The 72089-nt window shown below is 33.6% G+C and overlaps 5 protein-coding genes and 1 long non-coding RNA gene across 9 annotated transcripts in view; 4 read left to right on the top strand and 2 right to left on the bottom strand.

The window, feature by feature from the left end:
* Positions 1-1571: 1571 nt before the first annotated feature.
* On the bottom strand, positions 1572-3644 carry LOC109787856 (heat shock 70 kDa protein). The gene has a single exon (XM_020346432.3). The coding sequence runs from the start codon at positions 3551-3553 to the stop codon at positions 1757-1759; it is 1797 nt and encodes a 598-aa protein (XP_020202021.1). The 5' UTR covers positions 3554-3644; the 3' UTR covers positions 1572-1756.
* An 11412-nt stretch (positions 3645-15056) lies between these two features.
* Positions 15057-30775, top strand: LOC109787851 (protein NRT1/ PTR FAMILY 4.6). 3 transcript variants are annotated; one of them, XM_083065896.1, is made up of 9 exons: positions 15057-15216; positions 15298-15501; positions 19233-19445; positions 20688-20784; positions 25899-26031; positions 26235-26452; positions 28536-28973; positions 29513-29640; positions 29716-30775. In XM_083065896.1, the coding sequence occupies exons 6-9, from the start codon at positions 26237-26239 to the stop codon at positions 30590-30592; spliced, it is 1659 nt and encodes a 552-aa protein (XP_082922022.1). In that variant the 5' UTR covers positions 15057-15216; positions 15298-15501; positions 19233-19445; positions 20688-20784; positions 25899-26031; positions 26235-26236; the 3' UTR covers positions 30593-30775. The 3 variants fall into 3 exon arrangements, 2 of the variants coding, with proteins under 2 accessions (XP_082922022.1, XP_029124955.2); XM_029269122.2 differs by having other exon boundaries at positions 20674-20784; XR_002238647.3 differs by lacking the exons at positions 25899-26031; positions 26235-26452; positions 28536-28973; positions 29513-29640; positions 29716-30775 and adding an exon at positions 21075-21541 and having other exon boundaries at positions 20674-20784.
* A 2292-nt stretch (positions 30776-33067) lies between these two features.
* Positions 33068-34465, top strand: LOC109787860 (oil body-associated protein 2C). The gene is made up of 4 exons (XM_020346439.3): positions 33068-33381; positions 33482-33564; positions 33651-33765; positions 33989-34465. Exons 1-4 carry the CDS (start codon positions 33099-33101, stop codon positions 34243-34245), a joined length of 738 nt encoding a protein of 245 aa, XP_020202028.1. The 5' UTR covers positions 33068-33098; the 3' UTR covers positions 34246-34465.
* Positions 34466-38562: 4097 nt separating this feature from the next.
* LOC145952841 (uncharacterized) lies at positions 38563-46938 on the bottom strand. Its single transcript, XM_083065885.1, has 2 exons — positions 43774-46938; positions 38563-38914 (listed from the first exon to the last, which is right to left on the bottom strand). The coding sequence occupies exons 1-2, from the start codon at positions 44813-44815 to the stop codon at positions 38877-38879; spliced, it is 1080 nt and encodes a 359-aa protein (XP_082922011.1). The 5' UTR covers positions 44816-46938; the 3' UTR covers positions 38563-38876.
* Positions 46939-47812: 874 nt separating this feature from the next.
* LOC145954342 (uncharacterized) lies at positions 47813-62165 on the top strand. The gene is made up of 2 exons (XR_014431549.1): positions 47813-48131; positions 61872-62165. It is a non-coding gene; the product is annotated as an uncharacterized LOC145954342 (long non-coding RNA).
* Positions 62166-67195: 5030 nt separating this feature from the next.
* The window catches only part of LOC145952838 (uncharacterized), an 8548-nt gene continuing 3654 nt past the window's right edge, over positions 67196-72089 (top strand). Inside the window, exons 1-2 of one of the 2 annotated variants that reach the window (XM_083065880.1) lie at positions 67196-67730; positions 68672-70469. In XM_083065880.1, the coding sequence (XP_082922006.1) occupies positions 69428-70469 (1042 nt within the window). In that variant the 5' untranslated portion in view covers positions 67196-67730; positions 68672-69427. Of the gene's footprint in view, positions 67731-67795; positions 70470-72089 lie in introns of those variants that run through there. The other variant, XM_083065876.1, reaches the window with a different exon arrangement.

Here is a 72089-nt window from a genome sequence, read left to right as displayed (position 1 = left end):
TTAAAACATCCAAAATGGCCTCACACTTATAGGATTTTCAAATCCGTGGGTGAAGCGTCACACTGAAGGGGCGCCACACGCGCGTGAACAGGAACACCCAAGGGTCACAGCGCGCGTGAGGTGTTGCAATCCTTGACTCCAGGGGGCCCCACACTCTTGACATTAATGGCAAACGTGGCCACGTGGCACTGCCATTAAATTGCTCCCTGCGACGCCGGCTCTACAATAAAGGTGCGTCTTTTCGTTCAGGAAACGAAGGGACATCCCCCGTCACACTTTAAGCCTTTTCGCCTTCTTGGCTCAAGGCTGGAGGACAAGTGGACCGTCCCGGCCGTAGGCCGAGTACCTTCTCGGAGGAGCGAGTCACACTTCAAGCCTTTTCGCCTTCTCGGCTCAAGGCTGGAGGACAAGTGGACCGTCCCGGCCGTAGGCCGAGTACCTTCTCGGAAGGAGCGAGTCACACTTCAAGCCTTTTCGCCTTCTCGGCTCAAGGCTGGAGGACAAGTGGACCGTCCCGGCCGTAGGCCGAGTACCTTCTCGGAAGGGGCGAGTCACACTTCAAGCCTTTTCGCCTTCTCGGCTCAAGGCTGGAGGACAAGTGGACCGTCCCGGCCATAGGCCGAGTACCTTCTCGTTGAACGAGAACCGCGGAGCACCCTAAACCGAGTAACTTCTCGGAAGCTAAGGGCTACAGGGCGTGTTGGGACAAATGCAGGCCCATCTACCGCCAAGCCGAAAGACAATCTCGCCTAGCACCACATAAGGGTCTCATTCACCCTTAATGAGACCTACTCGGCCGTTATCCGAGAAGGGCCAACCAACGACCAGGCCCCACCCTCGCCCGCCAGTTACCTTCCAGATCGAAACGGCCATGAAGATCCCGATAATCGCGGGGCCCACGAAGCCCATAACACAAAAGTATAAAACCCAAAACCCTAGAGCTAGGACGACAGATTACACTTTTTGAATGCTCTGGCTTTGAGGTGACCTAGGCAGAAAACCCTAGCGCACCCCGTGGCCGGAACAAAAATATATATGTTTAACAAATAAACTAATTTTATAAAAGGCCGTTGTTAGATTTGACCATGTACCAGTTGCCTTGGCCAATTCGGTTTGGAGTGTTCTTAAATGGTGATTTTGTGTTATAGATTATTTGATTCACTAGAACGTTAGGTTTTCCTATTCGACCAAGTATAATAAATATATTTAGGAAAATTAACTTTTAGATCCCCATTTTTTCATACCCCCGTTATATTTCTATATCTATAAGAAGTTTTGATTCTCTTTTTATACAGAGCTTTATGTGCAAACTGAGTAATGAGTGTAACTAAACTCCTATTTAGAGTGTGAAACCATAACCACTCTTAAATTTCCTTAACTACTAATCAAATCAGATAATGTCATGAAAAATAGCACCTCCCCTCAGCTTAGCAAGTAGCAACATCTCATACCTTAAATATGAAACCGATGCTTATGGAAAAAGTGAAAAACCTTGTCGTCCATAGAAGACTTATTATCTGTATTAGGTTATGAATTATGAGTAGTCCATTCCATAAGCACCATCACAAAAGTTAATAATTAATAAGCACCACATTCATTGCATCCATACTAAAGTACTTTCACATGATAGACATAAACCATAAACTAGATGGTACTCACTCTAAGTGCTAGATTGAGTAACGAAGCTAGAACTATTTTTCAATGCCTCGAACTCAATCAACACTAAACCTGTTCAACCAAGAACTACAATTACACTTCACAATAACTGCATAACCCTTTCTTTCAACTGCTGCTTCTTGTACTCAAACTCATCAGTTTCAGCCAACTGGTTTCTGTCGAGCCACTCTATGGTCTCCTCAACCACCCTCTCAAGACTCTTCACTCTGTCCCTCATCTCAAAAGCATAATTCTCAAGCAAGTTCTTGGCCCTCACCTTGTTCCTCGCCTCCTCATCATCTTCCTTATACCTCTCTGCATCTCTCACCATCCTCCTCATCTCTTCGGGGCTCAACCTCCCATGCTTGTTGCTGATCGTGATCTTCTTCTTCAGTCCCGTGCTCCTATCTCTAGCACTTACCTCCACAATGCCATCAACGTCCACATCGAACCCAACGTGGATCTGAGGGACCTCCCTCGGCGATGGAGTGAACCCCGAAAGCTCAAACTTCCCTAGAAGGAAGTTATCCTCTGTCTTGGTTTGCTCCCCCTCGTACACTTTGATCAAAACGCTCGTTTGGTTATCAGAAAACGTGGAGAAAACTCTCTCTTTCTTGGTGGGGATCATGGTGTTCTTGGGAATCAACACTGACATTTCACCACCACTGGTCTCAATACCAAGACTAAGTGGCATCACATCCAGCAACAACAACTTCTCCACCTTCTTGTCCCCTTCACAACTCAAAATCGCTGCTTGAACAGCTGCACCGTATGCTACAGCCTCGTCTGGGTTTATGCTCTTGCAAAGCTCATTCACGCTGAACATGTCCTTCAGAAGTTGCTGCACCTTGGGAATTCTAGTGGAACCACCCACCAGAACAAACTCATGGACTTGCCCTTTGTGAACTCGCGCCTCAACCAGACACTTCTCGACGGTCTCCATGCACTTGATGAACAAGTCCTTGTTCAGTTCCTCGAACAAGGCCCTTGTAACAATTGCATGAAGATCAACCCCTCCACATAAAGAGTCAAGCTCAATAGTGGTTTGAGAACTGGAGGACAGAATCCTCTTAGCTTTCTCACACGCTGACCTCAACCTTCCAAGAGCTTTAGCGTTCCCACTAACATCAATTTGGTACCTCCTCTTGAATATACTCACAAGATAGTCAACCAATTTGTTATCAAAGTCCACACCACCCAAGTGCGTGTCTCCCACCGTGGCCTTAACCTTAAATATCCCTTCATCAATTGTCACCAAGGAAACATCGAATGTTCCACCACCGAGGTCAAACACAAGCACGTTCTGTTCACCTTCTCTCCACCCTTTCTTGTCCAAACCGTAAGCAATAGCAGCTGCAGTTGGCTCGTTGATGATCCTCAAAACGTTCAAACCCGCGATTTTCCCAGAGTCCTTCGTGGCTTGTCTCTGCGCGTTGCTGAAGTAAGCAGGGACAGTGATCACTGCATCCTTCACTGTGTGACCCAAATAGGATTCAGCAACCTCCTTCATCTTAAACAGCACCATGGAAGATATCTCTTCGGCTGTGAGGTGTTTCTCTTCGTCTTTGTAGGTGACAGCAATCATGGGCTTGTCTCTGTTTCCAGGGACAACCTTAAAGGGCCACAGCTTCATGTCTTGCTGAACAGATTGGTCGGAGAATCTACGACCGATCAAACGTTTGGTGTCGAAGACGGTGTTGTGTGGATTCGTGGTCCGTTGGTTCATGGCAGCGTCACCCAACAACCTCTGAGTGTCGGTGAAGGCAACGTAAGAAGGGGTGGTGCGGTTGCCTTGGTCGTTGGGAATGACCTCGACGTGGTTGTGTTGCCACACTGCCACGCAGCTGTAGGTTGTGCCCAAGTCAATGCCTATGGCTTTTACTTTCTTGGTTGCCATGGAAGAACTTTGCGCTTGAGAGACACAGTGAGAGAAACAGGGGAGGGGAGTTGAATGGGTTGTGAATGTGGATGTGGTTCATGAATGGGAAGTGAGACACTATATTTAAAGACAATGAAATTTTTTTTTATATATATAAATAAAAAAAATTATAAAAATGATAACAACAAAGATTGAACCTAAGTATTTTATATATGTATAAACATAATATTTTAATTATAAAAATTGAAAGGTATTTTTAAAAAAGCTATAAGTAACAAAGGCTATTAAACCTTCTTTTTCATTCTAAACAACAATTTTATATGATTTAATTAAACCTATTATTTTTTCATTCAAAAGAACAATAAGGTAGTATGCTATGTGTGTGGAATCTGGCTGTATACCCAAAATTCTATGATTTAACTTAAGTTGTCTTGGTTTAAAAGAGAAAAAAGAATGCTAGCATGGGAAACACTTGTTCCGTAGTGGGTGGGGGAAGCTGTGTGGAAAGAACCATGAAGAAAATTGGGGACGTTGACTTGGGAACTGCAAGATTTGGTAATTTACCAAGAGAGGTTCTTAGCGGTTAGTAGTAGAGTGCGATCGATTGAACGAATGTTGAAATGTAGCACATGGTTTCAATGCATCGTTAATTGTTGCATTGTTGAATTCAATTTCGGGGGAAAGAAATGGTGATTTTCAAATGTTTAGAAAATGTAAAAGATAGGAGTAATAAATTTAATTTAATTTTAATGCACCGATTGTGTTGTTATTTAATCACATTTAAATGCACCCATAATTTAACTGTGGAAAAAAATTTCTCTTGTTATTTGATCACGTATCGTTATATAAATTTTTTTATATAATAATTAGCTTAAAACTTATTTCATAGATAATTTCTAATTAAATGATAGTGTATTTTATTTTATAATGTGATATATATATATGACAAACACAACTAATTCATTTTTTTAGGAAGTGAACTTGCATCATTGTAAAAGATCTTGTAAAATAAGCATCCTAAATTCATGTACATGACAAAAGAGAAAGTGTAAGTATTCAGTTGTAATAGAATTTTTTTTTTTTAAATTCTATGGTACTCATCTTATTTGAGAATTTTTATATTTTATATTTTTAGTAATTTATTTAAATAATATTTATGATATTTTATTCTTTCAAATTTTAAATTATTTAGACATTTTATTTTTATTTTATATATTCTAATTTATTTGTAATAATATTATTATATATTTAAATAGTTTAATTTTAATAATTTTTAAGTATATTTTTATCTTTTTACTTAAAATTTTTAAATTTCTATATTTTAATTTTAATAATTTTTTAAGTATATTTTTTGTCTTTTTATCTTAAATTTTTGAATTTCTATATTATAATTTTAATAACTTTTTATTTCTACTATTTATTAATTTTTTTTCTTTTTCTTTAATATTTTATAATATTATTAAAATCTTATATTTTAATTTCTATAATTTTATCTTACTTTTTATTTTATAAGTATAATTTAGATTACTCATTTTATAATTAAATTAAATTTTTTTAAAATCTTTTATGAATTTACATAAAAAATATTGAAACTCTTCTATCTTTGAAGGTACTGTAACAATTCCCTTTTTTTTTCTTATCAAGAATTTATGGTTGTTTGTAACTTTTGTGTTAAATACTCAAATTTGTAAGGTGGTAGATAACTTATAATGAATTATCAAAATTATATATTTTTAGACAACAAATATTTTTGTTTGAATGAATCTTTACAAAAATTTAAATAAAAGGTGACAAATCACATAAATTCTTCTGTGTTTTTTTATAGCATTTTTTTGTGTTTATGTTTATCTTCAATTCTTATTGTTTATATATTTTCCCAACTTTTTTCATGTCTCTTTCGTATTTTTTTTTCCCTTCTCTTTATCATGTTATATCACATTATCGCCTATTACATCTTTCATTTTTTTTTTCCTCTTCGGGCCCTTGCTACGTATACAATGACCAATTTCAAAGGAAAACAAAATCAAAGGAATAATGTGAGGAAAAAGAAAAGTACTGAAACCTAATTTTTTTTACATTGAAAAAGAGATATATATCACTTGTTATTCCAAGGTTATATCAGCCAATAGTAATGCAAATATAATTTTAAATTTTTTACATTTCAATTTTACACTTTATCTTTTATTTTACCCATTATGTTTAATGTATGATTCTGTCTCACTCTTAAGTCTTAACTGAAGAAAAATCTACTTGACCTCGTGATATTCCCTACTTGACTTGTGACTTTTAAAGTTGACTTAGGTCAAAATTAAATTAATAAGTGCTTTTATCTTTTCCATTTTTATTTAATCTTATATTTTTTGTGTGTGTTTAATTTTCATTCTTTGACCTCTTTTACTTGTTTATTAGTATTTTTTAAATTATGATAAATATATGTGATTAAATTTATGGCATTATTTTGTCAATTGGGATTTTTTTTATTATTCATTGTGATACTTTTAAGTGCTAGTAAATTTAATAAATTGTGATAAAAAAATTATTCAAAGGAACAGAAAATAAATAAAACAAAATTGTGATAAAAATTTGTAGAAATAAATCAACATAAAGTTAACACATTAAATATTATTTTTATCTAACTTTATAAATTGGTAGAAAGAAAGAGAGAAATAGACAAATTTAATCATGATTTAAAATTGTAAAAGAAGGAATGTTATGTCACGTCATTAATAATTGCATTTACATTAGCCATTATATTAAATTGAATTCGAGTATGGTGATTCGGGATTAATTTAAAAATGTTTAATATACCGATATGTCTTTAAATTCTTTTTTTGAAAGACGTTACTTACTCTCCTTAAATTAAACTTTTTTTTTGTAATTGAGTTATTAATTTTATACAATTCGTAAAAATGCCACATTATTATTTTTATAATTTCAAAACATAAAATAATTCTAAAACTCAATTTCTTTTAAAAAGTTATAATTTAATTTACTAATATAATTATTTTATTTAAAAATATAAGGCATAGTAATATATTAACCCATTTAAAAACATATGCATAAATTATATGTATATCTAACCATTAGAATGTATATCTAACCATTAGAGTTAGTCTAATGCTTAAATAAAGAAGAGTTTGAGTAGTTAGAAGTACGAAAACTTAAGTTCAATTATCATCGTAACTATTTTTGTAATATTTTCTATCTTTAAAAAAAAAAAATTATGTATGTCTGACGGATAAAAGATGTACTTGGAGATAAGTTGGAAATTGGAAAAGGCGAACCCAGAATTTAGATTCCCTTTCGCACTACACTACTATACCATAGAACATAGAACCATCATTATTAGCACTGGGCCCATTCAACTCCTTCTCGCCTAAGGGGTTTATTTGATTGGATATTTGGCTTTAATAAGTCCGAAAGAAATACTTCTTATAAAAGATTTTTATGGCAGACTTATTTTATATGATAACTTAAGATGAGATGATAATGTAATTTTTTTATGTTATTAATTATATTTTATTAAAATTCTTAAATATGAAAACTAAATATATACTTTAATTTAAAAATATCATAATTATAATATATTTAGTTTAAAATAAGTATCATATGTTTTAAAATTAAATTCATATTGATAAATTTTCTTAACAACAATATTATTTTTAAAAACATTCCAATATTGATCAATTGAAGTTTTTTTTGGAAATGTATATTTTTTATTCGTCCTCTCCGAACTTATCCTACCAAACAAAAATTATTTATCTCGTGTAGATAAGTATTACAAAAAATTATTAGATATGACTATAGATGTTGCTGCTCGTTTACACTTGAGGCTCACATATAAATATTTCTATATTAATATAATATTATTTATTTTGAGTCTAAATTCTCATGGTTTTATTTTTAGTCATTTCTTAGAAAGTCTTATATCAATGAAAATTAAGTGTGTTTTATAAACTTTTATATCTTCTCATGATCCAATAATAAACAATTTATTTGTATCCTAATAAACCTTACCTCAAGCAAAAAGGGTCATAGATTAACCTCTCCTTTAGCAAAAATCTTTTTTTCTATCTACGAATATTCAATAGTGATCCTTAGAGCTTTAATATAACGCCTATTTTTATAGTTCTAAATTTTAATGCTAAACAATGTCTTACTAATGCAACTATAAAATTAACAATATTTATAATAAAAACAAAAAAAAATCCATGAAATAATGTACACATAGTTGGATTTATATACATCGCATACTATTATAAAATATTTACGATAAGTACTTATTTACAAACTACCTTTTTTTTACACAACTATTATAATAATTACATTGGTGGTGAAAATAAATTTACAGTTGGATTTACATGGTTGACAGGTGGTAAAAAAAAAGTCACTATGATAGGTCCATCAATAATAGTAAGATTCTCTTGATTGGGAAAAAATATAAAAGAAGACAATCCTATTCCTTGAAAAGTAATGGAATTAGAAATTACATTCATGTTCCAACTTCCTCTAGGGAAAATAACAGAAATAACAATTGTAAAGGGGTTTGAGATTGTTGGTAGATCCATTTATTTTGTAATATAATTAATTTAATTTTATAACAAAGAAAAGTAAGGAGTGAGAATAATTATCCAATAAATACAAATAAATCAATAGAATGTACAAAATTATTTGTAACCAATATTCAATATTTTTTATATTCTTGTTATAGTGAAATTTGAATTATTTTCTTAGTCACTAGTCATGATAAATGAGTTTTATCATAATTTCAAATAACAAAAGGATATTTCACCTCAAGTTCTTTACTCATTTAAATTTCTAAGATCAAACCTCCAACTACAAATTAATTCAAATTTTCATTCTTATGGCCATAAATTAACATTTATCTCTATAATGAATAATGAAATAATAATAAGATGAGCTTAGGAAAAATTAACAAGGCTAGATTAGAGTTAGAAATAATATAAAAATAATTAAGCTAAATAAATTAGACTATTTTTAATTATTTAGAATTTAGTATAATATAATTTATAGAAATGAGATGTATTAAAGAATATTAATCTAGTAAATAACAGTTATAAATAACAAAATAATTAAATAATATAAATTAAGAACACTTCATTGGTTATTTAAAGTTAAAAATATCATAAATTAAGCAAGTAAAATGAAGTTAAAGACACTTCACTAACTAAATATAGACAAACACAAAATAAATATAACCATATAAAAAATAAAAAATTTAAAAGAGATAAAAACCTTTTCCCTTTTATATTAATAGAAAAGTAGAATTGCTTTAAAGATAACTTAAAATCGCGTGCAATAATTTTTTCCTCAATTTCCTTCTTCTTACTTTTTCTCTCTCTTCCTTCTCAATCTCTCTTCACATTCTCTTTATCTCTCTCTTTTCCCCGCTAGTTCCCCTTTTTTGCCTATTTATAAGAAAGTTTATAATGATTAAAAAAAAATTAATCATTTCATTTCTGGTTGAAATCGAATTGCAATTGCAATTCTTCTTTACTGAGGGATAAGGGTCATTAATAAAGGATAAAACTCTCGTGCATGCAATAGATAAAAATCTACTATAGATTTTTTTTAATCCTTTTTTTTTTCTAACCATATATATATATATATATATGTTTAAAATAATTTTATTAACATTGAAAATGTAAGAATTTAAATATATATATATATACTTTATAATAATAATAATATAGTTAAAGTATTATTCCAAAAAAATATTATAAATAAGGTTTTTCTTAAAAAAAATTATAATGTAACTGAATATTATATATTTCCATCTTAGTTTACTAACAATATAAAAATTTTAAAGCATTAAAATTAAAAACATTGTACTTAATCTGTATTTATTTTTAAAATATGGTAACTAAAAATTTAGACAATCACTTTAAGAATAAGATAATGATAATAAAATTGAGAATATTATAATATTGTATCAGAAATTCAAAATTACATTTAGCCACTCTTGCTAGCTCCAGATACTTGTATTGTTATTAACTCACATCAACAAGACACACTGTTTGACCTCCACATCGTCATGAAGACTTTCATCACAAGGGATCACACACTTGGTTCCACCACCTTCCATCGTTAAATACTCGTTCGAAACTTTGAGCTAGCCACCTGTTTGAAACCATCAAGCTCTGATATCATTCTTGGGCATTTGGAGTTCATACACACACACACACACATATCTACATTGGTATGATATTGTCCACTTTGGGCCTAAACCCTCATGATTTTGCTTTTGGTCATTTCCAAAAAGGCCTTATACTAATGGAGACTGTGTGTACTTTATAAACCTTTATATCTTCTCATGATCCAATGATATGAGACTTTGTTTGTACCCCAACAATTTATGGGGTCCATATACCTCTTGTAGATGATGATTCTAAGTGGCTTCGTGGAGGGGGTTTGTGTGGTTCCACATCATGACCGGTGTGTAGAAAGATTTAAGAGGAGAGGAAATATACATGGTATTAAGGTGTGTAGAGAAGCTTTTATCCTCTCACATGTTTTACTTGTAGGCAATTGTTTTCAGTTTTGAAGGCTATATGAAAAGGAGATCACATCCATTTTAGTTATTATTGATACTTGTAACACAGAGTTTTATGATTGTTTAGTTATTTTATTAATTAAATGATTATGTGATTTGTTGTTTTAATGATTTAAAAACTCAAGATTTATGGATTCTTAGGATTTTAGTTTTTTAGGAGTTGTGTTGAGTTGGGATCAAAGTTAACTAAGTTTAGGGGAAGGTATTAAGGTTTTCTTAAGACTAACTTCATAAGAAACTTAAAGAGAGGTTTTCTTAAGAAGCTTAAAGAGAGGTTAAAGAGAGGAGCTCTAGAGTGGGAGAGAGTTCTTCCCTCTATTGATCTCATAAAGCTTATAGATCATTCCCCATAGTTAGATTGAGTGGTTGAGTATAGATTTAAAGCTTGAAGTGCTGAGAATCTAGAGTTGTAGTTGTCATACAACAAAGCTCAAAGGACCTCGTTCTTTGCCATTCTTCTTCCTTTCCCTTAATTTTGAGAAAGTTTAGGTTAGGGAAAGTTGTAGATTTGTTTCTTGTTGTATTGTATGAGTTGTGTGCTACTTGGATTCACCAAATTTGTGTTGAGATGTTGAATTGAGTAGTGAATAATTTTATGTTTAGTTTTCCTATAGTTTTTGGTAAAAATAAGAAGGAATTGGCGGATGTGAATCTTGCAGATTGTATATTGGAATTCTTTGGTTATTTGAATTGTTGGTGATGTATAGATCAATGTAATATTGTGAGTTGCATCATAGGTTGGAATTGAATTTGTAGGTGAATTAATGGAGCCAAATCGCAATTTCACCAAGTGAAAAAATTGCCATCATGTTAGGCATGATGCAAATCAACTCTTTGTTTGAATAACACTAAGCGCAAGATAGGTAATGTTGGGAGTGAGTCAGTAGGAGCTCTTTGACTTGGTTATGTTGGGCGTGGGTTATTGAGGGGTGTTGGGCATGATTGCTCAAGGAGCTCTCTAACTCGATGACGTTGAGCACAGATTGTGTAGCATCAAGCATGATCTAGTTAGTGGTTCTATACTTGGACGACATCGAATTTGGGTTTTGTGGCACTAGGCATGGGTCAAGCAAAGACTCTTTACTTAAACAACATCGAACATGGGTTTTGTAACATTGAGCATGGTGTACATAGGGACTCTTTGTCTTATTCTTGTTGGGTGTAGGTGGTTTGGCGTTGGGTGCAAGTGAGCCAAAGGCTCTGTACCTCACCCAGCACTAGGTGCACAACATCAAGCATGGTTATGTTGAAGAAAAGCTCGTGATTTAGTTTATTAAGTGATGAAAATATGTTGAGTAGGATAGTCGTCTACATGATGCATGATGATGATTTAATCTAGGTCATTATATATTGATTTATGATGATATATGATGATGTTTTAATTTGATAAAGTTATAAGTTAATTATTAGATGAATTTGTATGGAGTAGAGTTGTATGATGATATGTTGTATATTATTTAATGAAGTTGTGTTGTGAATACTTGATGTATGTAGTTATGTTGTGCTGTTAACTTAAGAATAAAGGAGAGGTGTTGTTTTAAAAGTTGAAATATCCAATTGTGTGGATATGTGTTGTGATGCTCTAAGAGTCCATTTGTTGAAAAACTCTTCATGAGTATAGTTGTCTCTTGAAGTGGAGTGTTGAGTCTCCTTTTAGTCCTTAATTGATATTGTATAGGGCCTACTGAGCCATACGAGTTTAGAAGCAAGCAATCGAGTAAGGTACAAGGCCAAAATTCCTAACTAAGTACTAGAAAGTTGTGCAATATTTAGAGGGTAGTCAATGAGCTAATTTCGTATATGCTTAGTTATGCTTGTGAAGGTCATGGTACGCTCACACCCATATTATTATATTCATGACATGAATACTAGACTTTCCTAGTCTGAGTGACAAAATCAAAGAAATTATGTGGTATTGTGGATTGATATCCAAATTTATTATTGATTTAGCAAGTTAAAAAAATGGCATTGTTAAGTTGGTTTGATAGGATCAACCCACTTAGACTACTTACCTTGTTGTAAGAGATCTATTAATTAAAACATGTGATGACGTATTGAGTTGCAGTGTTGTCTAAATTGATATGTTGTTGAGTTGTGTTGTAAACTAATATGTCGTTTAGTTGTTATATGACTACGTTATTGACAAATTGAGTTATTTATATGTTGAGTTGACACATTGAAAATTGTTATATTTATAAGTTGTGATGAATGTTGATTTATGTTATTCAAGTTGAGCTTAGGTTGTTGTTGTGTTTTGTTAATGGAGTTATTTTATGTAATTAGCTTATTTGCTTCTGTATTACGTTGTTTCTCGATTTCAAGCTTACCTTTACATTTCCTTGGTATTGGAATATGATGATCATATTATTATGAGAGCATCACATGATTAGGTAGGAGGTTGAGCAGAGTTTTGAGGGCTATGCTGGAGATGATGATTTTTTTGTTTGGGGCTATTTTAACACAACTTGTATAGTAGTTGTTTGACTGACAACTTAGGATTTACGTTTACACTTTTTGAATGATTGTATACATATATGTATAGGATCTTTTTATGTAATCCCATAGAGAGATTTGTATTTATGTTTTCAGTTGAATATCCTTGTACATTGTTACGCGTTTGACAAGTATACCGATTATCGTAGATAGTAAATTGAACAGAACTCTAAGTTATTAAATCCACAAAGACTTGTGCTATGATTGATTAATTTAATTTAATGTTGATTAAGAATAAAAAGAAATATTTATTTTAAGAACACATAAAAAATAAAGAACATAGAATAAGAAGACATATTAAAAATAAGAATTGAAAATTAATGAATAAAAGATGTCAGGGATTGATTTTACTAACCTTTCTCAAACGTATCTTTGCCAATTATTATCCTGTTTTTGTAATTATTAAATTAATTTAATAGTCAACAAATATATTTTAACTCTAATTCCTTATGTGAGAAATTCTAGGTTATTTAAAGGAAATCTCAATTCCTTGATAAATTTTTTTAAGAAACTCGCATTAAGATAGGAGACACAAAAATTAACTAATAAGATTTGTGTTATTATTAGTAATAAATATTATTAATGTTATTTTTCATATAGTAGCTTTAAAGGAGTTTTCCGACCATAATTAATTCTATGAGATCATGAGAGTATAACTAAGTCAAAACATGCATTAAGAATAGAATAACAACAATTAACTAAATAAAAACTTTTATTGGATAAGAATGGTAAAAAGTTATATAAAGTAGGGTCAATCCCTAACAATAAAGAACTTAATCACTTTTGGTTAAGAAATTCACTCACAAATATAAACTGAGATTGTTGAGAGATTTGTGAATTCAAGACTATCACTCTTAGTCTCTCTAATCTCTATAAGTAATACTAAAAAACAAAGTCAATTGCTACATTTCTCGAGCCTTAATTTTATAATGTCTTAAGTGGGCTTTTATGCGCGAGCCCGCTCAAGCGAAAGGTTGGCTCACTTAAGCAAGCTTGATGACGTATCAACGATTGCATTGCTATATTAGCTTGCTGAAAGTGTGCAAATGGCTTGAGCAAACTTTTCATGGTGCTTTAGGGGTGTCTTCTGAGTTGACTCGCTTGGAACACCTAGATGGTATGAAGTCATTCAGAACGAGATGAAAGCATTATATATGAAAACTCAACCAAAAAACATCAAAAATACCTAAAACTAAAAGAACTTTACTAATTAACCAGAAAAAATTAGAATTATAATTTTTGAAAGGAAAAAAAAAGACTTAAAGCATAAAATATGCTAGATACTTGTCTAAATTGAATTAAAAATATTGACATATTTAACGATTATTATATATATGTATATTGCAACATGTATTTCTAGGATTTGTTTGCATGATAATCTTAAAAATAATTAGGTTTATATTTTTTATTGTTTAGTTATTGAGCTGTAAAATATAAGAACCTATCGGGTAGTTACAATACTTATTACAAAATGTCTTATAAATTAATTAATTACCAGAAGTCAAAAACATTTTTCAACTCTAATACTATGTCTTCAATTCTATCAAGGAACTTTGTTTTTCCTTTATGAGAGAGATTGTATAGGAAATAATAGATATTTGGGTCTTCCCTCCATAATTCGAAAGAAGAAGAAAGCAATATTTGGATTCATGAAGAATAGGCTATGGAAGCGTCTTCATTGGTCTGCGAAGCAATTATCCAAATAGTCAGAGAAATTTTTATCATGTGCACAAGCCATCCCAACTCTCTGTATGAGTGTTTTTTTTTTTTTTTGTGCTTCTCACTACCTTGGAAGAAGAATTGCAAAATATGATGAATTTCTTTTGGAAGGGATCTAAAGAAGTCTCACAAAAAGGAATTAATTGGCTTGGTTGAGAGTGATTAACCATGAAAAAAGAATTTGGTGGAATGAGATTTAGACATCTTCATGGTTTTAACTTAGTCATGCTAAGAAAGTAAAGATGAAAATTCATTTCTAATTCAGATGTGTTATTGTTTTTCTGAAGTGTTCAAAGGTAAATATGGTGAGTTTTTATCAAGAGGTAAGTAAATTATGTTGCTTATACTTTAATTAGAGCATCACAATTGTACGCTAGCATTGTATTTTTAAGCAATTTTTTTACTTGCATTTACTCTTATCATGAATGAAATAAAATAAGTATCTCTATGTAAAAAAAGAAGTATAAATGAATGAATTTAGCGAGAGAAAATATATAAAATTGTTGTTTAAACGAGAATGAATTACAATAATAATATTTTTATTAAATTAGCACCACTACAAAAAAAAGTAATCTAAGTTACTCAATGTAAGTGAGTTTATTAAAAAATATATAAAATAAGATGCGATGACATTTTTATAAATAAAAATTATAATTTACGACGATTTAGACAATATCCATTGTAGAATAACCTACAGAAATATATCTACGATGATTTAAAGTAAAACTGACTTAGATGTTAAGTGATGGACATTAATTTTTATTTAAAACTGAATTAGATGGAGCCTCAAAAATAATCCGCCGCGTTCACTCTCAATTCAAGCGCGCAGCCACATTCTCTCTGGCCTTCACCTCCTCCGTCCTCAGCCACATTCCCTCTTTCCACATTCTCTCTCGTAACTATAACTGTCCTTAACCCTCTATTCTCTATTTCCCTAACTCACTGACTAACTCTCCTCTTTCTCTTTCTCTTGCAGGACGTTGCCCCTTCCGCTCACTTCCTCCGCCCCAATCGCTACCTCACCGCTCTCAAGCACGATTGCGCTTGCCTCGACGATTCCGTCATCGTCTCTGTGCAGCCGTCGTGTTCTCTCTCATCCTTGCGTGCAACCTCTCAGCCACGGCCCTCCGAGACCGGAGAAACAACGGAGAACGTTATCCTTGCGTTTCGTCTTGCGGAGGTGTTCCCATGACTTTGCTCTGTTTTGTTCTTTGTTTGAGACTCTTCTGGCCTTTCTTCTTCTTTGTTCTCTGTTCTCTTTTGAATTATGAACAATTTTTTATTTTCAGTTTGGATTTTCAACATATATACACGAACAATATTAAATATGTAATTATTTAATTTGTATAAAAAAATAGCAACCATCGCACAAGCCACAGTAACGATTAACAGCATGCTTGGGTTGGAGTTGAACTCCCAGAAACCCACATTAAACCTAAAGCAACTCTCCCCTTGCTTCAACACTTTTTGCTTTGGAAAGTGGGAAATGGCATTTGTTTTGTTTGAAACACATTCCCAAACATGCACTATGTATTCAGCCACTGCATCAATATTTTGGACTCATAACTATGCTTTTGTTAAGTTGAGATTCTATGGCAAATTAATTGGATCACATGATAATGCCTATTGAGGTATAGAAGGGCCTAAGAGAAAAAAGCATAAGATGGCTCAAAATTTGTTTAACAAGATTATGAGGTGTAAGATAATGCCAGACACCTAGACAAGTACTTCAATCCTTATATACAACAAATCCCTATATACAAGAACAAGAATGAAATACAGAAGTTAAAAAATTATAGAATTACATGGTCATACTGTGAAGCTATATGGAGGACTGTAATTGAGTGAAGATCAAGACTAGAGACTTGATTAATTTGGTTTAAGGTTGAATAGGTCAACCAGGGAATGGAAACATATACTTGCTAGAAAGTTTAATAGAGATATTGGAGGAATAAAAAAAAATCCAGGTAGCTATCATCAATTTAGAAAAGGTGTACAATAGGATGTCAGGAGATTACAAAGGCTCTAGACTCTAGAGAAGGTGTTCATAACTTAGCATTGTAGCCTATACGTGTGCAATGAAATGTGTGTAGCATGGAGTCACAACTAGTGAGAACACAACGTGGGGTCACAGACGAATTTTTATACTATTGGACTACAGGAAAGGTCAACATTGAGCTCCCTACTTTACAAATTGGTCTTGCATGGGCTTACTGATCATATCAGAGAGTTGGTGGCACCCAGCAAAACGTGGGGTCTTGTTCTGTTTGCTTCTGAGAAAGGAATGGGTGGTTAAAGAATTCTTCAAAAGTTAGACGTTCCACTGAAGTTAAAAATAAGATACAGAACAATCATAAGAACTATATAAGATATGGAATATGCTGAAAATCGTGATAACTTGACAAGTATCCAATGAACTTCTTATATCATCCCCTTTTCCTTGTTTCTCTCATGAAAAACTGTTGAAAAAGTAGAGCATGAAGGGTTGTGTATGTTGGAATGTAAATTTCTCTTAATTTATATTTTATATCAAAAACTAGGGCTTATTAAAAGCATATTTTATCAATTAAACACTAAATCAAGCTCCAACTAATCATCTATTCTCAATCCCAAATTAATTACCCCTTGTACATGGGGCTAACCTTTCGTAATTCATAAGACTCCCTTTGAAAGTTGCCTTGCCTATACTCCTACCAATGAGTGATAACTTTCCTCTGCAACAGGACCCCTGTATCAAGTAGTTATGTATCTAAATCTTACACCGAAAGCCAAAATAAGCATTTGCCTATCTAATGGTTTAATCTACATTAGCAAGAGGATGATTTCAGTTATCTAAAAGCCTGAAACATCAATGAAAATCAGATTTATCGGTGTAATTTTGTGAAGGAGCTGTTATGCTAATGCTAACCAAAGAAAATCTAATTTCACATAGGCAGGTTTGAAGCATGCATGCACTCCCCCACCCTCTCTACTGGAACTAGTTTCCCATGCAATTAATCATAAACAGCACCAAGAAATTCTAAAACAATATTAGACAAGTAACTATGATAAAATAATTACCAATGATACTGTTAAATATTGTAAACCGACCCAGAGAATCAACCTTCATTTATGTCTCAAATCTTAATCTACAATAAAATCAAAACATACCTGGATTCCGGCGTAGCAATTTCTGACACAAGTCTTTGCATTAAGAAGGTCAAAAGACTCGTACCCATTTGGAGGACAACACTACTGATGATAGCACCAAAATATATAGATTATTCGATTATTGGTTAGAAAAAAACTTTGTTTGCATTGAGAGAATACTCAAAATACAACAATAGAAAGAGGCACTAATTTATACCTGTATTTGATTGTTTCCAGTGAAAGGTGTTCTTCCTGTAACAAGCTGAAATAAGATTGCACGAACACTCCAGAGATCTGCCTGCATGTTTAATTCTAGCTAAATAGGAAGACAACTAACCATGAATACTTTGGTGTTCCAAAGATATTAAAATTCAAATCACCTTAGCATCATACTTCTGTAGTTGCATGATTTCTGGAGCCATGTAGAGTGGTGAACCACACAAGGTTTCAGCAAGGCCCCTAGGTTGCAGAGATCTGCCAGGGAAGAAAAATATTCTATAATTACTAGATTACAGAAAGGAATATAGAGAGAACCTTTTCAAGAAAGAATACCGAGAAAATTGAAAGTCAGATAGATACTCCCAGGCAAAGCAAAACATAAGAATGTCAAAGCAAGTAAGGTGGTGTAATTTGTGAGATCACAATGTAAGGACTTAGAAATTCATGGGAGCTTTAACCCCAAACTTATTTGCACTAATATTATTGACACATTGAATTGAACTCATTTAAAAACATACTTTAACTATGTCAAGTCAAAAGTAATCCTTTTGAAAAGAAAACAAAAAAAAGATGGGCTTTTATGACATCTTTATCATTTTTTTTGGGTCTTAAGAAGAAGATTAAATTTTAACTCATCATTCCGAGAAAGAAGAAGATTCTGTTTCATGGATGATAGGGATTAGCATTCTAAGATAAAATAACAACACAACCTTCATACAAAGATTAAATTTTATATAGAAGGGCATCAACTAGGATTCAGAACAAATGAGACACAAACCAATTAATAGGCATTTATTCTGTACAGATTAGAATCAAAATAAAAACCTGTGGTTTCAGGTCTCGATGAATAAGGTTATTATCCCGAAGAACTTGTAGGCTAGCAGCTGAAACACAAAGAATTGTCCTTTAATACTAGAACATTTAAAGAAAACAAAACTGTATACAGTTGAAACATACCCAGCTGCTGCATAAAATGCTTTGCAGTTGCCTCTGGCACCTTTCCATGGCCTTGAATGTACATGGAGAGATCTCCCCCTTTACAGTACTCTAACACAAGATGTATCTTCCCAGGAACCTACACAAAGTGAATTATAATTTTTTTCTTCTTCTGTTTTTAATTTGGCTACCACTTATACTGAGCAATGGAATTTTCCTATTCTTTGAACAAGTAGCCAAAGTTTGGATGTTTTCGTTACACTTACACATATATTTCATTTTTCTCTCATTTATTTGACTAAATTTGTAAAGTATTCTACTTAATTAAAAGAAACTTTTGAAGCCTCAATTGGTCTTTTGAAACCTTAATCCTCAATTCAATTATAATTTTAAAATGTTTGATTTGTGTTATTTATTTGATTTGGTTTAAATTATGTGATTGACACATTTTCTTTCCCTTATTTTTTGATTTTGCACAATCATAACACCATGAGCTCTAGCAAGTGAATACAATAATTGAAATTTGTAGAAGTTATAAATTATATGTTTTGTATTCTTTAACATTTTCAATTATAAATTATATTCACTTCACATAAAGTAAACTATAATGTGATTGTATTTGTACAGGGTAACAGACATGCAAATGTGTTAAGTCCGGAACTTGTCACCTCGCTGAAAGACGAATTCTATATATTGGAATGCTCATACCTTTGCCCTCACTGAATCAGGGAAGCTGTATGCATTTGGAGCTGGAGATAAAGGACAACTGAGAATTGAGCTTGTAGCTAACCAAACTGAAAGGGGAAATCCAGAAAGGGTTGAAATTGATCTCGGTTAATTGTTCGTGCCTTAATTCTTTGCTTGTCATCTAATTTATGGTCATGCATAGCATTTAGTATTTAAATTCCTTGTCTATTTTGTAAATATAATCAAAGAATGCATCCCGAAGGTCCAAGGTAGGTAAAAGCTAACAAGGGTCTTACTACTGTGGTTGTTGATATCATCACTCTTAGGCTTCATCTGGTTGTTGATAGTTGATACATTGGTGAAGGTTCATTTATAGTTTAGTTGAAACATTTTGTTAAATTTAGCATTCATTTATCATCAAAATCATCATTGTTTGGATTATTTAATCTTTGTATTACTTTGATAAAGAATAGGTGGTCTTTGTTTTAAAGACAAACTTTAAAGATAAATTTTTTTATGACATTATTAGGTTTTCAAATCAAATGATGATATGTAATTTTTTTTATAAATAAATTGCATAAAAAATATTCATATATCATTATTTGATTTTAAAATTTGATAGTGATGACAAAGTAAGGAATCTAGTTCAATTTTTTTTAGACATATTTAATTTTTTCTAGATAATTTTAGTAAAATGATCTAGCACTACCCCTGGACATAGAGCTTAACAATAAATCAATGATCCAGAAGAAGAAAACAGCATACAAACAGAAGACATGATACTTATGGAGTAAACTAAAAAAAAGTCAAAAATATTAAATGGATATTGTTTTAGACTTTAATAGTGAATTGACTGCTGCCTAGTCAAGAGTGTTGTTTCTACTGAAAACCTGTTGAAAAGGCATAATCTTAAATATCTTAAGCACACATCAGATCAGGTTACAATGACTATGTACATATTAGATTGTACTATATATTATACTGTCATTCCTCCAAAACATAAAGCTAGCTTCCCTTATCTGTTAACAGTTACATTTTGTTGTAATGAGTAGCTTGTAATATGTTAGAGCAGTTCACTCTAAATCAGCCCTAGAGTAATATATATATATATATATATATATATATATATATATATATATATATATATATATATTAAGAAACCTGCATAAGAATAGTATAACTTTTGATTAAGAAACTCATTCTTCTTTTGGTCTAATAATTTACCACCTTTTCTCACTTTCTTAACACTACAAAACAGTATGGATAGAATCCTATTTTTTTGGCTTCTCTTTAGTGCTCTACTATGGTCTTCATTTCATTAGAGGAGATTCCCTTTCTATTAGGCAAACAACTTTTTCATTTCTCTTGTATGACTATGTAGGTTGTTCCTTTCAGTGCTAGAAAGACTATTGGTGGATCACCTGAAGGCATTGCTCCATTTCTACAATTGTCACATATTAGTGAGACTACTATTAAGAAGGTGACCCAAAAGGTATGTCTAAATTATACATGACTTTGTCATCTAATTGTTAATGACATACTATATCATAGTCTTAATTCTATATCACCAAATGACATACTCTTCTCAACTCTTATTCCCTTAAAAATTCCACTTATTACTAATATAACTAATAGACCTATCAAATAATTGTGGCCATGACAGGCAAAAGTCTGTATACCTCTTTTCTATAGTGTTGAGCAAAGTGTATTTTAGGGATTGATCTTGGCATATTAAATAAATGTTAGATGTGGCATATTAACTATATCACGCATTTGATGTAGAATGGATCGTAGTTGGATGAATTCTAAAAGAATTACCAATGAGTATCAAAATGGGGTTGAACAATTTTTGGAATTTGCTCAACGAAATCAAGCAGATTTGAATGGGAAGTTTTATTGTCCTTGTGTTAACTGTTTAAATGGGAGGCGACGTACAATTGATGAAATACGGGACCGTCTTATCTGTGATGGGTTTCTAACGAGTTATACAACATGGATATGGCATGGTCAACATAAAGAGATACAAACAATGTCTCAAACTCAGCACGATGATGAAGTAATGAATGATTAAAAAGAGGACATGATTCGTGACGTGGTACAAGAGTCTTTTCAGCAAGCACATTCACATGTGTATGATGATTTAAAAAGTGACTTAGAAAATTACAATAATAATATTCTTATCCAATTAGGTGAGATTAGAAAATGAATAACACAATCTTATGGCTTAATAAAAATCAAATTCTCCATAATATTATTCTTAACGATTCTTTTTAATAATTTTCTCAATTTTTTCTTGGTCTCCCTCAACATTTTGTCATAGGTTTAAAAATCATGTGATATAGTATCTTTAGTGGCCTTCTTTACTCCTGTCCAAATTATGTTACTTTTTTTGTGATCTTCTTCCTGATAGGTATCACATTAATACCATTTTGCATGCAATCATTATATATACACATTTTTTTTGTCATATATTCATCTTAAACTATTTTTAATGTTATTTCTATTTTTTTCCTTTCAAAACCCATTTATTAATTACTAAAGTACAAGTAATCACACACTTAAAGTCTCTTTGGATACAAGTTTAAAAATATTTTTCAAATTTGTTTTATTAAAAAATATTCTTTATTTTTAATAAATAAACTTTTAAAATATTTTTAACTTATATCCAAACAAATTCTTAGACAATAAAATAATTTTTTGAGCCTAGTAGGTGTCTTATATATGGTTAAAAATATTTTTAAGTTGTATCCAAATAAATTCTTAAACGATAAAATAACGTTTTACATCTTTCTTTGTTTTAACTACCATCATGTGAGTGACATATTCATTATTTTTCATATCATTTTGTAATACTAATGTCAAATACTTAAACTTAGAAGCGTGTTGTATGAGTCTACTTAAATTTTCATCTTCAAATCATTTTCCTATTTTTTTTCCTTTCTAAAAACGCAATGCATATATTTTTGTCTTTTCTTGTTTAAGTGAAAATCTTTTGATTCTAAAGTGCCTCTTCGATTCTCAATTTTTGAGTTAATTTTTTCCTCTTATTTCTTCGATTAGGACTAATCATTTGCCAAAAAATAATAATAATTAGGAATAATCTTTTTTATGTTCTTAATGAATACATCTGATTTACTAGATTAAACAAGTAAAAACTTAAGTTTAATTTATGATACGATCCTATTGTTAAAAAAAATCCTAGTCTCACCTCCTGGAGTTCTCACATTGATGGTGATCCTATTATGCATATGTCTCTCATTTAGCCCAGACATAAGTCATGAGACCATATCACCTTTTCAAAATCTCTTATAACCCTTCTTTGGACACTTGATCATATAATTTTTTTTTTCAAGTCAATAAAAGTATGCAATATGCATAAATCTCTTTCTCTGTTTCAATATTTTTCCATCAACTCACGTAGAAGATAAATAACTTATGTTGTAGATTTTTTTTTTTTTTTTGCATAAAAAATTCAAATTGATTCTCCGTAGTCATGATATCTTCTCTTAATCCACACCTAGCCACATTTATCTATAATTTCTTATTGTAACTTGAAAATTTTATATCCCTTTGTAGTTTACACAATTTTAAATATCTCCCTTTTTATATATAGGAATCAACAAGCTTTCCTCTCCTCTAATATGACTTCTTTAGATATCAAAATCTCTTTTAAATAACTTGATGTGTCAAATGATATCATATTTTTCTACACATTTACAAACTTAAATAGAAATATTATCAGAATCGATAACTTTATACGTTCTATTACCCTTTCATTTATTTATGGACTTCTTTTACCCCTTCAACTCGAATTTTATAATTGCAAGTATTGTTCGTCCTCTTAAACTTCTAATCTTTTCACATTAATATAGGTCGATCTTTCATTAATATCTTATAAAAATAGTTTTCTTATTTCTCTTTGATATTCTCGTTTGTAACTAAAACTATTATTTTTTTATTCTTAATACATCTTCATTCTTCATTATTCGTTTCAAGATCTCAGTAAAGCTTATATATGTTTTGGATTGTACCTTACAACTTTCCTTGTATCATTCATATATTTGTTTAATATCGTCAAACTTTTAGCATTATTGCACACCCATTACGTGAAGCGAGAAAAAGGGATCGTCCACTCATAAATAAGTGATAAAAATAAATTCCTTCATTTCTTGTTTCTTATTTTTACCAATCTAAATAATAATATATCCTTTTTTTTTTATATTTTTCTCTTATTTCTTTCGGAACCACGTGAGAATTCTTGCGAGCATTGTAAAATGTAAACATAGGAAACAGTGTGAAATGAATATGCTTATTTGATGTGTGGTAATTAGTTATGGGCATATGACAAAGAGGCAGCACGTTGTTTCCACCAATGTTTTTTTAGAAACCATCTAAATGAGATTGTCATAACATTTAAGTACTAGATATTTTTCGGATAAAACGATGTAGGACCCTCCATTTTTATTATTTGTTGATAGATAGATACACTTGCAACCTGGAATTTTCCGCTTCTAAAATCGGTGAATGTTGTTGTCCAGGTCCAAGGCATTTTACTACCAACCAAAGCCATTCGATTCTGTTCAAATCCCTTAACTGTCATCATTTAAAAAAAAAAAATTACTTTCTAAGAGTTATTTTATTTTCATAACATAATATGCTCTCTAGACGTATTTTTCTCTCTCTCTTTTTATCACTATCTTTCACATCACACATGTTATTTCAATTCCTCTTTATTCTCTTTTTCTACATATCTTCAAATTATAAAAATTAAAAAATATATATTAGAAAAAGTTTCTCATTATTCTTTTTTCTTTTAATGTCTTTTTCTAATTTTTTCCATCCTTAAACAAAATGTCATGATCAGCATAGCAAGATATGTAAAATTTTTATGTTGTAGATATAATAAATATATTAATTTGTGAGACAATACTTATATCGTAGATTAACTTTTTTTACTACATTTTAAATATGTTGTAATTAGAAAAAAGTAAAAAAGGTTGTAATGACGGCTACACCTCCAACCATGTAATTTGGAAAATGTTGAAAAAGATAATGATATGTGAATATTTACACAACTGTTTATCCATTCTCTATTGAAAATAAATCCATTCTCTATTTAATAATAAATAAAATATCATGAAAAAATAATCTTAAAAAAAGAGTGTTTTAATTACTAAACGTTTGAGGAATTTATAAAACATTTTTTTGACTAATTTATATATTTGAGTAAAATAAACTTATTGACACAATTATTTATTTTAAAAGATTTAATTTATTTTATAACAAGGACTTAATTTTATTTTTTATTTTACCTTAATTAGTTTGTTTGAAAACTCTTTTTTTATTTATTTTAATTTATAGTTTTTTTTATCTATTTTGTCATTCACTTACTCTCATCATACAATTAAATAGTTGTTTTATATCATTTTATATTTATCAATTAGTTTATAAGTTATTCTTATTAAACACTTTTACTTCATTAATTAGTTTATGATTTCTAACTTTTTCCTCTTAATTTATAATAACTTATAAACGTTCAACTATCTAATAACTTGTTTTATATAGAAGTAATAAATGAATGAGTTGGATAATTTTTTTAGAAGAATCATCATTAATATTGATCGGATAAAAATAATGCATCAATTTATTTAATTAAATTTATTAAAAAAATTTAATTAAAAATCTAATTTATTTTTTAAAAAAGAAAAATATAATTCATCTATTAACAATTTTTTTATGGATGAATATTCAATCTATTTAGAAAAAATAATATTTTAAAAATTAAATAATTTTTTAAAATATTTTATTTCTCTATCCTTTCTTTATAAGTTATTGTATTTTTATATAATCTTTCAAAACTTGCAATATTTTTTTGTCAAAATAGTATTTTAAAATCTCAACCCCATAAAATATAATATCGTAATCTAATAGATTTTGAAAAAATAGTGAATGAATCACAAACCATCCATAAAATTAAATTAATGAATTGAATTCGAACCATTAAGTAATTTTATTATAATGGATAAATTAAATAAATTTACTTGTATATGAATTAGATGGATGATGAATAAATAAATTCTTTTGTTACATCTAGTTTTATCAAAAACACCCAAAATATATTATTAACTTCTGTACAACTATATAACTCATTACAAGAAATGTTACATATAATGATATGTGAAAATTATAACTATAGATAACATGTATAAATAAATCTATTTTATATATAGTTACATATAATTTTAATGTTGTGTGTTCATAAATGTCATTTTTTTTTGTAGTAGCTTGAAAAAGGATATGCAAACATTTATTATTATAAATATCTTATTAACACCGGTTATTTCTCTTTTCTTACTGCATCATATGCTTATGATATTTATATTTTATATATTGTCTCTTAATTTATCTCTCTGGCTGTCGATTAGCATACGCCATACGATAGAGTTTTTGTTTTATTTTTAGTAATAAGATTCACACAGTAGAATTGAATGTATATATAGAGAGAGATTGGTCTTCCCCTGCTGCCATTCTATTTTCTCCTGTTCGCTTTCTTTTGAATCGACTTAATTTCTAGAGGTTTCTTCTATCATATTTTTGATGATGCAGGAAAAGTCTGAGGCTGTTGATGTGAAAGAGGAAGTAGAGTTTCAGCTGGTTGATGAAAATAAAGTGGATTGGAAAGGAAGACGAGCTCTTAAATTCAAATATGGCGGGATTACTGCTTCTTTGTTCATACTAGGTAATCAACAATATTATTAATTAACTCACTAGGGTTTATATTATATGGACCTTTTTTGCTACCAAAAAAATAAAAATATTATGGACCTTTTTCCTTCTTATAGTGAGTGCATGATGACAAGAAAGATCATTAACCAAAGTAAAATTAAGGTGGATTTGAATTTGTCATATGATGGTGAATGATGAACTTGAGTTTGGGTGCAGCTATGCTTAAATTCGAGACATTGGGAACATTTTCTCTAGTTGTGAACTCAGTGCCATACTTCAATGGAATAATGCATTATAGTGTACCGGATGCAGCTAACATGCTGACCAACTTCATGGGTACTAGTTACATACTCGCCATTCCTGTGGCTATCGTTGCTGACACATGGATTGGCAGATATACAACTGTTTTATTTGCTGCCTTCTTTGAGTTTCTAGTAAGCTATACCTTCAAAACTTCCTTATCTTCATAAATTTCTCTAGAAACTAGTTAAATGCACAAGCTTATTTCTATCTTTTTTATATTCTTTTTTCTTTCTAAAAGTCTTTATAAACAAATTTATATAAAAAAAACTCCTAATTTGTACATATTCATCATTTAACTATGTGCTATTCACAACAACTTATATTTCATCAACCTCTAAAAACAATAGTCATGTAATCACATACACTTTATAATAATATATATTTATCACTAAAAATTATTTTTACCTATATTATAGATATAACATATATTAATATATTGTTAAAAAGTATAAGTATAGATTATAGTTATATGTAATATATATATATATATATATATATATATTATTAAATCTCATTCAAAATTAATACTAAAATTGTATGTAATAATGTTTCAAATAAATTTATATTTATATATATTATACTTATAATAATTTTTTTTATATATTATTATATATAAAAAAAATTGTACTGAGGATTTTCGGTGGTATATTTTTATGTTATTCAACTGATTACTTATTTTAATTGAAAAGTTGATGGAGAAGATTTTTTTATTTTATTTTTATGACAACATATTTTTTATTCTTGAATATATAAGCCATTCCATACATGTATAGTATTTACAAGAACTAATCACCATAGATAGTCCATATATATATATATATATATATAAGGAAAAAGGGAGAAAAAAACTCATGATTTTCTTATAAATAGTATCGTGTATAGATGTTATTAGTGTCAAAACTCCAAACAGAGTGCAGAATTTTATGGCTTGTTTAAAGAACGAAAAATGCCTTGAAGCTGACAACTTTAAATAATTCTTATTGTATACTATGCTGTTTTTCTTTTTCTACGCACAGCTGTACAGAATAAAACAACTTCGACATGTGAGATTTAAAATTAGGATTGTTTTTATTAACTTTTTTATGAATAATTTATATGTTTTTTTCTATGATATTTGAGATTTCTTTTTCATATTTTATGATAAACATTTTAAAAAACACATATCGTCAATATAAAAAAAAAATATAAAAAACTTGGGTTGGTTCAAATTTGTTGATTATTTTTTTAAAATCCAAATTAAACTTTTGTTGTAATTGGTTCAAATTTATTTCATCTAAAATCAAATCATTGCTACCCGTGTACATCCCATTGGATTAGGCATAATTAACCAAAACGATATTTATCACTAAAATAAAAAAGAACATTAATTAGCAAATTTAGGGCTTGGGAGATGCCTCCGCTTTCCATCGACTAAATCACCCTATATATATATATACATATATATATATACATATATATATATATATACATATATATATATATATATATATATATATATATACACATATATATATATATATATATCGTACTGGTACAAAAAAATATATATATATAAGTACATTGTCACACGCAATAATAAATTTCTGTTTTGACTTACACAAGTAATTAAAAAAATAATTTAAATATTAAATTGTTGTTTAATTTCAACAAAGTCTTATCAAGATGAATAATTTAAAAAATAAAGAAATATATCTGATTGTGACTTTATGTTCCAAATGAACATTAAATCTCCGTTCTTAATTAAGAAAAATAAGCGTTAGATTCTTTTGTACTAACATTTTTTAGTTAATGTATACAATACACAATCAAAATAAAGGGAATATAGTTTGTATCTAAAAATCATGTTAAAAATACAAGTCATTTTAAGTGAATGTTCATATATTTGATTTTAGGTTGAAGAATTTATTTTTAGTAATAATGTATAATTTATGATATCATTAATGTTATTTGTAAGCCTATTAATATGTTGATGATTGTTTCAAATTTCGGTTGTAGAAACTTACATCTAGTTAAAAATTTAAAGCGCGTTTGAATAAGTTAATTAAAATTATTTTTGAGAATTTTTTTATTAAAAAAATATCTTTATTTTGAATAGAAAATTTCTAAAAGTAAAAGTTTTTTAAATATGTAGTTAATTAAATTTCTGCAAGAGAAATGATACTTAAACATAATCTTAGGTGTGAATTTATTGAGTACAAGTTGATGATGTTGCAGGGACTTGTTTTGCTTACAGCACAAGCACACTATCCAAGCCTTAAGCCACCCTTTTGCCCCAACGTTTATGCTGGCTGTGAAAAACCAAATGGTGGCCAAGAAGCTTTACTCTACATTGGCCTATACTTGTTGGCATTTGGCAGTGCTGGAGTGAAAGCAGCACTACCATCACACGGTGCAGATCAGTTTGATGAAACGGACCCTCAGGAATCAACCCAAATGTCCACCTTCTTCAACACTCTCTTGCTTGCTATTTGCTTGGGTGGTGCAATCAGCTTAACCTTCATTGTGTGGATACAAACCAACAAGGGATGGGATTGGGGCTTTGGTATTGGTGCCATTGCTATAATTTTGGGTATCTTGGTCTTTGCAGCTGGATTCCCACTATACAGATTTCGTGTTCGTCAACAAACTAATGCTTTCATTGAGATCATACAGGTTTGCAAAACAATAACAACCTCTATCTATATCTTGAACTAAGATTTTGACCATAGGTTATATTTTCATAAAATAAATTCTAGTGCTTATACAACCAATTCTCATCACCATGACATTGCACGTGATGTCATATTACTTGAAAACTATAAAGTTTTACATGGGATAAATAAAGAGAAGCAAAAGTGTACATAAACATGGAGGAGTTGAGTATAATGTTTTGAATTTTTTAGAGAATAATACACTTCCATGTTTGATACAAATTGGAGATTTATTTTGTGGCTGTGTTGTATATCATAGTTCAATACGGTATTAGAGTATAAATGAATAACAATGTGCATAGTATAAGTGAAAAAAAATTGACATTATGCTACCTAACTTTTAAATCTTCACATTTTGTTATCAATTTTAAAATTTTGTACATTTTTCTTCTTTCTTAATTGATTGTCTCATGCTATTAGTTGATAGTTAATGTGATATTTTAAGAATCATATTGTATTGGTCAAGCTGTTTGTGTTTATTTTGGTTCATGCATTTTTCAGGTCTACGTTGCTGCAATCCACAATAGAAATCTTCCTCTTCCTGAAGATCCAACAGAACTATACGAGATTGAACAGGATAAGGAAGCTGCTGAGGAAATAGAGTTTCTACCTCATAAAGACATTCTCAGGTTCAATTAATCCCACTCTTGTTTCTAACACACATAATTGTATGTCACTTGGTCATAACATACATAATTTCACAGGTTCTTAGACAGAGCAGCAATCCAAATAAATCATGGTGTGCAATCTGATCAATCACCAAACCCATGGAAACTTTGCAGGGTTACCCAAGTAGAAAATGCCAAAATTGTTCTTGGCATGACCCCAATATTCTGTTGCACAATTATAATGACCCTTTGCCTAGCTCAGCTCCAAACCTTTTCAATCGCACAAGGCTACACCATGGACAACACTTTCACCAAGCATTTTAAGATCCCACCCGCATCCCTCCCAATCATACCAATTATGTTCCTAATCATCATTGTCCCCATCTATGATCGCATTTTTGTACCAGTTATGCGCAAAATCACTGGCATTCCCACAGGCGTCACACACTTGCAACGCATAGGAGTTGGTCTAGTACTCTCTTGCATATCCATGGCTGTGGCTTCAATTATAGAGGTGAAAAGGAAGAGAGTGGCCAGAGACAACAACATGCTTGATAATGTGCCAATAGTTATGCCACCATTGCCCATAAGCACATTTTGGCTCTCTTTTCAGTACTTTATATTTGGCATAGCTGACATGTTTACCTATGTGGGGCTTCTTCAGTTTTTCTATTCAGAGGCACCAAAGGGGCTTAAATCTACTGCAACATGCTTCCTTTGGAGCTCAATGGCACTTGGGTATTTTGCTAGTACCATAGTGGTAAAAAGTGTGAATGGAGCCACCAAGCATAACACTAGAAGTGGGGGCTGGTTAGCAGGGAACAATATTAACAGAAACCATCTAAATTTGTTCTACTTGTTCCTTTCCATAGTGAGCTTGATCAACTTCTTTATCTACTTGTTAGTTTCAATGAGGTACAAGTACAGGTCTCAAAGCCTTAATCCAGTCCCTGATGGCAAATCAAAGAAGTAAATATGGGGAAGAAAAAAGAGGCAATGGCTCTATTGCGGGTTTGTTTGACAAAACAGAGAACTATGGTCATTTCTTTTCTTCATAATTTGGATTGCATAGTCTCAGACTTTCATTATGTGTAAATTATGTTCCCCATGCCTCTAGGCATAACTGATTTTCATTTTGCTTTTCTTTTTAGACTCACCTTTATCTCTTTCTGTATAACATCTTACCTTCGCACGCGCGGCTGATCATATCAATTACTATACATGATATGCATCAGAAAGACGCTCCTTTTTTTGGTACATGAGAATAACTACTTTATTGTTCCTGTGCATTACAAAGAGAAAAATTCATAATTGTAAAAGTATTTAGTATACTTGGATCTCATCAACTAATAACACATCTTAAAAAATAATATATACCTTGGAGCTTTCTATGAATTAAATTAAAAATATTATCTAATCAACAATAATTAATAGGATAAAACATTGAATGTTATAAAGTTTTAATTTTAAATTGGAAAATAACACCAAATAACTATGTATATAAACTTTATCGTAATTAATATAATTTAACAACACTATATATGTGATATCATAATCTTATCTTTAGATATTTAATTCTTGGTTGGTATGCATGTAAAAAAAATTGTTAGGAAAAGTCAATCCTATAAATAAACTTCATATATTCTTCAAAATAAAATACTCAAATAAGTATTTAATGAAATTGAAATTTTAATTAATCTTAAGAGTAAAACTTATTACAAGTGCCAATAAGTTTTGACTTTATATATGTAATCAAAAAATATCATTAAAATGTAGTTCTAATTTAAGAATAACACCAATAATGTCTACTATGATAATGTATTTAAGTTTTGTTCTATTCTTAATATTCAATTTATTTTATTTAAAAAAAAATGTTTATGTATCTTCTATCAACTACATTCTATGCTCTTTTTGACATTAGTGCTAAAAAGACCCGTTTATGTATCTTCTAATTAAGAACAACATCAACGATGTCTACTATGACCTTAGTTCTAAAAGGGACTCTTTTTGACAAATTCAAATGAAATAGAACACTATTGTCGGGGATTTTCTTTAAGTAAGGCTTTATATTTCGTGTATAATTTTTTTTAAAACTGATATCTTATGACATTATGGATATTTTTTATTTAAAAAAAATTAAATTTTATAATAAAAATAGAAGAAAGAAAAATATATGAGATAAAATAAATATGTAATAAAGAGATAATAATACGTAGAAAGTCTTATAAAATTTTTAAATTAAATTAACATTACCAAACAAAAAAAAAATGAAAGAGAGGAGCATAGAGTTTGTGAAGTCGAACAGCCGTTTTGAAAAATTGTATTCCTTCGTTCCCTTATCATAGAATCCAAATTTTTAAATTGGTCTAGTTATTTAATTCATTTTTATCATATTTAATCTATTATGTCTTAAGTATTAATTTTTATTTTACAAAAATATCCCCATTAAAAGGAAACAGGTTGAACCCAGAATTTTTTACTGAAATATTATTTTTTAAAAAAAATTTACCTAAAAAAACATCTAATCTAATTTATTTACATCACTAGCACCCTTTACTGTTTACGTTCAGAACGAGTCGTTCGAGATACAAAAATAATACATGACGAATGGATCATAATGGGTCGTTCTAATATCAGAGTGGACCATTCCAGATTCAAAATTAGCACATGATTAGTAAAACCAGAACGAGCCGTTTTGAATCTGGAACGGACCGTTCTGACCACTTCTGATGGGCCAACATATGAAACAATAGATGAGATTACACATTGATGAGTCATCCAATGCAAGGCTCATTGTTTCAAACATAAGAATACATAGAATAGTACATAGCCAATTCCATCTATTTCCTATATGTGCCACGACTACTTGTTCACATCATAAAAATTAAAAAATATATTATTTTTATTAAAATTACATATTTATTTTTTATATAATACATATTTAAACTTGAAAATATTCATATATAAAGGACCTTATCTATTATATCACTTTAGATTCGATCGATCTTGATTGAAAGATTTTTTAAGTTTAATAAATAAGTAGAATTTATTTAGTATGTCTTTTAAATTACAAATAGTTTTTTATTCTTTTTTCGTAAAATAAAAGTGTCTCATTTTAATTTTGAAAAGAAGTAAAAATTTAAGATATATTTATTAATTTAAAAAAAATAATTTTCTTAATTTTGATGAATTAGTTATTTTAATAAAAAATACGAAGAGTAAGATTACCGTAAAATTTCTCTATTTAATTTCCGAGTAAGATAGGTAAATGGATCAGTTGACTTCTTCTGCCACATAGTTGTTCATGAGCTCCAACTACCAAATGTCAACAGAGTGCCCCTGTACTCTGCCACGTAAGCATCCATGCATGTCTACGTGTAACCTCAACCTCAACCCACGTTCTCTTTTCCTCCATCATCATCATGACTTTATAATAGACACACAACAAGTCATGGAGGAGAGACACCAGACTCTGAATAATGTCGTCCACCGACAAGTCACCGGAGCCAACGCCGGCGAGGGGTTCGGAGCCAACTCCGGGGAAGCCGATGGGGTTTGGACAGCACGTGATCGACAAGAGTGCGATGATGGTGCAGTCATTGGAACCCATAAAGCAGATGAGTCAGCACGTGTGCTCCTTCGCCATCTACAGCCATGACATGTCTCGCCAGATAGAGACCCATCATTACTGCTCTCGACTCCATGAGAATTTTATCCAATGCGCCGTCTATGATTCTGATCAACCCCACGCTCGTCTCCTTGGTCTTTCTTTCTTCTTCTTTGTTTCAACTTTCACAAAACTCAATGTGTTTTTTTTTTTTTTTTTGGTTATTTTAATTTTTGGTTTTGGGGTGTGTGGTAGGTGTGGAGTACATCATTCCTCATGATTTGTTTGAAACTATGCCTCCGGAGGAGCAGAAACTTTGGCATTCTCATGCTTATGAGGTTCTTTCTTTGCTTTGCTTGCATGCATGTGTTTTTCTCGTGAAATATAGAAAGATATCTTGAAGGCTGATTTGTATATGGTGCAGATCAAATCAGGTCTCTGGGTGAATCCTAGAGTTCCTGAGATTATTGGGACGCCAGAGCTCGAAAATCTTGCCAAAACTTACGGAAAATTCTGGTGTACGTGGCAGGTTGACAGAGGTATTTTTATGATATGTATAGAAATATTGTTTTGTTTTGGGTCTTTTAATTTATTTATTTAAGGGAAAGTTGGAAGTATTTGAATTGTGTCTCATTCATTCAATTAAAGTTTTCTGAAGCTAAACCCGTGTCCCAAAAGATGTATTTAACATTTGTTTTGCATGTAGTACAAGCAGCAGTTTTAATTAACACGGGAACGTGTTTGTGAAAAATGGAAATGCAGGGGATAGGCTTCCAATGGGTGCACCTGCACTGATGATGTCTCCACAAGCAGTGAGTCCTGGGTTGGTGAGGCCAGAGTTGGTGGTTGAGAGGGATGCAAAGTACAATATTTCCTCAGAGAGTCTGAAAAGCTCAAGGTTGGAGATTTCGGAGCCAGAGATGATCAACCCCATGGCAGATTATTGGAAACAGCACGGCAAAGGGTTTGTCATTGACTTTGAGGAAACTGAGATGAAGTTGAGGGCACCTTTTCCTTGAATACTATGTAGCTGTTTGTTTCATTCTGAGTCAATAAATCAGAATTCCATAAGTATGTGGAATGTTTGGCCGTGTGTGGCTTTGCATATGTTAATGGGTTATATGGAAGTCTTTGAATTTTGTAACTACTGACATAATGTTTTTCATCTGTATTAAGACTTCAATAAGTAAAGTAAGGCGAGATCTGTTCGGGTACAATGAAATTTATTTTGTTTATTTTGATTCCCAATAGGGCGCCTGATGACCAAGTAGTCAATTTCATTCCTTAACATGATCGATGGAAATCTCATATTAATCTAGAGCCTAGGGCCGTCTTCGGATGTAATCTTTTCGATTTGAATTTCGTTCGATACATCTTTGATAAATTAAATCCTTGTATTAGTGTCTTCTCATTGTGTTTGGTCTTCTCATGATAAACTTTGGCTATCAAGGTAAATTGACACAAATATGTGATGTATACAGTTCACCAATCAACCCTTTTAACCATGAAGTCTCATTCACTATATATTTTAATTAATGCAACATATTGTACTTGTGTTGTAGACAAAATTACCAAGTCTCATTCACTATATATTTTAACTAATGCAACATAGTCTACTTGTGTTGTAGACAAAATTACGTAAAGAACACATCTTTTTCCTTTTTTTTCTTTTTTAAATATTTAAATGCAGTTGTTGTTCCTCAAAAAACTCGAGTTGAATATAAAATTATCAAATTTCTTATACTACAGACACAAACTTTATGTCAAGTCATAAAGTGATTTTCTCAATAGATAGACCTTGAATTTTTCATTTACAAACTCCTCAAGGTTTCAGGAAAACTACGTTTTTATCCATCAATTCCATTTCTTCATTTATATAACTTGCAACCAATTTTTTTTCCCATATCCGTAGCTTCTTTAAAACTATTTTTACTTACGTTATAAATATAATATATATTAATATATTGTTAAAAAATAACTTATATAATATATATTGATATATTGTTAAAAAATATAACTATAAGTTATAGTTACACACAATACATATTATTAAATCTTATTTAAAATTAATATTAAAATTATGTATAATTATATTTCAAATAAATTTATACTTATATATTGAATCTATATTGTTAAATATCCAATAATAATTAACCAATAAAAATAACAAATATTTTAAAAAATTAAAATAATATATAATTATAATTTGTGTTATTCAAAATGATGACTAGTAAAGTGTTTATAGGTGTCTTTTTAAGTTTGACATCAAATTTTAGGACTTAATCTTGGACAAGTTATGGAAACTACCATATTTTCCTTATGAAGCGGTGAAATGCATAAAGATTGAAAGAACACCAATTACGAAAAGACTCTATTGAGTTGACACTTACTACACTAAGCTAGGAGAGTGAATTAGTTTAGATGCTCCAATAATCCTAGCAATAGATGATGAATACTGGGCGTTGCGCGTATATCATTGTGCAATGATGTACCTAATGCATTAATTAATATCTCGCATTATAACTTTCTAAATTTCAATTTCAAATTTTTCTCTTTATGAATAAGATTTTATTTTTGTAAATCAAACTAATATAAATTATATTTAATTACATTATGGAATGTAAGATAATTTTTTTTAGAAATAATATTAGCATTTTATTGGATTTCAATTTTTTTTTTTAGTTTCAAAAATAATTATATATGGAGAGAGAGATATATTATGAAACAGTTTAATATAATATAAATATATGTAAATTATTATTATTATTATTATTATATTATAATACAGTTTATAAAATAGATAATATGATATAAATAATATATATATAGTTGTAAATATATAATATAATATAATGTAATATTGAATTATTAATTATGAAGTGAAGCTGTGTAGAAGAGATAACATCTTTATCTAAAACAGGAAGTTGACATAAAAGGAGGGCTGTAATTATTAAAGGAATCTATTGAAATCGGATTAGTCAGCTATAATGTAATTAAACTCATAGGAATTTCTGTTAAATTGGAACTAGTGTAATAAAAAAAAAAAATTCAAGCATTTTGTGACTATAAATAGGAGTCACCCTCTCACGCAATGAGAGGAAAGAAAACTTGTAAGTTCACAAATTTCATCAAGAGAGAGTCTATTACAAAGTTTTACACAAGTATATTTGTTATTTTGTGACAAGTTAATAATCTATTTCATCACACTTCTCTTATTGTTAAAATTTTTAAGATAAAAGGAGGAAACATTTATTTTAAAAGATAAATATAATTATAGTTGTTTGGTAGGATATCCTTAAATCCATCTTTTTTTTCTTCTATTAGATAATGTTAATATATTAATTATTTAACTGTTTTTACTTCTTTTAACATCTTATAAGTGTTGTTATGTATTCTTTAATTTCATTTAACACGTTAAATCTTGTTTACAAATGCTTTATTTTAAAATTTTGTTTCTAATTATATAAATGGATAACAAGTTTATTTAAATGATTGTTATAAATAATACTATAATATAATAATCGCATATATTATATTTTCGTTACTTATTTATAGTGATAAAAATTTATTTATTTATTTATTTCGGTAACCTACATAGTATTATATTATATATATATATATATATATATATATATATTAATAATATATGTATAGTTTAAAGCTAATAATAATAATAATAATAGTTAATATAGTAAAAAATACTATTTTTAATTTTATTATTTTTAAGTTATTATAATTGATATGATATATATGTGTAGTAAAAATTTGAGTTTACACATACTTGGAGGTTTAATCTTGGAGATTAAATGATATATACATTTGATTAAGGTGAGATATTTTTGTGTTATTAAAATCATGATAAACTCATTTATCCTGATTAGTCACTACAAATCAATAATCACTACAAGAAAAATGTAAATTTTCGACGGATTTATATTTCTGTCAGAAATTTTTCGTCGGAAATTTCCGACAGAAATATAAATCCGTCAGAAATTTCTGACAGAAACTTTCTGACGGAAAATTTCGTCAGAAATTTCCAACGGAAATATAAATCCGTCGGAAATTTCTGTCAGAAAATTTCCGACAGAATATTTCGTCGGTCGAAAATTTCTAACGGATTTATTCTGTCGGAAATTTTCGACGGAATTTTCCATCGGAAATCTTATTTTTATTTTTTATTTTTAATTTCTTTTATTAATTTCTTATTTTTAATTTATTATTTTTAATTTCTTATATATATTTGTAGTATTAAAAATTTTATATATCTTTTAAAGGTATAAATATATATTATAATTATTTATTACAAGTTTTTTATATCTACAATTAGTATTAAAGATGAAAATAAATTAGGTTATACTATATTTTATTATAATTTACTTGGTTTGAACCTAACTTTCTTTAAAAATATATATTTTAAGTATGACTTATTTATCTATCATAGACAATTTTTAAATGTTTGGGTAGAACTACAATTATAAAGACTTATTTTATAATAATTTAACTATTAAAATTATAAAAATCTATATGTTAAATTTATAAAAATAAAGTTTAATTTATTTATGATATAAATATGTTTTTAATATCTAATATATATTTTTAGATGATAATTTATTTTAAAATATATCTTATAATAACAATTCTAAATAGAATATAAATCTTATGATTTTTCTTATTTTGATTTTTTTAATCAATGTATACAATTTTACTATTTTGATTTTTTCAATCAACGTATACAATAAATAAAAAACACAAAAGATAAACATGCATGCTACAAATTTTATTTTATCAAAAAATTATTTGTTTTAATATATTACATTATATATGTGAATATTAAGACATATATATATATATACATATATATATTATAATTAAACTTTTTTTAAAAATTAATTCATTATTAAGAATTTTTTTTTATCACATGAGAATTAATTTCCTTCAAAAATTTGACAGATATCAAATAAATAAACATTTTTTCTGAATCTATATATTTATTTTATTAGAATATAATTTTTATTTTTTAAAATATATTATTTTTTAGATAAAAAATTATGTATATGTCAAATAGTAGTGAGGGCAAGTGCCTCACTATTCCAAACGTGCAGCTGTCGTTGTGACACCCTCTACCCCGTTATTAATATACAACAAATGTAACAATAAAATATTTCTTATCTTCTTTTTGGGTAAATAAAATCTTTCATAGTTGACAAATATTTCAAATATAACAAGGTAGAAGATTCACATTCGTAACTCATAAATCATAACTCCAGTGTAAAAATTATAAAAGAAAAGAAGTTAAGATTTTCAATACAATTTAGTGTAAAACAAGAAATCATATATATACAAATAATAATAAAGGAAATATAAATTAACTCCAGTAAAGGTGGCAGTGCCTCCTGGTTAGGAATTAATTTATACTCCCAAATCATATAATAAAAATATAACAAAAATGTACATCTTGGTCTTTTATCAAGAACGTTCAAATTACAATTCTTAACATATATTTTCCTTGAATTATATATGTTATCTACGTTATTTCTTCGTTAGAAATTACAAAAGAAGAGAAACTAAAGTTATAAAAACAATAACATATTAAACTAAAATAACTATGCCCCGATGTCACATCCTATCAGAGCATGCCCAATTGAAGCCTTTAAGCCTCATCACCAACATCCTCATGATGCTGATCACCTGCAACATAATTTAAACATATACAAAAACAACAAGGGAGTGAGAAACATCTCACTCAGTTTCAGGTGCAGAAATAAAGGCTAGATAGCACTCACACACACAACAAATATAAGTCACTTATAAATAATACACATACATCATCAATATCACATATATATTCATTTATCATGCAATGATGTCATGATCTTGACTTATAAATGCATGCATGTGGCGCCATAAGGAAGTTTCACATATCATCACTGGTGACCTTAAGGCACACCTGGTTACATCACTGGTGACCCAAAGGTACACCTGGTTACATCACTGGTGACCCTAAGGTACACCTGGTTACAAGTTACATCACTGGTGACCCTAAGATACACCTTGTTAGCATGTTACATCACTGGTATGCGGCCTCAGCGGCACACCTGGAATAATATATGCATATGATGCATGTCATACCATCATAATCTCATTGACTCAATATTTAACTTTTTACATGATTTCATTTAGTACATCATGTCCTCATTTGTCATAGTCTCATAATCATAGTTTGTCTCAATAGTCAATTCTTAGGTCTCATGTCATTTGTCCATATTTCACATGGTCATGTCATCAATACTCCTCTTAAGGTCCGCATAGGTATTCACAGAGATCCAGAGAGCATTCTTATTCATATTAAAACTCATTTATTATTAACATTAATTTCATATTCATTTATTACTTTCAACAAAGAACAAGGTAGAGTAAATAGAAAATCAGACAGAACAACGGCACTTTCAACAAAAACAAAGTAGAATAAATAGAAAATCGGACAGAACAACGGCACCTTCAACAAAAAGCAAAGTAGAGTAAATAGAAATTTAGACAGAACAACGGCACCTCCAACAAAAAAGCAAAGTAGAGTAAATAGAAATTAAACAGAATAACGACAAAGGATTGGGGCCAATCCGACAAACAACTATCCAACAATTATCCCTACACCCCTGAGCGAGGTTCTCACTCCCCCCCTTACCTGGATAAGCGGAGCTGAACTTAGGCAGAGCCTCCTCCTCTGGATTCCCTCTTCCTTTCTCTCTCTCTTTCTTTCTCTTTCTTTCTCTCTCTCTCTCTCTCTCTTCTCTTTCTCTCTCTAAAATTTCACTTTCTTCCTCTGTATAAAAAATTTCACCCCCCTGCCCCTATTTATAGGCAATCTGACGCACCCGGAACGGCCCGTACTGATTTCGGAACGGCCCGTTCCGGATCCTTCAAATCTGGGCAAAATTTGTAACTGGAACGGCCTGTTCCAAAATCGAAACGGCCCGTTCCCAAAAAACCAGAACGGCCCGTTCTGAAACCAGAACGGCCCGTTCTCAATCTCAGAAGAACGGCCCGTTCTCCTTCCGGAACGGCCCGTTCTCCATACCAGAACGGCCCGTTCCAGGCCCGTTCTGGGACTACAAAAACCTCACATTTTCAACATTTGGAACGGCCCGTTCCACTTTTGGAACGGCCCGTTCCAGAACCCAAAATACCCCTATAACTTTATTAAAATTACGAAAATGCCATTAAAATAATAATAAAAATTTGGGTGTTACAATTCTCCCCTCCTTTTAGAAATTTCGTCCCCGAAATTTACCTGAAAACAGAAATGGATGAGCTTCTCGCATCTTGCTTTCTAATTCCCATGTAGTACTTTCTTCAATATTTCCTCCCCAAACGACCTTAACCAAAGGGATTTCCTTTCCTCTTAGTTGTTTCACTCTCTTGTCATCAATCCTTAGAGGAACCGTTTCATAAGTAAGATTATCCTTCAACTGAATGTTGTCAGACTCAATGATATGGGAAGGATCATGGACATACTTTCTGAGTTGGGAAACATGAAAGACACTATGGAGATTTGAAAGAGATGGAGGCAAAGCAATTTGATAGGCCACTTCACCGATTCTTTTAAGAATTTGATAAGGACCAATGAAACGTGGAGTAAGCTTACGGGATTTCAGTGCTCTGCCTACTCCTGTCCAAGGAGTGACTTTAAGGAATACATGATCACCTTCTTTAAACTTAAGGTCTTTTCTCCTCTTGTCATTATAACTCTTTTGCCTACTCTGGGTTGCTCTCATCTTCTCTTGGATCATCTTAACCTGTTCAGTAGTTTGTTGAACTATCTCAGGTCCTAACATGACATTCTCTCCAGGTTCTACCCAACATAAAGGTGTTCTACATCTCCTACCATACAGAGCCTCATATGGTGCCATCCCAATACTAGAATGGTAGCTATTATTGTAGGTAAATTCTATCAAAGGTAGGAAACTATCCCAACTACCCCCATGTTCTAAGATGCAAGCCCTCAACAAGTCTTCCAAAGATTGTATGGTTCTCTCAGTTTGGCCATCTGTTTGGGGATGGTAAGCTGAACTCAATCTAAGCTTAGTGCCTAAAGCCTTATGCAAACTCTCCCAAAATCTAGAGGTGAACCTAGGATCTCTATCAGACACAATACTAGTAGGAACTCCATGCAACCTCACGATCTCACTGATGTACAACTTGGTTAACCTCTCCAAAGAGTACCTAATATTAATGGGAATAAAATGGGCAGACTTAGTCAATCTATCCACAATGACCCATACAGCATCCAAGTTCTTCACAGTCTTAGGTAACCCAACTACAAAATCCATAGAGATGCTATCCCACTTCCACACAGGCACATCTAAAGGTTGCATCAAACCTGAAGGTTTTTGGTGTTCTACCTTAGCTTTCTGACATACTAAGCAAGCATACACAAATTCCTCCACTTCCCTCTTCATCTTAGGCCACCAAAACATCTTCTTAAGGTCTTGGTACATCTTAGTGGCTCCTGGATGGATACTAAGGATACTCTTATGACCTTCTTCCAGGATTGCTCTCTTAAGTTCTGGCACACTAGGAATGCACAACCTATCCTTAAATCTTAAAACTCCATCCACTCCAATTCTAAACTCACTTTTCACAGCTTGATTCAACTTCTCTACCCGACTCAATAAGAAAGGATCCATCTTCTGACCTTCTCTAATCTCATCTATCAAGCTATTAGTCACTCTTAAAGCTCCCAACTTAATACTCTTAGAGGTCAACTCACACCCTAAGCTCATATCCCTAAACTCCTCAATCATTTGCATTTCCCTAATCATCAAGGAAGACATTCTCAAAGATTTTCTACTCAAAGCATCAGCTACAACATTAGCCTTGCCAGGGTGATAATTTAATTGAAAGTCATAATCCTTAAGAAACTCTAACCATCTCCTCTGCCTCATATTCAATTCCTTTTGGTCAAACAAGTACTTAAGGCTTTTATGGTCACTAAAAACCTCAAATCTAGACCCAAACAAGTAATGTCTCCACAACTTGAGCACAAAAACTATTGCAGCTAACTCAAGGTCATGGGTAGGATAGTTTTGCTCATGAATTTTAAGTTGTCTTGAAGCATAGGCTACTACCTTACCCTCCTGCATAAGTACTCCTCCTAAACCCAATTTAGAAGCATCACAAAATACCTCAAAAGTCTTACTAGGATCAGGTAATACTAACACAGGAGCACTAGTTAATCTCCTCTTAAGTTCTTGAAAACTTTCCTCACACTTAGAATCCCACACAAAAGGTTGGTCTTTCTTCGTCAGCTTAGTCAAAGGAAGAGCTAGCCTAGAGAAATTCTCTATGAACCTTCTGTAATAACCAGCTAGTCCTAGGAAACTCCTAATCTCAAATACTGAATTAGGTGTTCTCCACTCTAACACAGCTTCTACCTTAGCAGAATCTACAGCTATTCCACCCTTGGATATCACATGTCCTAGAAAGTTCACACTATCCAACCAAAATTCACATTTTGACAATTTTGCATACAACTGCCTCTCCTTAAGGGTTTGAAGAACGATCCTAAGGTGCTCAACATGCTCCTCCCTAGTCTTGGAATACACTAGGATATCATCTATGAAGACCACTACAAATCTATCCAAGTAAGGGTGAAAGATCCTATTCATGTAGTCCATAAAAACACCAGGTGCATTAGTCACACCAAAAGGCATAACTAAATACTCATAGTGCCCATAGCGGGTTCTAAAGGCAGTCTTAGGAACATCCTCAGCTCTCACTCTAATCTGATGGTATCCTGACCTTAAATCTATCTTACTGAACACACAAGCTCCAACTAGTTGATCCATAAGGTCATCTATCCTAGGCAAAGGATACTTATTCTTAATGGTCACTTTATTCAGTTGCCTATAGTCTACGCACAACCTCATGCTCCCATCTTTCTTCTTAACCAACAAAACAGGCGCTCCCCAAGGCGAGACACTAGGCCTAATGAATTGTTTTCCTTGTAATTCCTCTATTTGTTTCTTAAGCTCAACTAACTCTGTAGGGGACATCCTATAGGGTGCTATAGATATAAGTGGGGTACCTGGTACTAAGTCTATGCTAAACTCAATCTCTCTCTCAGGTGGTAAACTAGACACATCCTTAGGAAATACTTCTGGAAATTCTCTCTTTTAAACAAGTTTTAATGTCAGCAGCACTAAGAAATTCCGTACTCTTACATTCACCAAAGGAAATAGATTTCCCAAAGCAGTTTAAAAGGACATGGTGAGAAGATAACCAATCCATACCAAGAATTACATCTAATTGACTAAGAGGCAAACAAATTAAGTCAACTAGAAACTGCTTATCAGAAACTGTCAAAGGACATTTCAAACACACTAGGGATGTAGTCACAGGACCATTAGTAGGGGTTTCAACAACTAGATCAAAATCTAACAAAGACACAGGCAAATTCAATTTTTGGACACAAGAGACAGAAATAAAGGAATGAGTTGCACCAGAATCAAATAGTACAACAAAAGGAGTCTCAGCTATGAAACAAGTACCTTGTATCAAATTTTCTGACCGAGAAGCTTCAGCACCACTAAGAGCAAATACTCTCCCCACAGTCTTTGGACGCTCAGTTTGCGAACCCGATCCCATAACACGTGTTCTTTGTGATTCAGGACATTGGGTACTGATGTGACCTTTACCATTGCAGTTGAAGCAGGTAACTTCCCTGTCACGACACTCAGACTGATTATGACCAACAAGTCCACACTTCCAGCATCTTACTGAAGGAGTGGACACAGACCCTCCAACACTTCCAGTAGCACTAACAGTGGATCCTCTAGTAAGCAACTTGCTTTTATTAGCAGCAGCTTTACTCCCTTGAAATCTATTAGAAGCGGAGTAAGGCTTGCTCCTACCCGAAGTACTAGAACTCACAGCACGGATAGGACCTCCAACTCCTTTATAAAAAGCAGCACGAGCACGGTTGTCATGATCATAAATGCTGCACTTGTTGACCAGAGTGGGAAAGTGATATATCTCCTGATAGTTAATTGCAGTTTTTACTTCCGGACGCAGACCATTTACAAATTTTATGCATTTAGCTCTTTCACCACCCTCACCATGGTAGTGTGTGCAATAACGAACCAAAGCATCAAATTTGACAGCATACACAGCCACTGTGTCGTTCCCTTGATTCAGCTCAAGGAATTCCATTTCTTTCCGACTTCTCACATCATCCGGGAAATACTTCTCAAGAAAGACCTTCTTGAAGTTGTCCCAATTCAAGTGCACCCCTCCATCAATCATCCTCCGAAGTGCTCCTTCCCACCAAAAGTGAGCATCAGCAGTCAACATGAATGTGGCCAACTTCACCTTCTGAGCGATGGGACAATCCATAACATTGAAAATTTTTTCTATTTCTGTTAGCCAATTCATAGCAGCATCTGGGTCATATCCTCCTTTAAAGGTAGGTGGGTGATTTCGTTGAAATTGCTCCAACCAGTTAGGAGTAACTTCAGTCCTATTGTTATTATTCATAGCTTGTGCTAATGCTTGAAGAGCATCGGCAATCGCACGATCATTTCTACCAGCCATAGTCTAAGAAAATAATACAATCAATAAACATAATCAATCATCATACTAGCATACCAACAAGTTTAACAATCAGTTTAGTCCATCATTCATGTACCAAATAAACATAATAAATCAAGTAAGCATAGTAAACTCATAACTCACGGTCGATTAGATCGACCTGCTCTGATACCACTAAATGTGACACCCTCTACCCCGTTATTAATATACAACAAATGTAACAATAAAATATTTCTTATCTTCTTTTTGGGTAAATAAAATCTTTCATAGTTGACAAATATTTCAAATATAACAAGGTAGAAGATTCACATTCGTAACTCATAAATCATAACTCCAGTGTAAAAATTATAAAAGAAAAGAAGTTAAGATTTTCAATACAATTTAGTGTAAAACAAGAAATCATATATATACAAATAATAATAAAGGAAATATAAATTAACTCCAGTAAAGGTGGCAGTGCCTCCTGGTTAGGAATTAATTTATACTCCCAAATCATATAATAAAAATATAACAAAAATGTACATCTTGGTCTTTTATCAAGAACGTTCAAATTACAATTCTTAACATATATTTTCCTTGAATTATATATGTTATCTACGTTATTTCTTCGTTAGAAATTACAAAAGAAGAGAAACTAAAGTTATAAAAACAATAACATATTAAACTAAAATAACTATGCCCCGATGTCACATCCTATCAGAGCATGCCCAATTGAAGCCTTTAAGCCTCATCACCAACATCCTCATGATGCTGATCACCTGCAACATAATTTAAACATATACAAAAACAACAAGGGAGTGAGAAACATCTCACTCAGTTTCAGGTGCAGAAATAAAGGCTAGATAGCACTCACACACACAACAAATATAAGTCACTTATAAATAATACACATACATCATCAATATCACATATATATTCATTTATCATGCAATGATGTCATGATCTTGACTTATAAATGCATGCATGTGGCGCCATAAGGAAGTTTCACATATCATCACTGGTGACCTTAAGGCACACCTGGTTACATCACTGGTGACCCAAAGGTACACCTGGTTACATCACTGGTGACCCTAAGGTACACCTGGTTACAAGTTACATCACTGGTGACCCTAAGATACACCTTGTTAGCATGTTACATCACTGGTATGCGGCCTCAGCGGCACACCTGGAATAATATATGCATATGATGCATGTCATACCATCATAATCTCATTGACTCAATATTTAACTTTTTACATGATTTCATTTAGTACATCATGTCCTCATTTGTCATAGTCTCATAATCATAGTTTGTCTCAATAGTCAATTCTTAGGTCTCATGTCATTTGTCCATATTTCACATGGTCATGTCATCAATACTCCTCTTAAGGTCCGCATAGGTATTCACAGAGATCCAGAGAGCATTCTTATTCATATTAAAACTCATTTATTATTAACATTAATTTCATATTCATTTATTACTTTCAACAAAGAACAAGGTAGAGTAAATAGAAAATCAGACAGAACAACGGCACTTTCAACAAAAACAAAGTAGAATAAATAGAAAATCGGACAGAACAACGGCACCTTCAACAAAAAGCAAAGTAGAGTAAATAGAAATTTAGACAGAACAACGGCACCTCCAACAAAAAAGCAAAGTAGAGTAAATAGAAATTAAACAGAATAACGACAAAGGATTGGGGCCAATCCGACAAACAACTATCCAACAATTATCCCTACACCCCTGAGCGAGGTTCTCACTCCCCCCCTTACCTGGATAAGCGGAGCTGAACTTAGGCAGAGCCTCCTCCTCTGGATTCCCTCTTCCTTTCTCTCTCTCTTTCTTTCTCTTTCTTTCTCTCTCTCTCTCTCTCTCTTCTCTTTCTCTCTCTAAAATTTCACTTTCTTCCTCTGTATAAAAAATTTCACCCCCCTGCCCCTATTTATAGGCAATCTGACGCACCCGGAACGGCCCGTACTGATTTCGGAACGGCCCGTTCCGGATCCTTCAAATCTGGGCAAAATTTGTAACTGGAACGGCCCGTTCCAAAATCGAAACGGCCCGTTCCCAAAAAACCAGAACGGCCCGTTCTGAAACCAGAACGGCCCGTTCTCAATCTCAGAAGAACGGCCCGTTCTCCTTCCGGAACGGCCCGTTCTCCATACCAGAACGGCCCGTTCCAGGCCCGTTCTGGGACTACAAAAACCTCACATTTTCAACATTTGGAACGGCCCGTTCCACTCTTGGAACGGCCCGTTCCAGAACCCAAAATACCCCTATAACTTTATTAAAATTACGAAAATGCCATTAAAATAATAATAAAAATTTGGGTGTTACAGTCGTTGTATATATATGTATGTGTATATATATATATAATATAGGGGATTATAATTATACTAGTGTAACTTTTACTAAGTATTATGCCGCTCTATAACTTTATATTAAATATGAATTTTGTAAATCCAACCGTTAAATTGAAAGTTCATATCACTTTATACGTGTATATCAAATTTTGTTAAAATTGAACAGCAACTGGAAGATAATCCAAGTGTTCATATTTTAGTGTATTTTAAATGAATATATTACATCAATTTTTTTTTATAAAAATGAAGTATCAAATCATCTTGGATTAATATAAAGTTTTGTATATATAATCTATAAGAGATATGAACTTTCAATCTAACAGTTGGATTTACTAAATTCACATTTAATACAAAGTTATTGAGCGGTGTAATACATTGTAAAAGTCGCATTTAATATATATATATATAGATATATATATATATATATATATATATATATATATATGAGAGGGGTTATAATTACAATGGTATAAATTTTACTAAGTGTTACACCGCTCAATAACTTTATATTAAATGTGAATTTTGTAAATTCAACCGTTAAATTGAAAATTTTTTACTCTTAAATCATATATATATATATATATATATATATATATATATATATATAGACACACACACTGTAACACCCAAATTTTTATTATTTTTTTTAATGGCATTTTCGTAATTTTAATAAAGTTATAGGGGTATTTTGGATTTCGGAACGGGCCGTTCCAAAAGTGGAACGGGCCGTTCCAAATGTTACCGGAACGGCCCGTTCCAAAATCGGAACGGCCGTTCCGGTTGCGCCAGGAGGCCTATAAATAGGGGCAGGGGGGGTGAAAATTTGGTACAGAGGAGAAGAAGTGAAAATCTTAGAGAGAGAAAGAGGAGAGAGAGAGAGAGAGAGAGAAAGAAAGAAAGAAAGAAAGAAAGAGAGGGAAGAAAAAGGGGATCCAGAGGAGGAGACCCTGCCCAAGTTCCAACTCCGCCTATCCAGGTAAGGGGGGGAGTGAGAACCTCGCTCAGGGGTGTGGGGATAATTGTTATATAGTTGTTTGTCGGATTGGCCCCCAATCCTTTGTCGTTATTCTGTCTAAATTTCTATTTACTCTACTTTGCTTTTTGTTAAAGGTGCCGTTGTTCTGTCCGATTTTCTATTTATTCTACTTTGTTTTGTTGAAAGTGCCGTTGTTCTGTCTGATTTTCTATTTACTCTACCTTTTTCTTTGTTGAAGTAATAAATGAATATGAAATTAATGTTAATAATACATGATTTTTAATATGAATAAGAATGCTCTCTGAATCTCTGTGAATACCTATGCGGACCTTATGAGGAGTATTGATGACATGACCATGTGAAATATGGACAAATGACAGGAGACCTAAGAATGGACTATTGAGACAAACTATGATTATGATACTATGACAAATAATGATATGATGTACTTGTAGACCCCTAAAATTGTCCGGGTCGGAAATAAAGCTTGAAGACTCTCGAAGACTGAAGGAAGATCAGCCAGAAGGACTCCCGGAAGGCCCTAGGAGGGTTCTCTGTAGGTCTAGAGGTCTTAGAATAGCTCAAAATAAGGAAGTGGAGGGAATGAAGCCCAATACGGCCGTACTGAACTTAATACGGCCGTATTGAAGCTTCAATACGGCCGCAGTGAACTCAATACGGTGTATTGAAGTTTCTGAAACTTCAATACGGCCGTACTGAAACCAATACGGGCGTATTGAAATTTCTGAATTTCAATACGGCCGTATTGAACTCAATACGACCGTATTGAAGTTCAAAAATTTCAATACGGCCGTATTGCTCCTGTAGGCCGTATTGCGCCTATTCCCTATAAATATGACGTCAATTGGACGTCATTCCACACTTTTTCACTCAGTTTTGACTCCCTCCTTGAGTATTCTGGGGTTTTTGAGCAGTGTTCTGCCCTAGAAATCTCTCTGGGAGTCGATCCGACGAAGTTCTGGAATTCCGAGCACTTAGCTTGGAGATTCGAACCTAGTCGAAGGGAAATCCTCCGGATTTCCGTAGTCAAAATTTTATAGGAGGGAGCGAGCGGGCTTGTAGAGCGAGGGAACGCCAAAAAGCTTCCCAGTTTTACGAAATATATAAAAGCACGCTTCAAAGGTTTTCTTCTTAAAATCCTTCCTTTTACTGCTTTCTGTTTGTATATTTAACTGTCATCATGTAGATAGTTAATTTATAATCGCTTATAATAAATAGGGGTAATTTAGTAATTTTACGCTGTTATTTTAGAAATAATCTGTCATAGGGAACCCGAAAGGGGCGCTGTGGGGTGCTAACACCTTCCCCACGCGTAACCGACTCCCTTACCCGACTCTGGTTGTAATGGCCAAAGTTGATTTATAAAATCAATTGCCTTATCCCTTTTTCCAATGTTTTGAGTAAAACATTGGTGGCGACTCCACGAACCCTCCTTTTACGAAAACCACTAATCCATGGAGGGTCCCGCTTGGGATTAATATGGATTAGTGAGCCTTTTAATAAAATTGCTCGTTTGACGAGGTCTCAGTTTGAGAATAAGTCATTTTAGCAATCCACATTTTTCAAACAAATAAACGAGTCCAACCATCCTTCGCGAATGCCGAAAGCCCGTTTCGGGCCGGTGGCGACAGATGGCGACTCCACTGGGGAATATTCGAGAGTCAGTCCCATTTAGTGACAGATTATTTTTAACAAATAATAGTTAAAATTACTTCATTACCCCTTGCTTGTATTATAATATGTTTTATTATATGGCTTTAAATAACTGTTGTATGCTTAAATTCCGCAATTGTTTGAAATAAAAACTGCACACAAACCTTTGCACACAACAGTTCCCTCTATACCCGGGGGCATGAGTGGTAATCCATAGGGAGTGGATGTTAGTACGGCCGGTTGATGGGTTTATAGGAGCCTATGAGACCGTTGTCGAAAAGCATCACTCAAGGTGATAACCATGAACTTGAGTCCGACGGTGCGTTGGAGCTTTCCATCGACCTACGACGAGAGGAATTGGGTCCCTATAATGGGGGCACCTTGGGGGCCTTTGACCAAATGAGAACAGTTAGATCCTCCTTGAATATGCACTTTTCTGCAGGAGACCCCTACCTCGTAATTCGCTCGTGACTGTTCGTGGATGAGTGAATTGTCTGTGCATTGACTATGTGACATTGTATGAGCATACATTTGCATTCTTTAAACATACAACATTCCTAGTAAAATAAAAATAAATAGAAATAAGGATCTTCTAGTGCATGGTGTTGACATCTACCCTCATCACATTCATGTAGACAGTTTCCCTTTTCACCAAAAAAATACAAAATACAAAAAAAAATAATATTTACCCAAACCAAGCAATATCATGCATCATGTTAGGAAAATCCCAAGAAACATGATAATGCCTAGTTAAATAAACACTATGCATGCATATTCATCTCCATCATCTCATATCATGCATTTTACTGTAGATCATGGAGGGATCTAGGGGAGTGCAAGGGGCAATTGAAGAAAGTGGACTTCTTATTATACCGTGCCGAGAGATTGGATCACCTCTGTACCTTGATGCCACGAGAGGCTCGTTTGGAGTTTGAAAAATCCTATGGACGAGTTCTCGACTTAATGAAGATTTGTGTAGATCCATCCTTTCTGAGAGCATTGGTCCACTTTTGGAGTCTCGATCTACATTGTTTCGAGTTCCCCCAGTTTGACCTAGTTCCTACTCTCGAAGAATACGAGCTCATGCTACGATGGCCCAAATCAGCTGGGGTCTATATCTTTCATGATAACCATGTGGCCGTGGAGAGAGTTGCCACTCAGGTCAAATTACCATCACGATCAGCTGCCTTGGTGGGGAACGGCAATGTTAAAGGTTGGAAGCTTGCTATGATTGAAGACCACCTTTCTTCCTTGGCTGGTGAGGGAGATTGGTTAGCTTTCAACAAAACTCTAGCATTAGCTGTATTTGGGATGATCCTTTTCCCCTTCTACGCTAACACAGTGGACCATGCTGCAATGGACGCTTTCTTCGCTTGGGACGTACACATGAAGAGTCCCGTGCCTGCCATTCTTGCCGACACCTTGCTCTCTGTTCATTTGTCTCAACAGAAGCAAGGGAAAACCATTCGATGTTGCACCTCCTTGCTGTATGTATGGGGCATTACACACTTCTATGCTTCTAGTCATATGGGGACCTTGCCCGATCCATTGAGGAGTTTCTCCAAGATCCCCGTACGCCGCCGATATGCTTCCGAGTGGAAGGAAGAAATGGAACAGTGGAACATTAATCACTTCACATGGGTTTGCCCTTGGTTCCATCCGAGCCATATATTGACGAGATGCGGCAGTTACCCAAGCATACCATTGATGGGCCTCAGAGGTTGCATAGCCTACTCGCCTAAATTGGTTATGAGACAGCTAATGAGGACCCAAATTATTCCTACTAAAGAGGAGCTTGGAGGGTCGTGTTTCTCCTATGATTCCGAACATCAAAGGGATATGCACTCTGTCATAAGAGCGTGGGAGAGACCAACCTATGAGGGAGATCTCGAACTTGGAAAGCCTCGGGTATCCGTCTCCATTGATTATGAGGAATGGAGGAGCAAGAGGGGGGTGCCTCAACCATCCACTTCTTGTGCAACCACAGCAACAAGGAAGGCATTGCAAGAACAAGTCGACGCCTTGACCAAAAAGCTGGAAATTATGGGAGCTCAAATGAGAGTTCTTGAAGAGAAAAATGAAGAATCCAGTTTTACTATTGACGGTCTTCAAAGGCAATGCAAGAAGAAAGACCACGAGATAGAGCGGCTCAAGGATGAGTGTGCTAACCTCAATGAGGAGACTACTCGGGCATCCAAAATGCAAAAAATTGAACCGAGTAGTCAACTCCAAGAAGTCAACGCAAAGATAGCGCATCTGGAAGCCGAACGTGCAAAGCAGGCACAGTTGATCAGGGACATGCAAGAGGACTTGCTATCGACTCGATCCGACGCACAGAAATGGCGGGAGGTCGCTCAACGACAAGCCGCAAACCTTTCCGACTTCCGCAAAAAGGAAAGGGAAGGATTGGCACGAATGGCTAAACTCCAAAAGGAGAAAGATCGAGCCGAAGACGAGCTGAACGAGCTGCAGGCCATGATCAACTATCACACTCAGAAAGCGAAGGAGGCTCAGAAGACTTGTGATGATATGAGCCAAGCCGTCCACTTGCAAGTTGAAGCAATGGCACGCCATGTTGAGGAAGCCGAAGAAGAATGGCAACGACGTATGAACCCGCCTGTGGGTTTCTACCGGCTTTTCTCTTTTTGTAAAAAATTGCTTCAAAGCATTGTATAAAAAGTTGTGCACTTTCTTCAATGAATAAAATCGAATTCTTGAGATTTATCGCCTTTGCATCTCATTAGTCATTCATTTTGCATTTATCTCTCCTAGTAAATAATAATAAAGATTGATAAAAAGAAAGAATTAATCGATGTGTATGTTCAGAATGAATCGCACGCCATTTGTGATAAAATGCAAACCAACAACTACGCAAAGCGAACACACGACGACGCCGTTGTTGGTAGTCAAGATAGAAAAAGGGGAAGGCCCCACGCCGTTAAGGATTGTCGCTCCAAGACCTTTCCCTTACGAATCAAATAAGGCTGTGCCATGGATATACGACATCCATACTTCTACCGGCAGTGATATCTCCAACATCGCTGGACTTGGGGGCATGACTAGGAGTGGCAGGATCTACACTCCCGAAGATCTGCACGATAAAGCTCCCAAGAATAAAGGAAAAGAAAAGGAGAAAACCGAGGAAGATAGAGAATCCGAGGAGGAGACTGATGAGCTGTTAAAATTCATCAAACAAAGCGAGTACTCCATTGTGGATCAACTTCACAAGACACCAGCAAAGATCACTTTGTTGTCATTGATCCTAAGCTCCGAACCGCATCGGCAAGCTCTGTTGAAGGTCTTGAACGAGGCATATGTGTCGCATACCATCTCCCAAGACAAGTTTGAGGGAATTGTTAGCCACATCACGGCTAATGACCACCTCACTTTCACCGATGAAGAAATCCCCGCCGAGGGACCTAATCACAACAAACCCTTGCACATCTCTGTAAAGTGCAAGGAGTACCACATCGCAAAAGTCTTGGTGGATAACGGATCTTCCTTGAATGTGATGCCCAAAAGAACTCTTGATCAAGTGGCAATCAAGGGAGTCCAAATGCGCCCGAGCAACATGATCGTTCGAGCTTTCGACGGTTCTAAGAGAGAGGTGGTGGGAGAAGTCAATCTTCCGATCCAAATTGGACCTACCATCTTCAACGTCGAATTCCAAGTGATGGATATTACTCCTGCATACAGCTGTCTCCTAGGCCGACCTTGGATTCATGATGCGAAAGCTGTGCCCTCTACGCTCCACCAAAAAGTCAAATTCATTGTGGGTGACAAACTGGTGACTGTACAAGCTGAAGATGACATACTCATCAGCAAGCCATCCAACATACCTTATGTGGATGCAGCAGAGGAAGCTTTGGAAACCGCCTTCCAAGCATTGGAAATTGCCAATGTTGAAACGTTTCCCCGAGAAATGAGGAAGGTAGCCCATATGCTCACAAAGAACGGATACTTGCCAGGACAAGGATTGGGCAAGTACTCCCAAGGAATCCCGGAGCTACCTATTATCAAGGACAATCCGGGGAAACAAGGGTTAGGATACAACCCTGTTAAAGAGCAAAGAACGAAGAGGAATCAAGATCCTTCTCAACGTTCTTTAAGCCAGATCTTTAAGAAGGCTGGTTCACAAACGTCAAGGCCGGTCGTCGTCATCAAGTGTCCTTTTCCTTCTAATAAGGATGTGTAAATTCAGTGACTATTAGAGATCACTCCTTGGGGACAGCCCGACCCCCGAGCCTCGATAGGGCACATGTTTCCATTATGATTATAATAAAATCATTCTTCATTAATTCTTTATTGCTTCTTTTCTCGCTTGCAATAAAATTCTAGACCACATTATTTTAACCCTGTTTGAATAAACATGAATGAGGTTAAAATCATCTTAATAATAATAAACCCACATCATTTTTATGTGGAAGTGTGTGTGTCAACTTGGAGCACCTTTTCTTGGCCTCAATAAGTGCCGTCATGGATAAAAGAAATCCATTCAGGACAAAAATCCTAAAAAAACAAAAAGCTCGGCAGGAAACCCAAAAAGGGGGCTGCACAAAAATAAGAGCAAAAGACCCGCTAGGAATCCCACAAAAGGGTGACCTAGGCAAAAATTAGGGTTACAAAATAATGAACAAAAACAAAAGCCCGCTAAGACATCACAAATGGGTGTTTTAGGCAAAAGTTAGGGCCGTCAAAAAAGAAAAACAAAATAAATCCATGATGGTACCATCAATCGAATTCAACAAGGGGCTCAAGAAAAGCTATCCAAGTTGTCAAAGCACAATCATTAATAACAAAGATGTGCTTAACCTCATAAGTGTTTAATCGAACAAGCCTAAACACATAAGCCTACCATGGCCAGCCATTCTTACAAAATCCATTTTTCAAAAATAAAACAATCCCCTCTAAAACACAAACTTTTGAAAAATATATCTTTTCCTTCTTTTCTCTCTTGTCCCAACGATTTTTGAATAATCTATTGGAAACATGGAGATATAGTGGTCAATAGGAGGGTTGACACATCTTCTAAAGGAAGGGAGGGATTATTTGGTTGATGACGCCAAATCCCAAAATCAAATACGCATCATTCCTCGGTTACAGAAATCGGCAGAGCACAGCTCGTCTAGAAGAATGGCAAGATCCAAACAAAGAACGCATCGATTAATTCTTTTGAAAAACTGAATCAAATAGAATTAGGTGCATCATATACTGCATACATGCATACAGATGATAGGTGTACTGGAATATCACTTATTCTCTGTTTATATAAAAAAAAAAAAAAAAAAAAAAAAAAAAAAAAAAAAATCAATGCGCCCGTATTGAGTTTAATACGGGCGTATTAAGGTAAACGTTGAAGCAACTTTTCGTATTCAATACGGCGTATTAATCACAATACGGGTGTATTGACGCTCAATACGGCCGTATTCATTTCAATACGGGCCGTATTGATCGCCACATTTGTACAATAACGGGAAAACCAATACGGCCGTATTATGCTCAATACGGCCGTACTGGCGAAAACTTTTCTATAAATAAGCCTTCCCCCCTCTCATTTTTGCATACCAATCTTCATTCCCTGCATATTTTGTCTGTGAGTGCACCCTAGATAGCTTCTCAAAAATGGCAGAGTCATCCCGAAAAAGGCAGAGAGCCCCAGCTCGACGTGAGATGACAGACCGACACAGGCAACGGCTGGAGCTCATAGAGACGTTCAACTTCGAGCCGTCAAGGGTGCTTGACTTTGACCTCCTCCGAGCAGTGGGCCTGGAGGATGACGTCAGGGGTTACTTCGGCAGCATAGGATGGGGATTTCTCCTTGATCCCCCTTCTCAGCTGTACTTGACAGCCACGAAGGAGTTCCTGGCCTCCGTCGGTATTACTGAGTCGACGAACAGTTACGGGGAAGATGTCTGCTCGGTTGATTTCTGGATGAATCAGGGGTACCGCTCTTTGACTTTGGACGAGTTCAATGTCCAGGCGGGATTTTTCAGCCGCACTGATCAGCTGGAATTTCGTGATGCCATATGCGAGTGGCCAGATCAGTGGACTCCGGTTGACATGTGGAGATTGCTCACTGGCCGAGAGGATTACCATTCAGGGGTAAAGGGCTCCCGACTTCCGACCGCTCTTCGGATCTGCCACAAGATCCTTACTAGTACTATCCACGGCAGGTCCAAGAGCCCCGAGTCGATTACTCGTCCTGACCTGCTGGCATTATATTGCATGGCCACCGGACGGAAGGCCAACCCGGGATATTTCTTCCTCGAGCATGTGAAGAAGCTGGGGGCACGAGAGGGAGGAGAATCTAGACAGGGGTATATCTTGGTCGCCCCACTCCTCTCACAGCTGGCGGAGACATGGGGATGCCCCGATGGCGAAGAGCCAAGGGCGCTGGCGCCAAAGCTGATCGGTGCTACCACTTTGATTAGTATGAGGATCATTACTAGATCAGCTGGAGGGTTTGTACGAGTAGATGGCCCCGATGCCTATGCCGACATCCTCAATGACCTCGACTTTGAGGGCGATGGCAGCCCACAGCCAGAGACCGGCACTTCGCAGTCGGATAGGGCCTACTTTGATGCCCGCTTTGACGCTTTACAGCAAAGCATCGATACTCGATTCGATGCTTTTCAGCATAGCATCGGCACATGGCAGCAGAGTACAGATGCCCGACTAGATACCCTGGTGCAAGGGTTCGACAACCTCTCCGTCTGGATGCATCGCCGCTTCCCGGACCCGCCACAGGACCCGCCAGCAGAGGAGTGAAGACTGGCTTCTGTTTTAGTGCTTTTTCATGTACTAGTTTGGTTGGGCTTAGCCCCATTTCCCAAATTTTTCTTGTACAAATTCGCTTTTAATGAAATTTGCCACTTTTGAATTCAAATTCTATACAGCAAAAGCCAAAAACATAAAGAAAAAGGCAAAATACAGAAAAAGCCAAAAAAATAAAAAAGGCAAGATTCAGAAAATCCAACAATCAGTTTGCACAGAATAACTGAGCCTGGAGAGGCTTGCCGAAAGAATACTCTCAAAATAACTGAGCCTGGAGAGGCTCGCCGAAATAATACTCTCTCAAAAATAACTGAGCCTGGAGAGGCTCGCAGAAATAATACTCCCCAGAGAAACCTCAACTCACGCTCTTGGACTCAAAATCCCCAGCAAGAGCTATCAAAACAAGATCGACAACATTCCCAATGGAAGTACGATCACCCAAGCAGAATATCCAAGTCAAAAGACTTAAACTTCCTCAGTGAAGATAGCTCTCCAACTCAAGTGTCGAGTGAGGCTAAGCCTGTAGAGGCTTCCTAAATAATACTCTGGGGTACATAAGATCCCCAAATCCCCAGTCGCCTATTCAAGAGGCATCCCTGCAGAAGGAGAAAAAAATAAAAAAAATCAATAATCATTCCCCAAGTGGAATCTGGCTCTCAGCCAATCATTGAACGTCAAGCTGATATGCCTAACAGAAGAGGCTAATCAAAATCAACGACAATATCCCCCATTGGATAACAGCCTACACAGAGGCAGCAAAATCAGAAAACCAAAAGAGACACCCGAACAAGGATAACCGGGATACTCCACCAACGTCGAAAGGACGTCAGCCAATCATAAGGCACCGCTCACATCAGAAAGAGCATCTTTGTGTCTATACCCCAAGGAGTCAGAAATTCCCCAAGGGTACCAACAATGCAATGCAAGTTGGGGCACAAGAACCTGTGAATGACTGCACATCCCCTAGACGGATCCCTGCGTTATCCAGCCCTCAGCGGCACAAAAATCAAAAAAACAACCGTCGAAGCAGCATCGTGGACTGTGGAGACAAAATCATCACGAATCCCTGGAAAGGAGATATTCACGCTACCCCGTCGTCACAAACACGGAGGTATGCAGCTTCCGGCTCGGACAATGAGCGAAGCTATCTCTGAAAAAGGGTACTCACCGCCTACCGTTGTCACAAAGGTACTTAGTTTCCGGCTCGAACAAAGAGTGAAGCTAAGCCTGGAGAGACGGTACTTACAGCTTCCAGCTTGGGCAACAAGCAAAGCAAGGCCTGGAGAGGCAAAACTCATACTGCTCACCGTCGTCACAAAGGTGCTTAGCTTCCGGCTCGAACAAAGAGTGAAGTTAAGCCTGGAGAGACGGTACTCACAGCTTCCAGCTTGGGCAACAAGCAAAGCAAGGCCTGGAGAGGCAAAACTCGCACTGCTCACCGTCGTCGCAAAGGTGCTTGGTTTCCGGCTCGAACAAAGAGTGAAGCTAAGCCTGGAGAGGCGGTACTCAACCATCAGCGTCATCAGAGGCGCGTTGATGTCCAACTTCCGGCTCGGGCGTCGAGTGAAGTTGGCCTTGGAGAAGGTAAACTCAGCTACCGAGGATGTCAGAAGCGCCGAGGTATGCACCCACCTGGAGAGGCTACTCAACATTTTCCCACCGGAAGACGCTACAAGTCAGAAGGTCGGCACAATACCCGGACAATTGGGTCAACTCCTTTACTTGTCAGCCGATACACCAAGAGGCCGTCCGACTAAGTAAAGGGGGAGCAGCTGTAGACCCCTAAAATTGTCCGGGTCGGAAATAAAGCTTGAAGACTCTCGAAGACTGAAGGAAGATCAGCCAGAAGGACTCCCGGAAGGCCCTAGGAGGGTTCTCTGTAGGTCTAGAGGTCTTAGAATAGCTCAAAATAAGGAAGTGGAGGGAATGAAGCCCAATACGGCCGTACTGAACTTAATACGGCCGTATTGAAGCTTCAATACGGCCGCAGTGAACTCAATACGGTGTATTGAAGTTTCTGAAACTTCAATACGGCCGTACTGAAACCAATACGGGCGTATTGAAATTTCTGAATTTCAATACGGCCGTATTGAACTCAATACGACCGTATTGAAGTTCAAAAATTTCAATACGGCCGTATTGCTCCTGTAGGCCGTATTGCGCCTATTCCCTATAAATATGACGTCAATTGGACGTCATTCCACACTTTTTCACTCAGTTTTGACTCCCTCCTTGAGTATTCTGGGGTTTTTGAGCAGTGTTCTGCCCTAGAAATCTCTCTGGGAGTCGATCCGACGAAGTTCTGGAATTCCGAGCACTTAGCTTGGAGATTCGAACCTAGTCGAAGGGAAATCCTCCGGATTTCCGTAGTCAAAATTTTATAGGAGGGAGCGAGCGGGCTTGTAGAGCGAGGGAACGCCAAAAAGCTTCCCAGTTTTACGAAATATATAAAAGCACGCTTCAAAGGTTTTCTTCTTAAAATCCTTCCTTTTACTGCTTTCTGTTTGTATATTTAACTGTCATCATGTAGATAGTTAATTTATAATCGCTTATAATAAATAGGGGTAATTTAGTAATTTTACGCTGTTATTTTAGAAATAATCTGTCATAGGGAACCCGAAAGGGGCGCTGTGGGGTGCTAACACCTTCCCCACGCGTAACCGACTCCCTTACCCGACTCTGGTTGTAATGGCCAAAGTTGATTTATAAAATCAATTGCCTTATCCCTTTTTCCAATGTTTTGAGTAAAACATTGGTGGCGACTCCACGAACCCTCCTTTTACGAAAACCACTAATCCATGGAGGGTCCCGCTTGGGATTAATATGGATTGGTGAGACATTTAATAAATAAATTGGATAAGATCGACAAGGTCTCAGTTTGAGAACAAGTCGTTCTAATAATCCAATACATTTTCAAAACCAAAATAATAAGCGAGCTCGACCGTCTTCGCGACCGCCGAGGCCCGTTTGGGCCGGTGGCGACAGTACTAAATGAAATTATGTAATAAGTTAAATGTTGAGTCCATGAGATTATGAATGTATGACATGCATCATATGCATATATTACTCCAGGTGTGCCGCTGAGGCCGCATACCCACGACTAACAAGGTGTACCTTATGGTCACCCACGATGTAACATGCTAACAAGGTGTACCTTATGGTCACCCACGACTAACAAGGTGTACCTTAGGGTCACCCACGATGTAACATGCTAACAAGGTGTACTTTAGGGTCACCAGTGATGTAACCAGGTGTACCTTAGGGTCACCAACGATGAATTGTGAATCTTCCGTATGGCGCCACATGCATGCATTTATGAGTTGAGTCCATGACATCATAAGCATGATAAATGAGTATATATATGTGATATTGATTATTTATGTGTATTATTTACATATGACTTATATTTGTTGTGTGTGTGTGGGTGCTATCTAACCTTTATTCTTCACCTGAAACTGAGTGAGATGTTTCTCACTCCCTTGTTGTTTTTTGTATATGTTTTAAATTGTGTTGCAGATGATCAGCATCATGAGGATGTTGGTGATGAGGCTTAAAGGCTTCAATTGGGCATGCTCTGATAGGATGTGACATCGGGGCATAGTTATTTTTAGTTTAATATGTTATTGTTTTAATAACTTTAGTTTCTCTTCTTTGTAATTTCTAACGAAGAGATATCGTAGATAAAGTTTATAATTCAAGGAAATTCTATGTTAAGATTTGTAATTTTGAACGTTCTTGAGAAAAGACCAAAATGTACATCTTTGTTATATTTATTATTATATGATTTGGGAGTATAAATTAATCCCTAACTAGGAGGCACTGCCACCTTTACTGGAGTTAATTTATATTTCCTTTATTATTATTTGTATATATATGATTTCTTGTTTTTCACTAAATTGTATTGAAAATCTTAACTTCTTTTCTTTTATAATTTCTACACTGGAGTTATGATTTATGAGTTACGAATGTGAATCTTCTACCTTGTGATATTTGAAATATTTATCAACTATGAAAGATTTTATTTACCCAAAAAGAAGAAAAGAAATATTTTATTGTTACATTTGTTGTATATTAATAATGGGGTAGAGGGTGTCACAATTTCTCATCCGGAACGGGCCGTTCCGAAATCAGTACGGGCCGTTCCGGGTGCGTCAGATTGCCTATAAATAGGGGCAGGGGGTGAAAATTTTTATACAGAGGAAGAAAGTGAAATTTTAGAGAGAGAAAGAGAAGAGAGAGAGAGAGAGAGAGAGAGAGAGAAAGAGAAAGAAAGAGAGAGAGAAAGGAAGAGGGAATCCAGAGGAGGAGGCTCTGCCTAAGTTTCAGCTCCGCTTATCCAGGTAAGGGGGGGAGTGAGAACCTCGCTCAGGGGTGTGGGGATAATTGTTATATAGTTGTTTGTCGGATTGGCCCCCAATCCTTTGTCGTTATTCTGTTTAATTTCTATTTACTCTACTTTGCTTTTTGTTGAAGGTGCCGTTGTTCTGTCTAAATTTCTATTTACTCTACTTTGCTTTTTGTTAAAGGTGCCGTTGTTCTGTCCGATTTTCTATTTATTCTACTTTGTTTTGTTGAAAGTGCCGTTGTTCTGTCTGATTTTCTATTTACTCTACCTTTTTCTTTGTTGAAGTAATAAATGAATATGAAATTAATGTTAATAATACATGAGTTTTAATATGAATAAGAATGCTCTCTGAATCTCTGTGAATACCTATGCGGACCTTATGAGGAGTATTGATGACATGACCATGTGAAATATGGACAAATGACAGGAGACCTAAGAATGGACTATTGAGACAAACTATGATTATGATACTATGACAAATAATGATATGATGTACTAAATGAAATTATGTAATAAGTTAAATGTTGAGTCCATGAGATTATGAATGTATGACATGCATCATATGCATATATTACTCCAGGTGTGCCGCTGAGGCCGCATACCCACGACTAACAAGGTGTACCTTAGGGTCACCCACGATGTAACATGCTAACAAGGTGTACCTTAGGGTCACCAGTGATGTAACCAGGTGTACCTTAGGGTCACCAACGATGAATTGTGAATCTTCCGTATGGCGCCACATGCATGCATTTATGAGTTGAGTCCATGACATCATAAGCATGATAAATGAGTATATATATGTGATATTGACTATTTATGTATTGTTTACATGTGACTTATATATGTTGTGTGTGTGTGCTATCTAGCAGTTATTTCTGCACCTGAAACTGAGTGAGATGTTTCTCACTCCCTTGTTGTTTTTGTATATGTTTTAAATTGTGTTGCAGATGATCAGCATCATGGGGATGTTGGTGATGAGGCTTAAGGCTTCAGTGGAGCATGCTCTGATAGGATGTGACATCGGGCATAGCTAGGCTTGTTTTTTTTTAGGGATGTTATTGTTTTAAAAGCTTTAATTTTCTCTTCTTATGTAATTTTGAACGTTCTTGAGAAAAGACCAAAATGTACATCTTTGTTATATTTATTATTATATGATTTGGGAGTATAAATTAATCCCTAACTAGGAGGCACTGCCACCTTTACTGGAGTTAATTTATATTTCCTTTATTATTATTTGTATATATATGATTTCTTGTTTTTCACTAAATTGTATTGAAAATCTTAACTTCTTTTCTTTTATAATTTCTACACTGGAGTTATGATTTATGAGTTACGAATGTGAATCTTCTACCTTGTGATATTTGAAATATTTGTCAACTATGAAAGATTTTATTTACCCAAAAAGAAGAAAAGAAATATTTTATTGTTACATTTGTTGTATATTAATAATGGGGTAGAGGGTGTCACACACACACACACACACACACACACACATATATATATATATATATGAGGGGGGTTATAATTACAATGGTATAAATTTTACTAAGTGTTACACCGCTCAATAACTTTATATTAAATGTGAATTTTGTAAATTCAACTGTTAAATTGAAAATCTTTTACTCTTAAATCATATATACAAAATGTTATATTAATCGAATATGATTTCTTATAAAACAAAATTAAATCTGTCGAAAAATTTATATTTTTGATGAGAAAATTTTTGTAGGAAAAACTATATTATTGATAGAATATTTCAGACAAATTTATATTTGTCGAAAATGTAAGAACTAGTTTTAAATTTGATATGAAAATATTATGATATAATTAGATAAGATTTTAAGTTAGTATTTTATTAATGGTTTATAATTTAAAAATAAAACATGGATAAATACATTTTTGAATTTTATATGTTTGATTTAAGATAACTTACAAAATAACTCTTGGTAAAGTTATTCCGCTCAATAACTCATGGTGTGTTGAATTTCATCGATCCAATTAATTGTTAAATTAAAAGTTATTAAATTTTACTAATAATTAATATAAAAAAATTAATTAGTTTTGGAATAAATTATTTGCTAATTAACAATATAATTGAAATATTAATTATTTTAAATTATTTAACTAAAATCTTATTGACAATTTACTATATGATCTTAATATTTTTGTATAACTAATATCTAGTTTTAGATTTGATATGAAAATATTATATATAATTAGATAAGATTTTAGGTTAGTATTTTATTAATAGTTGATAATTAGAAAAAATAAGGATAAATACATTTTTTGAATTTTATATGTTTGATTTAAGGTAAATAAATATATTAAATTAATTAATAATTTATTTAAAATATTAAAATTTAATTTATAAGTATGTAATAAATAAATATTTATAATTTTATAAATTATTTTATTATTATAAATTATAAAATTAAATAATTTAAATTATAATTTTAAATAAAAATAAGTAGATGTTAATTATAAAAGTAAGTACATATAAATAAAGAATAATTAAATATATTATTATTATTATTATTATTCGTAATATAAAATTATTATATATTATTATTATAGTACAAATATGAGATTGTATATTTGAGGATGACTTAAATGAATTAATTTGTACAAGTTATACTGACAACATACATAGACATTTCGGTAGCTTACTTATCAGAACTTCACAGTTAAGCGTGCTTGACCTGGAGTAGTACTGAGATGGGTGACCTTCTGGGAAGTCTCCCAGAAATTGCACAAGTAAGGATAAAACACGCTAAACAGTGAAATATTGTGAAATAGAACCCTTGAGAGGCCAAATATGAGAGTTATTACATTAATAAATTTATTAAAATTAAAAAAAATTATAATTTCTGACGGATTTTTCCGTCGGAAATTTTGACAGCAATTTCTGACGGGATTTTCTGACGGAAAAATTATTTCCGACGGATTTTTTTTTCGACGCCACTTTTTTCGACGGATTGAAATCCATCGGAAATCCGTTGGAAAAAGCAAAATCCGTCGGAAATTTACCAATTTCCGTCACAAATTTCCGTCGAAAATCAACATTTTTCTTGTAGTGAATTAAAAATCTTTTCATAGAGTAATATATATATATATATATATATATATAATTACATTTTAGTTACTTAATTATCTATTTGGTTTATATGATTGATATTCTCACTCCTTTTGTGTTTTTTTTGGATTATTTTTTTACTTAAAAAATATATCATAAATTGAAATATAGATGATTTATATATATATATATAATTACATTTTAGTTACTTAATTATCTATTTGGTTTATATGATTGATATTCTCACTCCTTTTGTGTTTTTTTTGGATTATTTTTTTACTTAAAAAATATATCATAAATTGAAATATAGATGATTTCACCCCCCATGTTGGATCTTTAACTGCTTTGGTACATGTCATTTTCCCTAGCATACAATGGACAATTGATATCTAATATAATATAGTCACATTCCATAGACAAGGTTCTTCAACAATAATGTTATCAAACAAAACTTCACAAATCTTTTTCAATGATCCTATAAACCATCACTCTTACTCTTCCTCCAACCAACCATTCAACCCACTATATAATATATAATATTTTTTATGTAAGAATACCATAAGAAATATGAAGGGGCTTGTGAAATAAAGAAAGAAAAAAAACTTCCCTTCTTTTATAATTAGTTGTAAAAATGCTAGTAAATGTATCTTGTAATTATATATATGAGTAATAAATAAATTTCTCTTTTATGTAATTCTAATTATTTTGGGTATTATTGGCTGTGTAATAATTTATTATTATTTAAAAAAATTAAAAATCATATTTTAAATGGGTGTTACACGCATGAGGAGTTCGTTCACAAAAATGAAATTAAAAAAAATTGATACAACGATTAAATTGATAAAATTTATATTTTATATAAAATTATTGACAATATAATATACAGATAAGATAATGTAAGTTACACATGTATAAATTGATTCCACCCCAAACTAAGAACATATTTACATAAAATTAAGAAATCAATAATATTGTTATAAAGACTAAAATAAAAAAAAATAAAAAAAATAAAAAATAAAAACTAATTTTTTTGGAAAGAAAAACATATACTTTATTCGAAATCAATTCGTTATTTTTTTCAATTTTTTTATTCCTTTGCCAAACTTACCAAATAAGTAAAGACAATATAAAAAAAAAAAAAATAACAGTGAATATAATCACTTTGGTTCAACAGTTATTTTTATTAGATAATTTGGAACCTAACATGCAGCATAAGGGGTTGTTGGAAGACAGCTTATGAAGGTGGTGGAGGTGGAATTTCATAGAGTGGAGGACCATGATAGGGTCCCGAGTAAAAAGATCCAAAAGAGGAAGTGGAAGGATGTGAAGGTGGTGGTGGAGACTCGTAGCGTGGAGGGCCACGAGAAGGTCCAGAGTAAAAAGATCGGAAAGGTCGACGGAAATTTGTTGCAGGAGGATGTCCACGTGCTGCTGGCCCTTCAGAGATTGAAAGCTCTGCAGCAGCAAGGGCAGAGGCTAAAGCAATGACACACATAAGAACCACTCTCAAACCTCTCTCCCAAATTTTTCCCATCTTTCTTTTCCAATGCTTCTTTCCTTTCGGCCTTTGCACTCAAGTCATTAAATAATAATCCTCTTTCATCTTTTCAAACAACATTAAATAAGAATCCTAATTCATTAAATATTGAAAGAGAAAACAAAAAACCAACACACAAATATGAATCATTTTTCAATTAATTTGTAATTCAATTTTTTCATCATAAAAATTCAATGATACAAGATTCGAACATAAAATTTTGTATACGTTACTATAATTTTTACTATTAGATTGATTTTTGTAGCTTTTTGTAATTTAAATATAATATTTTTTAGATAAAATAATAAAATAAAGTTATCATCCCAAATTAGAATGAAAAACCAAAGTAAAAGAATTGTAAATAAGTTATGGTTTGTCTTTTTAAAAAATAATTATTTTATTTAAAATCTATTATTAAATTAAAATCTTGAAATGTGTAAGATTTAAATTATTGAGTCTTGATTTGTGTGATTTGAGTTAACAAACTAAATTGAACTGATAACAAGCTTGAATCAAGCTGAGTTTGAGTTTAAAAAATATGTTCATGTTCAATTGAAGTTGAATTACAAGCTGAGTCAAATATTATCAAGTCAAGTTAAGCTTAACTAAATTCAACTCAACTTGAATTATTTTTGACCCTACTAAGTCATAATTTCTAATTATTTTCCTTAATTATTATTTTAATATTTTTATCAAAATAAACTTTAATAATATTATTAAAATTGACAAGGTTAAGAAATAAAGAAATATAAGAAATAAAGAAAGAGAGAAATATAGATATAGAAGAAAGAGAGAGGGAGAGGGGGAGAAAAAGAAATAGAAAGAGAAAGAGAAAAGAGAGTTAGAAGATATTTTAAAAAGATGAATCTCAATTGTATATATTTCTTGTTTTAAAATGGAAATTGTGATTTTTTTATACATAAATTTTTTCTCGTAATTTAGAAAAGTTAGATTCTCAATCACATGAGAATTAAAAAAAAAAAGAATAAAAACGATTCTCAGGAAATTATGTCTCCAGGGATCTTTTCATATATATATATATATATATATATATATATATATATATATAATAAAAGAAAAGCATTTTATACATTGATTTTAATTTATTATATAACGAAGTATCAATAACGAAGTATCAATTTTTTTAAAAATTTACATACTTAAACTATGCATTAAGAACTTTTAATTCAACAGTTGCATGATTAAAATTTGGTGTACAACATGAGTTATTGAGTATAGTAAATCTAAATAGATTTATTCTTAAAATAAACGAATTCATTCTCATATATATATATATATATATATATATATATATATATATATATATATAATGTAGTTATTATACTCTATATAACATTATTTATTATACTTTATATATAATATGTAGTTGTATGTATATTTTTCCTTATATTTATCATCAATACAAAACAATTCATTTTAATCTTATGTGCAAATCTCTAAATTCCTCGCATTTCAATGTGTCTGATGTTACATCATGTGCATCAGTTATTTTTGTGATGGATATGATATGAAATACGCTACCAAAGAAGATCCATCTTATGTAAAAGCTTAAGGATTCACGATCTTGGGATAGTCAGATTTGTGAGTCTTAGTTCTATCCATTATATGCATAATGTAACACCCAAATTTTTATTATTATTTTAATGGCATTTTCGTAATTTTAATAAAGTTATAGGGGTATTTTGGGTTCTGGAACGGGCCGTTCCAAAAGTGGAACGGGCCGTTCCAAATGTTGAAAATGTGAGGTTTTTGTAGTCCCAGAACGGCCTTGGAACGGGCCGTTCCGGTATGGAGAACGGGCCGTTCCGGAAGGAGAACGGGCCGTTCTTCTGAGATTGAGAACGGGCCGTTCTGATTTCAGAACGGGCCGTTCTGGTTTTTTGGGAACGGGCCGTTTCGATTTTGGAACGGGCCGTTCCAGTTACAAATTTTGCCCAGATTTGAAGGATCCGGAACGGGCCGTTCCGAAATCAGTACGGGCCGTTCCGGGTGCGTCAGATTGCCTATAAATAGGGGCAGGGGGGTGAAATTTTTTATACAGAGGAAGAAAGTGAAATTTTAGAGAGAGAAAGAGAAGAGAGAGAGAGAGAAAGAGAGAAAGAAAGAAAGAGAGAGAGAAAGGAAGAGGGAATCCAGAGGAGGAGGCTCTGCCTAAGTTCAGCTCCGCTTATCCAGGTAAGGGGGGGAGTGAGAACCTCGCTCAGGGGTGTAGGGATAATTGTTGGATAGTTGTTTGTCGGATTGGCCCCAATCCTTTGTCGTTATTCTGTCTAAATTTCTATTTACTCTACTTTGCTTTTTGTTGAAGGTGCCGTTGTTCTGTCCGATTTTCTATTTATTCTACTTTGTTTTTGTTGAAAGTGCCGTTGTTCTGTCTGATTTTCTATTTACTCTACCTTGTTCTTTGTTGAAAGTAATAAATGAATATGAAATTAATGTTAATAATAAATGAGTTTTAATATGAATAAGAATGCTCTCTGGATCTCTGTGAATACCTATGCGGACCTTAAGAGGAGTATTGATGACATGACCATGTGAAATATGGACAAATGACATGAGACCTAAGAATTGACTATTGAGACAAACTACGATTATGAGACAATGACAAATGAGGACATGATGTACTAAATGAAATCATGTAAAAAGTTAAATATTGAGTCAATGAGATTATGATGGTATGACATGCATCATATGCATATATTATTACAGGTGTGCCGCTGAGGCCGCATACCAGTGATGTAACATGCTAACAAGGTGTATCTTAGGGTCACCAGTGATGTAACTTGTAACCAGGTGTACCTTAGGGTCACCAGTGATGTAACCAGGTGTACCTTTGGGTCACCAGTGATGTAACCAGGTGTGCCTTAGGGTCACCAGTGATGATATGTGAAACTTCCTTATGGCGCCACATGCATGCATTTATAAGTCAAGATCATGACATCATTGCATGATAAATGAATATATATGTGATATTGATGATGTATGTGTATTATTTATAAGTGACTTATATTTGTTGTGTGTGTGAGTGCTATCTAGCCTTTATTTCTGCACCTGTAACTGAGTGAGATGTTTCTCACTCCCTTGTTGTTTTTGTATATGTTTAAATTATGTTGCAGGTGATCAGCATCATGAGGATGTTGGTGATGAGGCTTAAAGGCTTCAATTGGGCATGCTCTGATAGGATGTGACATCGGGGCATAGTTATTTTAGTTTAATATGTTATTGTTTTTATAACTTTAGTTTCTCTTCTTTTGTAATTTCTAACGAAGAAATAACGTAGATAACATATATAATTCAAGGAAAATATATGTTAAGAATTGTAATTTGAACGTTCTTGATAAAAGACCAAGATGTACATTTTTGTTATATTTTTTATTATATGATTTGGGAGTATAAATTAATTCCTAACCAGGAGGCACTGCCACCTTTACTGGAGTTAATTTATATTTCCTTTATTATTATTTGTATATATATGATTTCTTGTGTTACACTAAATTGTATTGAAAATCTTAACTTCTTTTCTTTTATAATTTTTACACTGGAGTTATGATTTATGAGTTACGAATGTGAATCTTCTACCTTGTTATATTTGAAATATTTGTCAACTATGAAAGATTTTATTTACCCAAAAAGAAGATAAGAAATATTTTATTGTTACATTTGTTGTATATTAATAACGGGGTAGAGGGTGTCACATTTAGTGGTATCAGAGCAGGTCGATCTAATCGACCGTGAGTTATGAGTTTACTATGCTTATTTGGTTTACTATGTTTATTTGGTACATGAATGATGGACTGAATTGATTGTAAAACTTGTTGGTATGATAGTATGATGATTGATTATGTTTATTGATTGTATTATTTTCTTAGACTATGGCTGGTAGAAATGATCGTGCGATTGCCGATGCTCTTCAAGCATTAGCACAAGCTATGAATAATAACAATAGGACTGAGGTCGCTCCTAACTGGTTGGAGCAATTTCAACGAAATCACCCACCTACCTTTAAAGGAGGATATGACCCAGATGCTGCTATGAATTGGCTAACAGAAATAGAAAAAATTTTCAATGTTATGGATTGTCCCATCGCTCAGAAGGTGAAGTTGGCCACATTCATGTTGACTGCTGATGCTCATTTTTGGTGGGAAGGAGCACTTCGGAGGATGATTGATGGAGGGGTGCACTTGAATTGGGACAACTTCAAGAAGGTCTTTCTTGAGAAGTATTTCCCGGATGATGTGAGAAGTCGGAAAGAAATGGAATTCCTTGAGCTGAATCAAGGGAACGACACAGTGGCTGTGTATGCTGCCAAATTTGATGCTTTGGTTCGTTATTGCACACACTACCATGGTGAGGGTGGTGAAAGAGCTAAATGCATAAAATTTGTAAATGGTCTGCGTCCTGAAGTGAAAACTGCAATTAACTATCAGGAGATATATCACTTTCCCACTCTGGTCAATAAGTGCAGCATTTATGATCATGACAACCGTGCTCGTGCTGCTTTTTATAAAGGAGTTGGAGGTCCTATCCGTGCTGTGAGTTCTAGTACTTCGGGAAGGAGTAAGCCTTACTTCGCTTCTAATAGATTTCAAGGGAGTAAAGCTGCTGCTAATAAAAGTAAGTTGCTTACTAGAGGATCCACTGTTAGTGCTACTGGAAGTGTTGGAGGGTCTGTGTCCACTCCTTCAGTAAGATGCTGGAAGTGTGGACTTGTTGGTCATAATCAGTCTGAGTGTCGTGACAGGGAAGTTACCTGCTTCAACTGCAATGGTAAAGGTCACATCAGTACCCAATGTCCTGAATCACAAAGAACACGTGTTATGGGATCGGGTTCGCAAACTGAGCGTCCAAAGACTGTGGGGAGAGTATTTGCTCTTAGTGGTGCTGAAGCTTCTCGGTCAGAAAATTTGATACAAGGTACTTGTTTCATAGCTGAGACTCCTTTTGTTGTACTATTTGATTCTGGTGCAACTCATTCCTTTATTTCTGTCTCTTGTGTCCAAAAATTGAATTTGCCTGTGTCTTTGTTAGATTTTGATTTAGTTGTGGAAACCCCTACTAATGGTCCTGTGACTACATCCTTAGTGTGTTTGAAATGTCCTTTGACAGTTTCTGATAAGCAGTTTCTAGTTGACTTAATTTGTTTGCCTCTTAGTCAATTAGATGTAATTCTTGGTATGGATTGGTTATCTTCTCACCATGTCCTTTTAAACTGCTTTGAGAAATCTATTTCCTTTGGTGAATGTAAGAGTACGGAATTTCTTAGTGCTGCTGACATTAAAACTTGTTTAAAAGACAATGAAAAAGTGTACATGATCTTAGCTTCTTTAACACTTGAGACTGATAGTAAGCTAGATGAGATTCCCTTAGTGAGAGAATTTCCAGAAGTATTTCCTAAGGATGTGTCTAGTTTACCACCTGAGAGAGAGATTGAGTTTAGCATAGACTTAGTACCAGGTACCCCACCTATATCTATAGCACCCTATAGGATGTCCCCTACAGAGTTAGTTGAGCTTAAGAAACAAATAGAGGAATTACAAGGAAAACAATTCATTAGGCCTAGTGTCTCGCCTTGGGGAGCGCCTGTTTTGTTGGTTAAGAAGAAAGATGGGAGCATGAGGTTGTGCGTAGACTATAGGCAACTGAATAAAGTGACCATTAAGAATAAGTATCCTTTGCCTAGGATAGATGACCTTATGGATCAACTAGTTGGAGCTTGTGTGTTCAGTAAGATAGATTTAAGGTCAGGATACCATCAGATTAGAGTGAGAGCTGAGGATGTTCCTAAGACTGCCTTTAGAACCCGCTATGGGCACTATGAGTATTTAGTTATGCCTTTTGGTGTGACTAATGCACCTGGTGTTTTTATGGACTACATGAATAGGATCTTTCACCCTTACTTGGATAGATTTGTAGTGGTCTTCATAGATGATATCCTAGTGTATTCCAAGACTAGGGAAGAGCATGTTGAGCACCTTAGGATCGTTCTTCAAACCCTTAAGGAGAAACAGTTGTATGCTAAATTGTCAAAATGTGAATTTTGGTTGGATAGTGTGAACTTTCTAGGACATGTGATATCCAAGGGTGGAATAGCTGTAGATCCTGCTAAGGTAGAAGCTGTGTTAGAGTGGAGAACACCTAAATCAGTATTTGAGATTAGGAGTTTCCTAGGACTAGCTGGTTATTACAGAAGGTTCATAGAGAATTTCTCTAGGCTAGCTCTTCCTTTGACTAAGCTGACGAAGAAAGACCAACCTTTTGTGTGGGATTCTAAGTGTGAGGAAAGTTTTCAAGAACTTAAGAGGAGATTAACTAGTGCTCCTGTGTTAGTATTACCTGATCCTAGTAAGACTTTTGAGGTATTTTGTGATGCTTCTAAATTGGGTTTAGGAGGAGTACTTATGCAGGAGGGTAAGGTAGTAGCCTATGCTTCAAGACAACTTAAAATTCATGAGCAAAACTATCCTACCCATGACCTTGAGTTAGCTGCAATAGTTTTTGTGCTCAAGTTGTGGAGACATTACTTGTTTGGGTCTA

Source organism: Cajanus cajan, chromosome 1, assembly GCF_000230855.2.
Source record: "Cajanus cajan strain Asha chromosome 1, NIPB_CcT2T_4, whole genome shotgun sequence".
NCBI classification, from domain to species: domain Eukaryota; kingdom Viridiplantae; phylum Streptophyta; class Magnoliopsida; order Fabales; family Fabaceae; genus Cajanus; species Cajanus cajan.
This window is presented reverse-complemented; position numbering and strand designations above follow the sequence as displayed.

Excerpts from the sequence above, each read along its gene's own strand:
- LOC109787856 (XM_020346432.3), bottom strand. The coding sequence starts at position 3,553 with ATGGCAACCAAGAAAGTAAAAGCCATAGGCATTGACTTGGGCACAACC.
- LOC109787851 (XM_083065896.1), top strand. The coding sequence starts at position 26,237 with ATGCTTAAATTCGAGACATTGGGAACATTTTCTCTAGTTGTGAACTCA. Across the intron at positions 26,453-28,535 it reads CTGCCTTCTTTGAGTTTCTA|GGACTTGTTTTGCTTACAGC; the intron begins GTAAGCTATACC and ends ATGATGTTGCAG. Across the intron at positions 29,641-29,715 it reads CCTCATAAAGACATTCTCAG|GTTCTTAGACAGAGCAGCAA; the intron begins GTTCAATTAATC and ends ATAATTTCACAG.
- LOC109787860 (XM_020346439.3), top strand. The coding sequence starts at position 33,099 with ATGTCGTCCACCGACAAGTCACCGGAGCCAACGCCGGCGAGGGGTTCG. Across the intron at positions 33,382-33,481 it reads ACCCCACGCTCGTCTCCTTG|GTGTGGAGTACATCATTCCT; the intron begins GTCTTTCTTTCT and ends GGTGTGTGGTAG. Across the intron at positions 33,565-33,650 it reads GGCATTCTCATGCTTATGAG|ATCAAATCAGGTCTCTGGGT; the intron begins GTTCTTTCTTTG and ends TATATGGTGCAG.
- LOC145952841 (XM_083065885.1), bottom strand. The coding sequence starts at position 44,815 with ATGGCTGGTAGAAATGATCGTGCGATTGCCGATGCTCTTCAAGCATTA. Across the intron at positions 38,915-43,773 it reads GTCAGAAAATTTGATACAAG|GTGATCAGCATCATGAGGAT; the intron begins GTACTTGTTTCA and ends ATTATGTTGCAG.